Genomic DNA, 72,089 nt, shown 5'->3' with positions numbered 1-72,089 from the left:
TATTGATAGAGAAGTAAACACCATACTTGTAAAAAAAAAAAAAAAAAAAAGGAATAGGGGGAGGGAGAGAGAACCAGATGGGATAGTGGTAGATCCACTTAGGAATTCCTGAATACCCAGCTGGGTATTCCAACCTCTGGTTAGTGAGAGTGAAACAGAATCACTTTCTCTCACTGGGCCAGTTGTGCAAATGCCTTGGAGACAATTGATATTAAAAAAAATAGTATCTCTTTTATTTTAAGAGGGGATACAAATTGAGGATCAGAACAAAGGGTCCCATTACACTTGGAATCAAGAAGTCTCAGGTTTGTCTCCTACCTCAAATTCTTACTAATTGTGTGACCTGGAACTAATTCCTTCATCTTTCCCAACCTTGATTTCCCTACCTGTAGAAAGAAGCTAAAAATAGCGGCATGAATTAAATTTGATTCAATTTAATAAGCCTCAAATGATTTCCTGCCAAGCTCATGAGTGTTTTTTGTTCTGCAAATTTGGAGGGAACAGGGGTGTCTGCAGGTTATTTATTTTAATTATAATTTCAACAAAATTATGACTATAATTATAAACCATATTGTAATATTATAATTATACATAATTATATAATGATTTAACTACTATAGTACTATATTATAGTTATATAATATTATAATAAATAATAATGATAATTTTGTTAAAATATCATAGTTAGGATTTTTTTTTTTAAGGAAAAAGGCTTGTTATTTGTTAGGCATTGTGCTAGATCCTGAGTAGCAGGAATAAAAAACAAAAAACAAAAAAAACAACACCCAACCCCAGCTTCTGATCTCGAGAGATTTACAACATGCCTATACTGTTTCACAACAATAATGAGATAATATATAATAAATCAGATGAGATAATATGTGTAAAGCACTTTTTGCAAATCATTATAGTTTTTATTTTAGTCTTATTTTCCCATATCCTCAGTCTTGACTTTTCTTTCCTAGTGAACCGTTTTTCACCATGAGTAGGATGATATGAATTCTCCTTTTATGCCAAACCCAGAAACATTTCTGCCTGAATTACCAAGACCTGGTCAACAAGTGTTTATTAAGCAATTTCTCTCTGCCAGGCAATTAGCTGACTGCTCGCCATTCAAAGAAAGGCAAAAGCAATCCTGGGCTTCAGGGAGCTTACTTTCTAAAAAGGGGAGACATGTGAAAATACCTAGGTACGTACATACCAGTCAGATAATCATTAATAGCTTACTATGTGCCAGCTACAAATTCAAGGAAAAAGGAAAGACCATCCCTGCCCTTGAGGAGTTTAGCAATCTTCATTGGGGAAGATGACACATACAGGAAAGCTGAAAAACCAGGAAGGGGTGAAGAATTGAAAGATGGGCATGAAAAAAGAAGGTACCCAGAGCAGGGGCATAATGGAGAAGCCCAGATTTAGGGAGCCTGGTGAGAAATGCAAGATATAGAGTAGATAACCTCAGAGGGATAGGTTTCCTGCAAAAGGTGAGAAATGAGCTGAGTCTGAAAGGAAGCCAGGAAAACTGAGAGATGGAGGTGAGGGAAAGGGCATTCCAAGCATGGCAGTCAGGCAGGGCAAAAGCACAATAAGGTCAGGGATAGGTGGATGGAATGGGATGTAATTAAGAACAGCAAATTGACAAATTTTCCTGAAATGGATAGAGAAAAATAAAGGGTAGGAAGACTGGAAAGGTAGAGGGAGAGAGATTATGGGTAGGAGTTAAATGACAAATATTGGACCATATCATTAATCTGGAAGGTAAGAGAGAGCTACCAGACCTCACAGAGCAAGAGTGGTGAAATGATTAAGATCCATGATTTCAGGAAATTATTTGGCAACTAAGTGGAGGATGGAATGCGATGGGAAGAGATGTAAGACAGGGAGATAATAAGAAGCAATTATTGTAATAGTCTAGCTGAGGGGTGATGAGGTTCTGAACTATATGGTGGCTATATGAATAGAAAGAAGAGAGAACATATAGTTCACATGTTGTGAAGATAGAAAAAAAATAGCAACAGGTTGGATCCGTGGAGTGATAGTGGGGAGACTAATTTTCCTGAGTTCAAATTTGGCCTCAGACACAAATGGTGTGAACTTAGCCCTGTTTGCCTCAGTTTCTTCATCTGTAAAATGAGCTGGAGAAAGAAATGGCAAACCCCTCCAGGATCTCTGCTGAGAAAACCCCCAAATGGGGTCATGAAAATTGGACACAAATGAAAAATAAATTAAAAACAAATACTCTAGGCATTTTACTAGGAGCTGAGGTTACAAAAAAAAAAAAGAAAAGAAAAGAAAAGAAAAGAAAAGAAAAGAAAAGAAAAGAAGAGAAAATGTCCTAACCTTTGAGAAGAATTTCCAACTCATTTCCTGTGGGTAAATGCCAATACTGAAAATTTAGCAATTTAGTTAGTCAATTTGAGATGGCATATCCCTACATGCAAAGTCATCCACACTCTGATTCCAATCCATTCTCTGGGTCTATTTCACCTTCCTGCTATATTAGACAAATTGGAGCTTCTGTTATTCCCTAATCTTTTTTCTGCCCTCTCCTACCTCAGGGCATTTTCTCATTCTCTTCCTTGAAGAGATTCTTTACTCTTATGCTTTCTTTTAAAGATGATATTTTATTTTTCTCTCAATTATATGTAATAACAATCTTTAACATGTTTTCCAAAAATTTGAGATCCAAATTCTCTCCCCCGCCTGTCCCTGAGATGGTAAGCAATTTGATCTAGGTTTACATGTGTAAAACATTTATGAAACAATTCCATTTTGCTCATGTGAAAGAAGACTCATATAAAACAAAACTCCAAACATACACACCAATAAAATGAAAAATAGCATGCTTCAATCTGCATTCAGACTCCATCAGTTCTTTCTCTGGAGGATCTGCCCTTATCTTTTATGGAAGTTCATAAAAAATCTTCTCTAATCTCTTCATTTAGGGATTCCTTAACCTCCTGCATCAGTCTGTTATATCCTAATTTGTGTTCCAGTTATTTGCATGCATCATGATTTTCTGTATTAGACTGTAATTAAGCCCTAAAGGACTAGGGGGAGGTAGGTGGTTCAGTGGATTGAGTCAGATTTAGAGATAGGTAGTCCTGGGTTTAAATCTAGCTTGAGACATTTCCTTAGTTGTGTGACCCTGGGAAAGTCACTTAACTCCCATTGCTAGTCCTTACCACTCTTCTGCCTTGGAACTAATACACAGTAGTGATTCTAAGAGAAGGTAAAGTTTTTTTTGTTTTGTTTTTTATTTTATTGGTTTTTCTTAACCCTTAGCTTCTGTGTATTGTTTTATAAGTGGCAGAGTGGTAAGAGTGGGCAATGGGGGTCAAGTGACTTGCCCAGGGTCACACAGCTGGGAAGTGTCTGAGGCCAGATTTGAACCTAGGACTTCCTATCTCTAGGCCTGACTCTCAATCCACTGAGCCACCCAGCTGCCCTCGAGAAGGTAAAGTTTAAAAAAAAAGATTAAAGGACTAAGATTGGGTGTTTATCATTCTGCAGCATTCCACTGAGATTTTAAGGTCATAACCATCAATTAATCAATCAACAAATCTTTATTGTTAAGTACCAGCCACTAGTATACAAAGAGAAAAATGAAACAGCCCCTATGCTCAAGGAGTTTAAATTCTTTCAGGGGAGATAAGTATACATGTAAATAACATACCAATAAAGTGAAAAATAGCATGCTATGATCTTCATTCAGACTCCATCAGTTCTTTCTCTGAAGGGTCTACCCTTTATCCTTTATGGAAGTTCCCATAAAAATCTCTAATCTCTTCAATTAGAGGTTTCTCAAACATCTTGTGCCAGTCTGTTATCTTCTATATATCCATATAAGTGGAGAAAAAAATAAAGTCAAGGTTTTATTTGAGTGGGGTGGAATGGAGGAGAGAAGGCAATGGGGAATCAGAAGAGGCTTAATTAGAAGGTGAATTTGCACTGAATTGAGCTGAGTTTTGAAGAAAATAAGGATTGTATAAAGCAGAAATGAGGAGAGAGGGCATTCCAGGCTTGGGTGATAACTAATGCAAATGGATGGAGGTGGGAAATGGACAATCCAGGATGTAAGTAATAGGAAGACTGGGGAGTTTGGGGAAAACTAGCACCTCTGGGGTGAGGGTTTGCTGAGCCCTTTTCAGGGTTATTTTCCTCCTTCAGTGTCCACCTAGCTCTAACCTCTGGCTCCAAGAAGCTGTAGCAGGCACAGTGGCCATACTTGGGGGGAAACCATCTTGGTGGTTGGACTAACTCAGGGTAATCTATAGACCTCAAACCCAACAATTAGTTAGGAGGGATTATCTGCCCCAGACATTTGAAGACTCCCCCCTGAGGAAGGAATGGATGAGAAGAATCTGTTCCATAGCCATGAAGGCAGCAGAACCCCAGGGATGCTGTAGAACACTTAGAGCTTGGTCAGACATGGAAGAAGCTAGTAAGTGTCTGAGGCCAGATTTGAATATTAAAATTCCCAGCTACCTCCCTCCTTCCCCCACACTAGAGAAGGCATAATTTGACAGAAAAAGAAAAAAAAATATATATATATAAACAACGACTTTCATGTTTCTATTTATTAGCTTGACAGTGTAGAAATTCCCCCGGCCATTTAGTGGCCTAATAAGAGAAAGTCCTCAACCCTTATTCAAGGGCATGTAAAGTAGATGGTCTCTTTCCATTGCTGGGTTTTTACCCCAAAGAGATCATAGATAAAAAGACTTGTACAAAAATATTTATAGCCATGCTTTTTGTGGTAGCAAAAAACTGGAAAATGAGGGGATGCCCTTCAATTGGAGAATGGCTGAACAAATTGTGGTATATGCTGGTGAAGGAATACTATTGTGCCCAAAGGAATAATAAACTGGAGGAATTCCATGTGAACTGGAAAGACCTCCAGAAATTGTTGCAGAGTGAAAGGAGCAGAGCCAGAAGAACATTGTACACAGAGACTGAAACACTGTAGTAAAATTGAATGTAATGGACGTCTGTACTAGCAGCAATGCAATGACCCCGGACAATTCTGAGGGATTTATAGAAAAGAACACTATCCACATTCAGAGGAAGAATTACAGGAGTGGAAACACAGAAGAAAAACAACTGCTTGAACACATGGGTTGATGTGGACATGATTGGGGATGTAGACCCGAAAGGACCATCCCAATGCAACTATCAATAATATGGAAATAGGTCTTGATAGATGGCACATGTTAAAACCAGGGGAAATGCGCGTTGGCTATGGGGGGGGGTCGTGGTGAAGGGGGGGTGAAGGGGAAAGTAAGAACATGAATCATGTAACCATGGAAAATTTTTCTAAAATATAAAAAAATAAAATAAAAAAGGAAGGAGTTGAAAAAAGTAGATGGTCTCATTTACTGTTGTAACAACTATTTTACTGTCCTTAGATAAGAAACTCTTGTGGTTATTCAGTTGGTTTCAGTCTTGTCTGATTTGGTGACCCCATCTAGGATTTTCTTGGCAGAGATACTGGATTGGTTCACCATTTCTTTTTCTCCAGTTCATTTTGCAGATGAGGAAACTGAGGCACAAAGGGTTATGTGACTTTTCCAGGGTCACGCAGCTAGTAAGTGTCTGAGGCTGGATTTGAACTCAGGAATAGGGGTCTTCCTGATTTCAGGCCTGTGTTCTATTCACTGCACCACCTAGCTACCCAAGAGATTCTGTCTAAAAGGATCAGTTCTACAACTGTAAAAGGGTTTGTTCTCTTCCTTGTCTCCTGCCCTCCTCAGAGGAAATATTTTCTTTATTCTTATAATAAAAGGTCATTTGCACTCCAAGTACTCCTCTTTTCTCCCTTGACTTCTCTCTTTCTCTCTCTCTGTTTCTCTGTCTCTTTCTTTCCCTCCTTTTCCCCACTCTCTCTCCTTCCTCCCCGCCTCTCTCCCCCTTTCTCCAGTCCCTATCTCCCCTTCCTCCTCACCCTTCTCTCTCCCCCTTTCTCTCCCCTCTTCCTACTCTCTCTCCCCCTGCCCTTTCCTTCTCTCCCTTTCTCCTCCCCTTCTCTCTTCCTCTCTCTCCCCTTCTTCCCCCTCCCTCTCTCTGTCTCTCTATTTCTCTCTCTGTCTTTCTCTCCCTCCCCACCCCACCTCTCTCTGCCTCTGTCTCTCCTATAGAATGCTTTCCTTATCTATCCTCAGTTGCTGTAGAAAGCTTTTAATTGACTGTGAACTCTAAGCAGGCCTGAAAGGTTATAAAAACACCTCAGGAATATGAATTTGCTCTTAGCATGTGAATTAATCTCTTTCCTTTCATTCTGGTCTTCTATCTTTGACTCACAGTCATGAGTGAGGACTCACAGGAATGCCTAAGAGGGCTACATCATTCCCCATCAATGCCAAAGTACAATTATCCCCATTCTATAGACGAGATAACTGAGCTTCACAGAGGTTAAGTGGTTTCTTAACATGGTCAATATCAGAGCTGGGACTTGAACCTTAAGCTCCTAGTTCTGAATTTAGTCTTCCTTTATAAGCCAACCATACCTTCTCTCCTATATAACAAAGCGTGTATCAAATGAGATTGAACTAAAGAATTTCAGTGGATAGAGCCCTGGACCTGGAGTCAGGAAGATTCATCTTCCTGAGTTTAAATCTGGCCTCAGACACTTATTAGCTGTGTGACCCTGGACAAATCTCTTTATCCTGTTGGTCTCAGTTTTCTCATCTGTACAATGAGCTAGAGAAGGAAATGGCAAACCACTCCAGTATCTTTGCCAAGAAAACCCCAAATGGGGTCACCAAGAGTCGGACATGACGGAAACGACCAAACAACAGCTACAAAGAACTCTTAGACCATAGATTTTAGAGGCAAAAAGTACATCAGAAGAATTCTAATCCAATTCTTTGATTTTACAGATAAGGGAACTGAGGCTAAGGGAATTGTAACTTGCCCAAGGTCCCAGTGTGAGGGTAGAAAAAGGACCTGAACCCATGTCCCCTGATACTCGTTGCCACACATCCTCTCCTAACACACTGTCTAAACCTGGCTGAAGAAGCAGGTTTGTATCATAAAAGGTCAAAAGGGTGCCTGTAAATGATAGTTTCCTTCCAAATTCTTAGCATTTCTCAAAAACCAGTTACCCTGACATCAAAGCCCGGCATTGTTTGCATCACTGGGTAATTAAATCATAAGCAAAACAACCCTTTGAACCTACTTCTCCTCCTGGACTTGGGTTTCCCTGGTCTGTCTGATTATCCTGGCAAAGATGAGATCTATAACTAGAAGTTTGAGCTTTGTTTTTTGTTTTTGTTTTTGTTTTTGTTTTCTGGAGAGAGAAAAAAAAACCCTGAGCAAATGGGTACATAACTTCCCCAATGGCTATTCACGAAGATCCAGATCTCTGGCCCCAATCTCACGAATAAGTGATATCTTGAGAGGCAAGATCAGGCTTTGCTGGAAATGCAGATGAGGGTTGAGCAAGGATGGAGGATTGAGCAATTGGTATTGGTGGTCAGCAGCCTGGTGGAGGACTAACAGGTGGGCATGGGCATGGTGTGGAAGGAGCCACAGGGCAGAGGGTGGAGGGACACCCATGCCTGGAGGGAGCTCACCCACTCAGAGGATCCCACGACCCCTCGGAACCTCAGTGCCTCCACCTGTACTGTGCAGCTGATCTCTAAGGGACCTTCCAGCTCTGACAGTCTGTGAATATATGATCCTCATCGCTCCCTCAGGGGGCGATTATAAAGGTCAAATGCGAGAATACCTTTAAACCCTTCATGGCCCACAAATTTGGGGTACAGATGAGATAAAGGAGCTTTATTGCTGTTACGAGCCACGGCCAGGAGAGAGCCATTACTTGATAGCTTTCCTCTGCCCACAAAGTAAACCCTGAATGCAAACAATCTCTTGTCGACATGGAAAATATATGAAGCAAAGAACAGAGGTCGGGCAGGGGGCTTAAAGTCAGGAAGTCCTGAGTTCAAATCCAGCCTCAGACAAGCTATGTGAACCTGGGGGCAAGTCACCTCACCTCTATTTGCCTCCATTTCCTCATGCATAAAATGGGGATAATAATAGCACCTACCTCCCACGGTTGTTGTGAGGACCAAATGAGATAATAATCATAAGAGCTTAGTGCAGTGCCCGGCTCCTAATACTATATAAATGTTAGCATTTATTATTATTATTATTATTATTATTCAGGGAAAGGAAAGCAAGACCACTTTGTATTATTCTATGAAGAGCAGAGCAGGGGAATGGGAAGAGCAGGACACATAAACATGGGAAGGCGAATGGGACTGCTCATGTGACAATGAAATGGAGTCTAGTCTTAAGATGGAATCTCTCATGCCAAGAGAGGGAGGATGCAGACCCATAAGCCTATACACTATTGACATAGTTAATAAATACTAAAATGGTTACTTATTAAAATAGTATGGTACTTTTCACACTTGTCTTACTTCAATGTCAAGCTCCTCTCTATGGTGGTGAAGCACAAAGAATGCTAGTTGGAGTTGGAAGACATGGGTTTGAAACCTACCTCTTCCACTTCCCATCTGGGTGACCCTGGACAAGTCATTTCATCTGCCCAGGACTCAGTTTCCCCATCTATAAAATGAGGCTTGGTTTGGATATCATTTTAAAGTGATTAAACTACTTGCCCCTCTTGATCCATAGATCCCACCATTAGTCATAGATCCCAAATCAAAGCAGAAACAAGGATCTGATATGTGGCAAAATACATCCTCCTTTGGGGAGCAAAAGCTAGAAACAAAATGGGTGGCCATCAGTTAGGGGATAACTAAAAAGAAACTATGGGATATGAACGTAATGGAATATTATTGTTGAAGTAGATTTCACGTTCTTCCTTTTATTGAACCTTGGAATCTCAGACTTCAAACTACATTAAGACAAAACATTTTGTTTATAGATCAGAAACGGGATTTGAATACAAGTCTTTCTTCCTGCCTCAGAGGCTGGCTTTTTATCAACTATACTGCCTCTCTCTCATTTAATAGCTTTTAGGTCAAAACAAGTATATCAATAAACAACAACACACAGGGTTGTATATATGTGCATGTATAACTAGTTTTCATTCTCCAAACTAGAAGGTTTTTCAGTGGGAAACAACTCCATCAGCAACTATTTCATGATAAAATTGCATCAACAAACAGGAATAAGTCCCATTTTATCTTAATAACAAAATGGAGCTTTTGAAAAATGGAGCTTCATTTTCTATTATAATATTTCTTTTTAAAAATCATTTATTTATTTAAGAATATTTTTCCATGGTTACAAGATTCATGTTCTTCCCCTCCATTCCCCCAATCCCCTCCTATAGCCAATGCACAATTCCACTGGGTTTTACATGTGTCACTGATCAGGACCTATTTCCATATTATTGATATTTGCACCAGGGTGATGGTTTAGAGTCTACATCCCCAATCATATCCCCATCGACCCATGTGATCAAGCAGTTGTTTTTCTTCTGTGTTTCTGCTCCCACAGTTCTTCCTCTGAATGTGGCTAGTTTTCTTTCTCATAAGTCCCTCAGAATTTTCCTGGATTCTTGCATCGCTGCTAGTAGAGAAGTCTGTTAAATTCTATTGTAACACAGTGTATCAGTCTCTGTGTACAATGTTCTCCTAGATCTGCTCCTTTCACTCTGCATCAATCCCTGGAGGTCATTCCAGTTCACATGGAATTCCTCCAGTTCATTATTCCTTTGAGCACAATAGTATTCCATCACCAGCATATACCACAGTTTGTTCAGCTATTTCCCAATTGAAGGGCATCCCCTCATTTTCCAATTTTTTGCCACCACAAAGAACGCAACTCTATTACAATATTTCAAATGATAATGGCCATCTTGTGGCATAATAGAAAGATCAAAGAATTGTGATTCAGAAGACCTCAGAAGACCAAAGATTTGACTTTGGGCAAATCGGGAACCTCAGCTTCCTTACCTGCAAAATTAGGAGTTTGGGCTAAATGACCTATAATGTGACTGGAAGAAAGAATGAGGCTCATGACTTTGTGCAACACTTGTCTCACTTAAATCCGGTTCACACACAAGTCAAGACATCACCTGGTGATGTCATTAGTCCTCTTTGAAAATAAAGGATGAACAACAATACAGTAACCACAAGCAAGTCAAGTACCCCTTCTATGCCTCAGTTTCTTCACTTCTTTTTTTAAAACCCTTACCTTTCGTCTTAGAGTCAATACTGTATATTGGCTCCAAATCAGAAGAGTGGTAAGGGTAGGCAATGGGGGTCAAGTGACTTGCCCAGGGTCACATAGCTGGGAAGTGTCTGAGGTCAGATTTGAACCTAGGACCTCCTGTCTCTAGGTCTGGCTCTCAATCCACTGAGCTACCCAGCTGCCCCCTTCTTCACTTCTAAAATGCAGATAATACCCATAGTGCTTACCTCACCGGGTCATTCTTTGGAGCAAATGAGTTAATAATGTCTGAAAATCACAAAAGTTAAAGTGCTACATGAAAGTCAGTTACTAATTATATGTATTAATTAAATATATAATACTAATGAGATGTAATTAATAAAACAAACCTGGAAAAATATTTAACAATAGCATGAAATTGCTTTCTACAACTGTGTTTACTACTAAAGAAATACAATGCTTTTAGATTTAGGGGGGAAAAATTGAAAAATAAGGGGCATTGAGAGCCAGGCCTAAAGAAAGGAGGTCCTAGGTTCAAATCTTACCTGTGTGACCCTGGGAGAGTCACTTAACCCCCATTGCCTAGCCATGACCGCTCTTCTGCCTTGGAATCAATATAGTATTGATTCTAAGGTGGAAGGCAAGATTTAAAAAAAATTGAAAAATAAGTAGCCAAAAGTAAATAACCTCTTCCAAATTCTAGGAAAAAAGTGGCTTCTCTCACTAACAGGTATAGAGAGCTGAATATGTTATCAGAGATGGCTGGTGTTTTGATTAAGGGATGTGAAGGACAGAGATATTGGGAAATGAGAGCAATGTTTTTAAAAAGCAAAAACAGGCAAAAAATTCAACCAAAAAGTATAACTATACATGATATAATATGATGTATAATAGAACATGATGTAACAGTAAAAATAAGAAATAAAATAAAGATATTGTTCAGGACTCTTAGTATTTAATTAGGCCTAGATCCTTGTCCATACACTTGATTACTCCCAGATAATCAGGACAGCTTTGAAAGTTACATGTTAAATTTATTATTTAAAAAAAGGAAAAGCAAGCTGTACGTAACAAGAGAGTTAAAGTTTCATATACAATTTTTAAAAATTCGAATTTGTAGATAAAACATTCATTTCCTTTGGTGTTTAGATCAAAATCAAAAACTATAAAACTGAATACGAAAGACTACTTACTTAATTTCTTTTATTTTCCATTCCTAGAAGGTGAAATTGCTAGTAGACCTCATACAAACTCCTATAGACAAGCCACTGGAGCTGACAGAAGATTAGATTTCAGTTAATCACCCACACATAGGATGTTTCACGCCTGCCTTGACTAGCTTTCTACAAGAACGTGCTCAAGTGAAAAGTATTTCTTCCCCAAATACCTTCAAGAACCATAATTAACAACAAACTGAATCCTAATTTTTCAATTAGCACAAAACCCTCGAGCCATTCGGGGCCTCTGTGTGGTACAGGCACATTCCTTCACTCACAGAGATCACTTCACATAATTCAATTAAGTGTATACCTCGGCGGAAATAATGATCATGTTTGTAGAGCACATTAAGGTTTACAAAGTGTTTTACATACATCATCTCATTTGGTCCTCATAAGAACCCTGTAAGACAGGTGCCATCAGTAACCTCATTTTACCTAAGAGGAAAATGAGATTAAGTGGCTTGTCCACAGCTACTCAGCTAGCAAACCTTTGGAGGCAGGATTTAAACTCAGGTCCAGTGCTCCATTTCTCTATGCCAACAAGACAAACAACAAGCAAGCAAACGAATGAATGAATGAATGAATGAATGAATGAATGAATGAATGAATGAATGAGTGAGTGAATGAATGAGTGAATGAATGAATAAGGGTTTGTCCTTCCAATGCATGAAGATAAAAAAAAAAACAGGTCATGAAACTAGAATAGTGGGGTTTCTTTGATCCAATCAGAGCCTCAGTCCCAGGTCACCAAAAGGCAGAATCAAAGAATCTCAGTGTCAAAAGGGACATTAGCCACTATCTAGCCCAACCCACACCTGAACAAGAATTCCTGCCTTTCCCACCCCCATCCATCCTATCCTGGCTTAGCTTGAAGACCTCAAGTGAGAGAAGACTCATTACCTCTCCACAAGGCACATTCCGCTTTTTCCTCAAGCAATGGGAGTGGACTGGCCAATGAGAACCAACTCTTGAAACATGCACAAATTTTCTCTGCTATTTCCAGTCCAAGTGACAATATGGAAACTCAAAGGTCCCTGTCTGTCCATACATCTTTGTCTCTGTGTCTCTGACTCAGTCTGTCTGCCTCTGTGTTTGTCTGTCTCTGGGTCTGTATCTGTGTGTCCCTCTCTGCCTTTGTGTCTCTCTGTCTCTGTGTGTCTATATCTGTGTCTTTGTCTTTCTGTGTGTTTCCCTTTCTGTCTTCCTGTCTCTGGGTCTTTCTCTGTGTCTGTGTCTGTGTGTCCCTCTTTGCCTTTGGTCTGTCTGTCTCTGTGTCTCTATATCTCTGTGTCTTTGTCTTTCTGTGTGTTTCTCTTTGTGTCTTCCTGTCTCGCGTCTCCAACTCTGTCTGTCTGCCTCTGGGTCTCTCTGTCTCTGGATCTGTGTCTGTGTGTCCCTCTTTGCCTTTGTGTCTGTCTGTCTCTGTGTCTCTATATCTCTCTGTCTTTGTCTTTCTGTGTGTTTCTCTTTATGTCTTCCTGTCTCTGTGTCTCTCTTTCTCTGTGTCTGTGTCTGTGTGTCGCTCTCTGCCTTTGTGTCTCTCTGTCTGTCTCTGTGTTTCAATATCTCTCTCTTTGTCTCTGTGTATTTCTCTTTCTATTTCTCTGTCTCTTTCTGTCTGACTCTCTCTTCAATCCCCATTTTTGTTCCTTCTACTTTCTTGAGTTTGAAGTCTGTTTTGAGTTGCCTCCCAGAGAGCCAGATTGAAGAAAAGACTCCCACTGACCTCAATCATGGCCATAAGTACATGGCCATCTCTGTCTCCTTTGTGTTTGACCCCCCACACCCCCCCAGTAGGTAACTAAGCAACAACCTTAAAGTAGATATTTCTAGGCAGGATCTTGTGAGTTAGAGATCCAGGGATCCTTTGGAGGGTCCCATTGACAATCCAAGCTGAATAGGGGTAGTAGTCATGGCTACTGAATTGTAGTGGTCCAAAGTGGAAGATATATATACCTAGAGTTGTTTTTTGGTTTATTTTTTAATCATATCTGACTTCATTGTTGGCAAAGATATTAACTAGAGCAGATTGTCATTTCCTTCTCCAGCTCGTGTGACTGACGAAGAAACTAAAGCAATCAAGGTTGAGTGACTTACCCAAGGTCCCAAGGCTAGCAAGTATCCGAGACCAGATTTGAACTTAGGAAGATGACACTCTGCATCCTCATCAAAATTCAACAGAAGGGAATGAGAAAAACTAGGACCCTGAGATATGTGCAGGGCATCTTCGTAGGAAACAGAGGCCTTGGATACATAAAAGAGAACAGAAAGAGTCAGCAGTGAGATATGGTATAAAGTGTGTGTCCCTCTCTGCCTTTGTCTCTCTGTCTGTCTCTGTGTCTGTGTGTCCCTCTTTGCCTTTGAATCAGAAAACCTAGGTTTGAACTTGAGCTTTGTCGTTTACTAGCTGTATGACCTTGGATGAATAATTTCATTTAATCTCCCCAGGTTTGTCTCCTCATCTGTAAAATGAGAGTGCTGGGTTAGAGGACCTCTATGGTCTCTCCTTTCTCTAGGTTAACTATCCTATTGTCTAGGCTTTCTAGACATAAGTTCATTTTATTATAGATGTGTTAGGATAAGTCAAGGTAATTGAAGAAAGAAAAGCAGTCCATAATCTAGGCTCAGAAAAGGAGTCCCAGGTAAAGAGAGGATGGCTGGGCCAGAGAGAAGGATTAAGAAAATTATTTTTCAGTTGTTTTTCAGTCATGTCTGACACTTCATGACCCTTTGGAGGTTTCTTTGGCAAAAGATATTGGAGTGGTTTGCCATTTCTTTTTCTAGCTCATTTTACAGATGAGGAAACTGAGACAAACAGGATTAATGGACTTACTCAGGGTCACACAGCTAATAAGTGTCTGAGGCCAGATTTGAAGTCAGCAAGATAAATCTTCCTGACATTTACTACTTGTACAATCTTGGGCAAGTACCTTAAACTCCCTATTCCTCAGTTTCCTCATCTATAAAATGAGGAATGACTTCACTGTGCCACTTAGCTGTATATTAAAGAATTATACTCCAGCAAATGAAGATCAGATTAAAATAATAACAACAAAACCTATTTTGGAGAGGGCTTTGAGGTTCACAAAGAGGGCAACCCTGTAAACTAGGCAAGCATAAGTATTCCCATCTGACAAAGAGGACTATTTTCCCTCACCCCAAAGTTTAAGTAAAACACACTCTAGGGCAGGGGTTGGCAAACTTTTTGGCCGTGAGAGCCATAAACGCCACATTTTTTAAAATGTAATTTCGTGAGAACCGTACAGTGCTCACAGTGCACCCTCCTGTAACAATGTGCGCTCCTGTAACAGCGCCTGAAAAAAAATTGACTTTATGGTTCCTGCAGAAAGAGTCATATCTGGCCCTCAAAAGAGCCAGATATGGCTCGAGAACCATACGTTGCCGACCCCTGCTCTAGTGGCTAACCCAGCTGCCTTCTAAAAGGCTATCTTAATGACAGTTCTAAGAAAAGGAAGAAGAAAAACCTGTTTCTAAGTATGTCTCTTCCCAACACAAACTCTTCTGCCCTTCACATTTTCACCTGTTCTTCAGGTTCTCTGAGATTTTTTTCCCTAACAGGAGGGAGAAAAGGCCCATCTTACAGCTGATTCTTGTACAGCTAATGCTGGGGAAGAGGAATGGGAGTATGACAACTGGGGAAAGAGGCAGGAGGTAAGCAGAGAAGTAAATGGCAAGAAATAGACTATAGCTTCCATGGGCCTTGTAGAAAGGTTACCTTCAGTTCCCTATCATTAAAGAAGAATGAAGATATTCTTCCTACAATTTGCCTCTAGACCAAATTCCCCAGAACCTGAATTCTTTTCTGGCATCAGTCAAGGCCAAAACCATTTGAGATTCACGAAGGGAATAGAAATGGGGGCCACTAAACTGTACCTAAGGATCCCTATGGACAGCAAGTTGACTTAACTAAATTAAAAATACTATGGAACATAGATAATGTTAATATGTGATTTTCTAAGTCAATTTGTATTTCCCAATTATATTTTAATCTGGTTCAAGCTGCATTCAGGTGTGTTCTCTTCCCTTTCCCTTTCCCTTTCTCTTTCACTTCTCTTCTCCTTCCCTTCCCTTCTTCTTCCCTTCTCTTCTTTCCCTTCCCTTTCCTTCCCTCTTTGGGGAAAGGCAATATGGTTTAGTGGAAATTACACTGGACTGGAAATTATTACACAGGGCTTCCATTTCTTTATCTATAAAATGACTCTGTAGTAGAAAGGAAACTGAACTTGGGGTCCTGAGACCTGAGTTCAAATCCTAGCTCTATATTTGCCTTTTTGACCCTGGGCAAGTCACTTAGCAATTCTAAACCTCATTTTCCTCATTTTTAAAGTGAGAGGGTTGGGCTAGATTAAAGATGTCAAATATTCAAAGCACAAAACTCTTGAGGGCAGCCCAGATCACATTAAAATGTTGATTTGTGGTTTTTTTTAAAGTCAACAAGTGACCCACAGGGATTCCTTTCTATCCTAGTTTGATATCACTGGGCTAGATGACTACTAAACAGTCCCTTCCAGCTTAAGATCAAAAATCTGATGAAAAATAAAGTATTATTGACTGGCATAAATTTTTTTTGGATTCAAATCTATTTTTTTAGAAAAATTTTTTCCATAATTACATGATTCATGTTCTTACTCTCCCCATTTCCTTCCTCCACCCCCCCCCCCAGCCAACACACATTTCCACTGGTTTCTTCATGTGTCATTGATCAAGACCTATTTCCATATTATTGAAAATTATACTAGGGTGGTCGTTTCGAGTCTACATCCCAAATCATGTCTGCATCAAACAAGCAGTTGTTTTTCTTCTGTGTTTCCACTCCTGTAGTTCTTCTTCTGAATGTGGGTAGCATCTTTACCATAAATCCCTCAGAATTGTCCTTGGTCATTGCACTGCTGCTAGTATAGAAGTCCATTACATTCAATTTTACCACAGTGTATCAGTCTCTGTGTACAATGTTCTCCTGATTCTGCTCCTTTCACTCTGCATCAATTCCTGGAGGTCTTTCCAGTTCACATGGAATTCCTCCAGTTCATTATTACTTTTAATACAATAGTATTCCATCACCAGCAGATATCACAATTCATTCAGCCATCCCCCAATCAAAGGCATCCTTACGTTTTCCAATTTTTTTGCTATCACAAAGAGCACAGCTATAAATATTTTTATACAAGTCTTTTCCCCTATGATCTCTTTGGGGTACAAACCCAGCAATGGTATGGTTGGATCAAAGGGCAGGCATTCTTTTAGAGCCCTTTGAGCATAGTTCCAAATTGCCATCCAGAATGGTTGGATCAGTTCACAACTCCACCAGCAATGCATTAATATCCCAATTTTGCCACATCCCCTCCAACATTCACCACTTTCCTTTGCTGTCACTTTAGCCAATCTGCTAGGTGTGAGGTGATACCTCATAGTTGTTTTGATTTGCATTTCTCTAATTATTAGAGATTTAAAACACTTTCTCATGTGCTTATTGATAATTTTTATTTCTTTATCTGAAAATTGCCTATTCATGTCCCTTGCCCATTTATTACTTGGGGAATGGCTTGATTTTTTGTACAATTGATTTAGCTCCTTGTATATTTGAGTAATTAGACCTTTGTCAGAGTTTCTCATTATAAAGATTTTTCTCCGGTTTGTTGTTTCTCTTCTGATTTTGGTTGCATTGTTTTTGTCTGTACAAAAACTTTTTAATTTAATGTAATCAAAATTATTTATTGTACATTTTGTAATTTTTTTCTAACTCTTGCATGGTTTTAAAATCTTTCCTTTCCTAGAGATCTGACAAGTATACTATTCTGTGCTCATCTAATTTACTTATAGTTTCCTTCTTTATATTCAAGTTATTCACCCATTCTGAATTTATCTTGGTGTAGGGTGTGAGATGTTGATCTAAGCCTAACCTCTCCCATATTGTTTTTCAATTTTCCCAGCAGTTTTTGTTGAATAGTGGATTTTTGTCCCCAAAGTTGGGCTCTTTGGGTTTATCATAGACTGTCTTGCTGATGTCACTTACCCCAAGTCTATTCCACTGATCATCCCTTCTGTCTCTTAGCCAGTACCAAAAAGATCAAGAATGACAAGGGAAATAATTTAAAAAAAAAACACCACGTGAAGGAAGGTGGCTTAGCAGTACCAGATATTAAACTATACTATAAAGCAGAGGTCACCATGGCATAATTTTTTAAAAACCTTTACCTTCTACCTGAGAATTAATACCAGGTATTGGTTCCAAGGCAAAAGAGTGGTAAGGGCTAAGCCATGGAGGTTGCTTGTGACTTGCCCAGATTTACACAGTTAGGAAATGTCTGAATCTACATTTGAACCCAGGATTTCCCATCTTTAAGCCTAGCTCTCTAACCATGGAGTCACCTAGCTGCTACGAAGGGGTATAAAATCAAATTCTAGACTTTTGGATCATCTCTTTGTAAGAAAGTTCTCCATCAGAATGTTAAAATTAGAGTCTTGCTGTGGTCTTTGGGTCCCAGGGAGGTGTTCCTCCTCAAGTGCTCCCCTCAGATCTGAAGGAGCTAATCCAATATGGAATCACAAACTACAAATAGTCATCCCTTTGGAAGAAGAAACTCTTAAAAAATAACAATTGACATTTATAGAGTGCTTTCTTTACACGCATTACCTGAGGTAGGTCCTACAGGTGTTATTCTTCCCACTTTATAGATTTGGAACCTGAGACTCAGAAAGGTTAAGTGTTTTATCCATGGTCACACAACTAGTGTAATAAGTGAATAAAGTAGCTAATAATATGGAGCTGGTGGTAAAAGTGAGTCACCAGGGGCCTGAGAGCCTGTAACTACAGTAGCAGGTGATTTGGAGCTGTCAGTGATGAGCAGTCTCAGCTGTGGTGCCCAGTCAATCTCCACTGCTAGCTGTAGGCTCCTTTAGGGTGATGAGTGAGGGGCCCCTCCCTGCTGGAATAACTGCCTTCCTATGGGTGAAAGCAGAACTCAACAGGAAGTGAAGCTCAACTTCCTGGATACAATGGAAGCTTAGTTCACTACTTCCTTTAAACTCAACTAATTGATATTCTCTCCTCTCCTCAGCCCCTTTAGCCTAGGTGATGATATAATAATTACAGGAACTCTCAGATTCGGGCTAAGGAAGAGGAAACTGAGGTAAGAGGGTTTAGGGCCTTGAGAAGCTGTTGCTAAGGGTGACTGGCAAGTGTTGGCAATGGACCTAGAAGGTAAGGTCAGGCTGAGGGAACCAGCCCTCAGCCAGAGATAATCTGACACTGCCCTGATATTATTTGATCCACCAGCTAAACAGATATAGTTGTTAAGTTAATTTAGGGGTGTCTAATCTAGGCTACTGTAAGCTAAAATCCTGCCCAAGTTCCACACCCAAACCTCCCTTCAACCTCCCTTCAATCTCTCCCCAGTCCCCATGGGGAAATCAGGGGTAGCTGGGTGTCTGAATGATGTCAAGGAAATCAGAACCCCAAGGTTGGGTTTGCAGGAGTTTATATAGTCCAAGCTCAACTGTCAACTCCTGGGACTGGCACCTGCCGGGCCAGAGTTCCATTCTGCTAACTGACAGGATTGCCTAGGGTAATATTGCAAATGCAAGAAATCTTGCATTACACTAGTTGTCCAGGTTGGAATTTGAACCCAGGTCTTTCTGTTTCATCTGGCCACTCTGCAAATTGTCATCAGAAGGACAATTGTTTCCTGGCACTTTGAGAACAAGGTTGGCAAAAGGTGATAGGGAGGAAAAAGAGAAGGAGGGCAAGGGACTTAGTAGCTGTTCAAAATAGCCAAGGGTTACACACACACACACACACACCCCCCCCCAGCCAGGTGACACTAGTCAATCTGAAGAGAAATGGGTCCACAGCACCATCACCAAGATTCTTTGGGCTATTGGTATTTACTGGCTCTCATCAGAGTTGCTCTGACACAGATAAATGTACATGAAGTAGTGAGAATCTGATTGGACTGGCAAAAAATGAAAAAAAATTGGATTGGTGGGATTTTCTGCCATCATTCATAAGCTCTTCTCTTTTTAATTTCTACTTTTTTGTTGGGGAGGGGGAGTAGATTGGAGAGGAAATAAATGCCTGTTTGTGTGTGTGTGTGTGTGTGTGTGTGTGTGTGTGTGTGTGTGAGAGAGAGAGAGAGAGAGAGAGAGAGAGAGAGAGAGAGAGAGAGGGAGGGAGGGAGAGGGAGAGGAGGGAGTACATTTATAAGATTTTAGGATTTTGAACTAGAAGAGACCTTGGTGGTTTTGTGACTATCCAATCCATCCCCTTCATTTTTAGAAATGAGGTAACTGAGGCTATAGGAGATTAACTAAGTTATCCAGGGTAGCCATCAGCAGAGAAAGATTTGAACTAGCATCCTCTGACCCTAGTGGTTGGACACACTGCCTTTCTTTTCCTTCCATGCCTGTATGGTAAAAAAAAACCCTCTAATTCTCTTAGAAATCATCCACTGTTCAACAGGCAAACATTCCAAGCTTCATTCCACCTGTTTCTGTACTCCTTAACCATTTCCTTCCCTATGATTAGGACCAGGGGAAAAGCTAGAGAAAAATGGCACTTAACCTTTCCTCTAGGTTAATCTGTATAAAATTTGCTTCTAGGGCATTGGGAAGTGCCTAATGTGGCAGCTTTCAACTTCCTGTTCCCTTGAGCCTGAACAAACTATGGCTGGCTAAAGTTTCCATCGTTAAGGAGAAGTTCATCTGTGCAGAAATGCCAGTGCATCAGGGGGAAAGCCCATACTTTTATCTAGTGTTTCAACTGCAATGTCAAAGCATCAGCAGATCGACAGTAGTACTGCCTTTTGGTTTCTTGAGCAATTCTGGATCGACCTTCTTTATTGATTCAAGGGCTTCCAAGGAGAAGCTGCATTCTGGTTTGCCCCAAAGCATTAGGGGAAAAATCACAGAGATACAAATTATAAACAAGAGGTAAAGAGAAACTCCCTAAGATTTAGTCCAAGATTTCAATGATATACAGAACTCCCAGGGAGGAAACTCCCTCTATCAATTCAAATCTGCACTTTCTCTATGATTTATAATCTTGGAGAGTTATCTAGGCCACTAAAAGGTTAAGTGACTTGCCTAGGATCTCCCATAACAGTCGCTAGTATTTACAGAGTGCCTTAAAGCTGGTAAAGGGCTTTACAAATATTATCTCATTCAATCCTTAAGACAACCCTGGTGGCAGATGCTATTATTTTTCCAATGTTACAGATGAGGAAACTGAGGGAAACAGAGTTAAGTGCCTTGTCTGAGGTCACACACCTGGTAAAGTGTCTGAGGCCAGATTTGAACCCAGGAAGATGAGTCTTTGTAACTCCAGGCCTGGCTCCCATTGGTCACATCAATCAATTAGTAATTATTTATCAAGCACAGCAAGGCAGAGAGATAGAAGTACAAAGATGAAACTGTCCCTACACTTAAGGAGAACAAGCAAGGTCAAGCCCTCATTATTTCTAGCCTAAATTAATATGACAAGAAGAAATGCATTCAAGCTTTGTAAAACTTAAAGCTTATGTAGGTGCTAGCTACCATTATCAATCCTATTCTGCTTAGAACACTTTATTTGCCACAGCTGAGTAAAGTAGGAAGTGTACATACTATCATCAGCAATGTAGAGATGAGAAAGTTGAGGTTCAGAAGTTAGGAGAGTTGCCCAAGGTTACATAGCCTTTAAGCATCAGTCTCTGGACTTAAAGTCAGGTTTTCTGGCTCATTCCAGTGTTCACTCCACTATAATATGCTTTAATAGCCTTCTTGTAGGTCTCTAGGAGTCTTAGAGAGCCTGAGATCCCCACCCATTCCTTAACCATCCTTACCCATTATACTACCATCAATCAATTGGTCCATAAGCATTTATCAAGCTCTAACTGCTTCCAGTTTCTCACTTCTCAGATTCATCTTCCATACTATCAGAGAAAGTTTCCTAGTGCACAGCTCTGATCCTATCACTCCCTTCAAGAAATAAAAAACCGACACATGCAAAACCTTCAGTGGCTCCCCTTGCCTACTAAATAATGTCTAAAATCAACTCTGAAAGACTTAGAAACTCTGATCAACACAATGACCAACCACAATTCCAAAGATCTCACAATGACACATTCTGCCCCTCTAGGTAGAGAACTAATGGGCTTCTCAGAATACAGATTAAAATATATTTTCTTTATTGCCATATAATTGGGCAAAATAGTTTTTAATAATTGCCTTAATTCCCTCTTCATTAGAGGTGAGGTCTCCCTTTTCATCTTTGATACTGTAAATTTGGTTTTCTTTTTTCCTTTTTTTTAAATTAGATTTACCAGTACTTTGTCTATTTTATCTGTTTTTTCAAAATACCAGCTTCTATTCTTATGACTGAACAAATTGTGGTATATGCTGGTGATGGAATACTACTGTGCTCAAAGGAATAATAAACTGGAGGAATTCCATGTGAACTGGAAAGACCTCCAGGAATTGATGCAGAGTGAAAGGAGCAGAACCAGAAGAACATTGTACACAGAGACTGATACACTGCGCTAAAATTGAATGCAATGGACTTCTGTACTAGCAGCAACGCAATAACCCAGGACAATTCTGAGGGATTTATGGAAAAGAATGCTACCCACATTCAAAGGAAGAACTAGAGGAAAGGAAACACAGAAGAAAAACAACGGCTTGAACACATGGGTTGATGTGGACATGATTTGGGACGTAGACTCAAAACAACCACACCAATGAAACTATCAATAATATGGAAACAGGTTTTGATAGATGACATATGTTAAAACCAGTGGAAATGCTCATCGGCTATGGGGGAAGGGGGGAAGGGGGGATGAAGGGGAAAGTAAGAATATGAATCATGTAACCATGGAAAATTTTCCAAAAAAATAAAAAAAATTTTTAAAAGCAAAAAATAATAAGATAAAATAAAAAAGATATTTTCTTTTTTCCTCTCTCCTCTTCCTTCCTTCCTTCCTTCCTTCCTTCCTTCCTTCCTTCCTTCCTTCCTTCCTTCCTTTCCTCTTCCTCCACCTCCTCCTCCTTCTTCTTCTTCTTTCTCCCTTCTTTTTTCTCTTTCTACTTGACTAAAGCAGGGATTTGTTTTGTATGACTACATATTTGTAATGGTCTTTGTTTTTCTTACATTCTCAATGGATGAAGGATGAAGAAACAAAAGGGAGAGATTTTGGAAGTGAAAATAAAGTAAAATTGAATTTTTAAAAACCCTGAAATCCAGCCTGACATTAAAAGTCCTCTACGAATTGGTTCCAATTTTACTTTCCAGGCTTTTGTCACAGTTAGTCTCCCCAACCCAATCCTCATCCTCCAGGTAGTCTAACCTCTGGCTTTCTTGCCTGGGTGATTTTACTCGTATCATTCATTCATTCATTCCTGTGTCCAGAATGTCTATATTCCCATTTCCATCTCTTGACTCTGATATTTTCACTGTGTGATCACAAGCAAGTCTCTTAATCTCTCTGAGCCTCAGTTTCCTTATCTGTAAAGTGAGGATAATAAAGTATTTAGTAAATACCTTGCAGAGTTCTAGGGAGTTTGTGGGAATCAAATTGCCTCAGTTCTCTAATCCATAATATGTTCGGTTGGATTAGATAACCTTTAAGGTCTCTTCCAACTCCAAATTTATGAAAAGAGAATATATAAAGCATGTGGCAGAGCTTAAATCGCTTTATAAAATGAATCTTTAAAATGTCAGTTATTCTTGTCATTATTACCCATTCATTCTTCAAGGGCCTGCTCCCAATCCACCTTCTTCATGAGGCTTTCCCTAAGTTCCCCACTAGGAATGGTTTCTCCCTCCTCTGACCTGTCATAGCATTTTGTTTGTACCTTTCTTGTGTATTTAGCATGCATTTTATGTCACACAATTATTCATTTTATTTAGTGTTTATTAATAATGAGAGGCCTCAAGGTAGAATGGGTGGAGAGGTGGCTCCACCATGAGGAAGATACTGGGTTCAGGTCCCACCTCTGAACTAAACTGGCCATAGAACCCTGGGCATGCCCCTTGAACACTCAAAGCCCTCTTCCATGCTCTAAAACAGTGAGTTATAGAGAAGATGCTTAGCTGTATCAGTATTGCTTTAGAGATTTTTCCAATTGCAATGAAATCACAGATTCAATCCCTTTCTTTAATAATAATGGTGGGGCAGCTAGTGGATTGAGAGCCAGGCCCAGAGATGGGAGGTCCTGGGTTCAAATCTGGCCTCTGACACTTCCTAGTGGCGTGACATTGGGCAAGTCACTTGACCCCCAATGCCTAGTCCTTACTGCCTTTTTTTTTTTTTTTTTTTTTTTTTTTTTTACCTTGGAAGCCATACTGATTTGAAGATGGAAGATTAAGGGTTATTTTTTTAAATGGTAATTTTATATTAGTTATTTGTGCACATCCCACCTTTCCTTCAAGATTATAATTTCCTTAAGGTCAAGGATTATGTATTTATCTGAGGTCCTAAGGGAGTTATGGTGGCAGAATAGAATGAGCGCTGTCTCTAGAGTTCAATTCAGTCATTTTTCAGTTGTGTTTGATTCTTTATGGCTGGATTTGAAGATTTCCTGGAAAAGACACTTCAGTAGCTTCCCATTTCCTTCTCCAGATTTCTTTACAAATGAGGAAACTGAGGCAAATGGGATTAAATGACTTGGCCCAGGATCACACAGCTAGGAAGTGTCTGAGGCCAGATTTGAACTCAGGAAAATGAGTCTGACTCCAAAACCAGGATTCTCTCCATTGTGCAACATATCTGCCTGGCTCTAGAGTTAGAGAACCTAAATTCGAATCTCACTTCCGCAGCTTATTTCATGGATGATTTTAAGAAAAATCACTTAGCCTATAATAGCCCCAATTTCCTCATCTGTAAAATAAAGAGGTTAGACTAGGTCACTTTTGAGGTCCTTCCCTGTGCTATACCTTTGATACTATGTTGGTTACAAATTGTAGATTCTTAATACTTGAAGAATGAATGAATAAATGTGGAGCAAGTATAAAGAAGGGGGAGGAGGGTTAGATAAGTTTTCTATCATATCTCAGAACTTACAGAACCAAAGATGTGTATTTCTTAATTTTTTTTGCCTGACTCAGTTTCTTATTCAAGAAAAAAATGAACATACAATTCCTTTTCTTCCTGTTTTTCCTTATGTATAGAAATATTGAAGCTTGCTGATCTTCGTCATGTTTAAAAACAGAAAGAAGGGAAAATAATTTTAATGATCTACCCATTATCATCTTTCATCACCTAGAGATGAAGAACACACCATTCCTGTATTTATCGTGCCATCTACTGGCAACCAGCTAGTACAGCCCAAGCTCTGATGGTCTTATTAAATAGCCTCTTGTCAAGGTCTCTTACCCACCTACACACAGGGATGCGATGCACAGAACTAAGGCTCTTCAGAAAGAGCTCCAGCTCTCGCATCATTTCTTGGGATGTGAACCACAATCCCCAGACACTGACGTGTGACCACTAAAAATGGAGTACTTCAATCTCATAAAACTGGGGATCAGAAGTCCCGGGTTCTTGTCTTACCTCTGCCACTGATGTTAAGCTGTATAATCTTGAACAACTCGTCATGCCTTTTCTACATCTGTTTCCCCACTTTCAATAAGAAAAGGTTATAATTTTGTGCTAAGATCCCTTCCAATACACATATTCTATAATTCTATGTCACTTGTAAATGATGGCTAAGTTAATTTTATTAGCAACCAGTAATTGCCCAAGTGGAATGGCTTGGTTGTGACTTAGATAAAGCATGGAGCCTGGAGTCAGGAAGACTCATCTTCATGAGTTCAAATCCAGCCTCAGAAACTTACTAGCTGTGTGATCTTGAGCAAGTCACTTCAGCATATTTGCCTCAATTTCTTCATCTGTAAAGTGAGCTGAAGAAGAAATGGCAGCCCACTCTAATATCTTTGCCAAGGAAACCCTGAATAAGGTAACAGAGCTGGCTCCCCTGTTATATTATTCTATTATTCTATTTAAAGGTGGGAAGGAACTTGGAGATCGGCTAGTCTAATTATCTAATTTTACAGATGAGAAAACTCAAGTTAAGTCACTTGAACAAGGTCACATAGGTCATAAGAAGAAAGGTCACAATTTGTACCCAAATCTAGCATTTCCTAGAATATTTTGCTGTAAAAATGATTGACTGAAATTGACTGAAAATGATACAAGACATATCCCAACTTGTCTTGATTCTGGTTCTTCATTGACCACAACTATTCCCCTAAAGCTGGAAAAAAACTTGGGGAACTGGAGGTCTATGTATAATAACAATAGTCAAATTATCCCCAACAGTTGTAGCTCCTCATAAATTTGTTGCTTAAAAGGACAATTCCTAGCAAATGTCTTTAAAATCAAAAGCATGGAAGTATAAGCCAGGAACCAAATAACCCTAAATTTCAACTTACAAGTAATACAACTCATCAAGACCTACCCTATGCTAAATATTGTTCTTAGGTTACCTCCTCTATTATCTAAGTGCATTTACTCTGCTTGCTTCCCTCAAATGGACTGTGACTTGTTTTCTCCTTGATGTTTTCTTTTCCATAATCCACTACATATATATATTTTTATATAAATTAAGCTATATTCCATTATAATTTGAGCTTATGACTTCACTATGACTATAGGGACACTTTGTTCTTCAAGTCCTTTCAGAAATAGGCAAGGCCTTGGTTCACGTGTGCTGCATAATTAATTCTCCACTTGGAGCACTCTAGTCATATCTGGCAACCTTGTCCATGAGATGTTTAGGATGTATCAGCTTCTGGGACCACTTGCCACATTCCAAATACTGAACCCTGTTGGATGGCAGGCTTTGGACCGTTAGGCAACAGCATCAAAGAAAGGTGTTTTGCCCTTCTAAAAATAGGATGTCCAGCCCCATTGAAGGGCTTTTGGGACCTCCACAGATTTTCCAGTGAACAAGAGTGGCGCACCTACTGTAGGGCTGGCTCTGCAGACAGTGAAGTTTCAGGAACAAAGACTTGGCTTCAGGTATTTTCTCTGGCTGTCCTCCATACGTAAAACACTCCCCCTCCTTGTCTTATACTTATTACTGGCTTCCCTTGCTTCCTTTAAGACCCAATTAAAATTCCATCTTTTACAGGGAGCCTTTCCCATCTCCTCTCAATTCTATTGCCTTCGCTCTTTAATTTTCTTCCTATTCAATCATTATATAGCTTGTTTGTACATATTTGTTTGTTGTCTCCCCCATTGTGAACTCCTTAAGGGAAGGCATTGTTCTTTTGCCTCTTTCTGTCTCCCTAGCAGAATGACTGAAATGAGAGCAGAGAGCCCATTTTTTTGTGGGGGGACTGGGGATCAAGAAAAGGTAGAGGTGGGATTTTCAGCTGGGTCTTGCCTTGAAAGATTGGTAGGTGTGGAATGACCTCCAGGAATTGATGCAGAGTGAAAGGAACAGATTCAGAACATTGTACACAGAGACTGATACACTGTGGTATAATCAAACATAAGGGACTTCTCTACTAGCAGCAATGCAAAAACCCAGAGCAATGCTGAGGGACTTATGAGAAAGAAAACTAGCCACATTCAGAGGAAGAACTGTGGGAGGAGAAACACAGAAGAAAAACAACTGCTTGAACACATGGGCTGATGGGGATATTATTGGGGATGTAGACACTAAACGATAATTCTAGACCAACTATCAATAATATGGAATTAGGTCTTGATCAATGATACATGTAAAACCCAGTAGAACTGTGCGTCAGCTAAGGGGTTTGGGGGAGAGGGAAAGAACATGAAATGTAACTAGGGAAAAATATTCAAAATTTAAATTAAATTAAATTAAAAAAAGAAAGATTGGTAGGTGAATAGGAAGAATTTGGGAGAAAAAGGATTGATTTCAGGCATAAGGATGTTAGCTTTAAAAAACTTTTAGCTATGTGCTTTCCCAATTTCTCATTACCATTTGGAAATGAACTTCAAATAACAGAAGATATCTGTGAGACATTGTGAAAATATCAAATCCATCTTGGCTAGAAAGCATTTAAAAACTGTTTTTAAAAAATTATGAAGGGGATTGTTTCAGAGCTCAAGGAAGATATTTGCATGAACTGATGCAAATGAATTGAGAACCAGAATGGTTTATAAATAACAACACAATTGTAAAGATAAACAACTCAAAAGACTTAGGAACTTCAATGAACCCAATGAGCAACCAATGACAATTCCGGAGAATTCATGATGAAACATGTTAGCTACTTCCAGAGAATGAAGTGATGGACTCAGAGGGCAGATTGAGGCATTTCTTTTACTATGGTTTATGTGGAAATTTGCTTTGCTTGACTATACATATTTGTAATGAGTTTTGTTTTTCTTGCTTTCACAATGATAGACATGGGGGGGACATAGGAGGAAGTGAATTCAGGACTGAAAATAAAATTGAATTAAAACAAAACTTTACCTTTTTTAACCTCAAGGCAACTGAAAATGAGCAAAAAAAAAAATATTACTTCGTTGTTTCAAAGGCCAACTTTTTATTTATGAACTTTGTATCCACTGGCAAAGTCTATTAACAGTTTACTTATTGTCAATTCTCAATTTTCCAAGCTGGTGGAGGGAGGAATAGCAGGTTAGATAATATATTTGACTTGGTATAGTGGGTTTACATTTGAGTATATCAGATGCTTACATAGCAGACCTTTCAGGTTAAACTAATATACTCATGAATATCTGGCCCATTTAATCCATCCTACCATCCTCCAGAACCCATTCTAGTTATTTATCCTCTATGCATGAAGATGGCATCACTTTAAAAAAAATATATTTTTTTAAACCCATACTTTCCATCTTAGCATCAATACTAAGTATCAGTTCCAAGGCAGAAGAGTGGTAAGGGCTAAGCAGTGGGGATTAAGTGACTTGCCCAGGGTCACACAGCTGGGAAGGGTCTGAGGCCAGCTTTGAACCCTGGACGTCCTGTCTCTAGGCTTAGCTCTCCATCCACTGAGACATCCAGCTGTCCCCAGCATCACTTCTTAAGTCTGATAAAAAGTATCCAGGGCAGCTAGGTGGCATAGAGGATCGAGTGCTAGCCCTGGAGTCAGAAAGATTCATCTTCCTGAGTTCAAATCTGGTCTCAAACACTTCCCAGTTGGGTGGCTCCAGGCCAGTCACTTAACCTTGTTTGCCTCAGTTCCTTATCTGTAAAATGAGCTGGAGAAGAAAATGGCCAATCACTCAACTTTGCTAAGGAAACCCCGAATGGGATCACAAAGAGTTAGAAATAACGGAATGATAAAAATCCCATTTTGGGGCAGCTAGGTGACACAGAGGTAGGCTTAGAGTCCAGAGGACCTGGGTTCAAATCTGGCCTCAGACACTTCCTAGTTATGTGGCCCTCATGCAAGTCACAATCCTATTTGCCTAGCCCTTGCCCTTCTATCTTAAAAGTTACTAAGACAGAAAGTAAGGGTTAAAAAAAGCAAACTGATACCAAGCACCCAAACCAGTCTTAATTGTATTCTCTCTCCAAGCCTGCGACATTTGAGATGCTTCTGTTCCTATGAGGAGAGAGCTGTACCTGAAGCCCAAGCATGGGTTCAAGTCCTTGCTCTGATAGTAATGTATCCCAGTCTAAGACCAAATTTCAGAGAATGAGCTGATCTTTACTGATGGAGGGAATTTCTCCTTACCTGGGAGTTCTCTAAACCAATGAAGTCACAGTTCCAGGTCTTACCTCTACGATCCTGACAATGAAATGGGTTCATGTGAAAGGTTTCTCATGTAGGCATACAAACAAAAGCTGTTCATCTCATTCACAAAAAAAGTTGTCATAGATCTCATTTTTCCCTTCCAGCTCTAAATGATTTATAACTAGAAGGGGCTTCATGTCTTGTTTAGGCTGATGGGAACTTGACTTGGGCTGCATTGTTAATGAAGATTTTTTTTTTAAAGAGATGAGCACACTGGCATTACCTGTTTCCTCCCAAAAAGATTTGAGCAAGGCAACAATGTGTTAAATATAATCATATATTTAGAGCTAGGATCTTAAAGACCATTTAGATGAATATCATTTTGTTGTTGTTTTTCAGTCACATTCAACGTTTTTTACTTTGGGGTTTCTTGGCAGATACTAGAATGGTTTGCCATTTCCTTCTCCAGCTCATTTTACAGATAAGGAAACAGAGATAAACAGGATAAGTGACTTGCCCAGGGTCACATAACTAATGGCTGAGGCCAAATTTGAATTTAGGAAGACAAATCTGCCTAACACCAGGTTCAGCATTCTAACTACTGTACCACCTAGCTATCCCCAACACCCTTTTACAGATGAGGAAACTGAGGCAGAGGTTAAGTGCCTTGCCCCAGGTAATCCAGGTAAGGAACAGAATTGGGCATGAAATATGGCTCCTCTGACTTCTAATCCAGGGCCCTTCCCACCACACTATTCTAACACTGGAACCAAAATATGGGGACAAGAAAGTCCCTAAACTTCAGGAAAATGCAGAAGTGTTCATGTACATGTGAAGCAGCACAAACTAATGGAAAGAAGGTAGGCCCTAGAACAGGGGTCGGCAACGTATGGCTCTTGAGCCATATCTGGCTCTTTTGAGGGCCAAATATGGCTCTTTCTGCAGGAGCCATTAAGTCCAATTTTTTTCAGGTGTTGTTACAGGAGTGCGCACTGTGAGCACTGTATGGCTCTCACGAAATTATATTTTAAAAAATGTGGCGTTTATGGCTCTCACAGCCAAAAAGGTTGCTGACCCCTGCTCTAGAAGGGTTTACTAGATCAAATGAACATTTATCAGGTGCTTAGCACAGTGCCTGGCACACAGGAGGTGCTTCATAAGTGCTCATTTCCTTTCTACGTCACCTCCCCCTGCTGCCCCCCAACAAGCCTTACTCCAGTTTTAGTTTGGTCACTCACTGGGAACATGTTACTTCACCTCTCTGGCCCCAGATCCTCATCTCTAAAGATCAAGGGACTGGGATGACATAATCTCCATTCTATGATTCTAATTCTAGCCTGCTCTGTGCTTTCTCTTCTGGAGGATGAGCTCTCTAGTCTCACAGCTGCCTTCATAGCAAGGATGAGGCTACCAGGAGGTTTTGCTCTTTTGAGTTATTCTTCCAGGAGAAATAATGGGACCTCCCTGAGCCATCCACACTCTCTCACCAAGTCCCTGGAATCATCATGTTTCTATGAGATGAGGTGCCAAGGGCAGGGCATAGTGTGTTTATACTTCTATGAAAGAAATAAGTCTAAGGCTCCTTTGGTTATTCCGTACTTTGGAGTATTTATACTTTAAATATAATGATATTTTAAAAAGGCAAACCAGGCACATTTTCTTGAAAGAAACATTTATTTAGTCTCTTCCGTTTCAAACAAATGTAGAACAAGGTTTTGTTTTTTGCATTTTAAGCCTTCAGAAAACATATAACTATACGTTGCACATACAGCAAAATTCTTTTTCAGTAGAGTCCATTCCTGACTCATGTAAATATTATAGTCATCAGGCAGATGAAGATTTGATTTCAAGATAATTGCTTAGAGACCTGCTTGAAAAATGACATGATTAAAACAGATCATATTGTTTCTGACAACATAAATGCTTAAGACAACTCATAATCTTAATTTTAAAACAAAACACTTTCCCAAATAAACTATCCCAAAATAAAAATATCAGTTTATACTTTTCTCAAAAAACCCCAACAATTTAAAATAAGTTCCAAATATATACATATTCATAACTTAAGTGCTCTTTTGCTCTACACTTTAGACCCATGCAAGAGTTATAAGAGGAAAGATGTAAAATTCTTAAAGAGGTTTTTCTGAGAAAGCAGTAAAACTCTTCACTCTGGCAAAGAACAAGGGGGTATACATCTTGTCGATTTCAAAAGCTGTAACTGCAGTCTCACCAGTTGATCTAGAAAGAGAATGTCAAAATATTAATTTCTAATTTATTTAAATTTTCTTAAAATGCTTTTAAATTTCTTAGGGCACAAAGGAATTAGTCATCCAGAATTTGTATGATCAACAGCGTACCATAAGAGCAAGGTAAGAGCAAGGAAAGTTCGAGGCCCAGTCTCTTTTCTTTTAGAGACAGATGAGGAAAGAAGAACAAAAGTTAAGTGATTGACCAGCATTACAACAGAAGCAGCCAAGATAACACAAAAGTCTTATTTCTGGGACACGGCTCTTTTCTCCCTGTAGGACTGATTGCTTTTTACATTAGTGGAAACCAAATAAGAGCTACTTGCCACCTGCTTTGTACAATTGCTGAGTGTGGTTCTTCTCCACTGCTTGAGTCCCTGTAGCAGGATATAGTATGAAATAGTAGAACTGCCTTTTGGATTATCTACTGCTTTGAACTATGTATGTCCCCATTTGAGGCCAGGGTTGCAGAGGAATAAAAATGGTCTCTCATGTCTGTAGGAACTTCCCAATGGGTAAAGAAAATGTTGTTTATATATATCTGAAAATGACATGAATTTTAAATAATCCTCTTAAGCCCCCCTAAACTATGCTTGTAGAACTGTGAATAAAGAATAGCTCAAGACCTTCTATCTCTCAAAATGTAGAATTTAGCAAGAAAGGTTATATCTTTTTGGAATTTGAAAGCCTGCATTCTCTCAAACCTAACTACAAAGAATTTGATTTTCTTTACAAACATTTTCTCTTCTCTAACTTAAAAAGAAAAATTGACTTTTCTGTCACACAATAACAGCACTTAACATGTTAAGACTATTTTTTCACTAAATGTTTCATACAAGTAGATCCTATCTTCCCCCAATAAGCCCCTTGAGGAGGCAGAGACTATTTTATGTCTCGTATCTCTTATTAGCTAGTATGTAGCACAGTAATGGGTACATACTTCAAAAGATCCGTAGTTTCACTGGTGTGGGGTACTCCTTCCCTGGTTGAAGATCACCACCCCTCGCATGCCTTAGTAGATGGTCTTCATGAAATGCTGTGGCCAAAAAAAATAATAAATTATCACCTGGTGGCCAACCTTCTGGTGATGAGTTTCTCTGAACTTAGCTTGGCTGATTCTCAGATGGCAGACATAGTCTGTCAATAGTCTGGTACTCAAAGCCCTTCCATTTTAGGAGGGAGTAACAGAGCTTAGGCTTCGTTAGCATAACATTTGAGAACCCAGGATCAGTTCCAGACTATGAGGACAAAATGGTGCAGGATTTGAGAGGTGGGATAAGGACAATGTAGGTACTTAAAAAATATTTGCCAGATGACTTACTAATGAAAGGAAACTGGGGCATGCATAGTTCAGAAAAGTGGATAACCCAAAAATCATTTATATCTGGTTTGAGAATGCCCTATTTGATGTTCTGAGAAGAACAATGTTCCTAATTAAGTTTTGCTTCATATAACAGTAAATTCATTTCTATTCCCTAAACAATAAACTAAATAGCAGTGGGAGAAAAGGAACCAAAATTTAAAAGATTCAGGGGAGAAAAGGAGAAATAGCCTAGTATTAAAATTTTTTTTCTTGTATAATTTAAATAAATACTCAACACACAGAAAATCAGTGTTATCATTCTATCCTGCAAGGAATCTCTGTTATTATGTACCATGAAGAATCCAAAACCTAATAGCCTGGGGAAGAGATAAAACCCTTATTAATTACTTTTCTTTACTACCCCCTCAAGATATTTGCTTACTTGTAAGTTATGTGGCAGGAATGATGTATCCAAACAAGCTTGTTGAATCTCTGATGGCCACTGGAACAAAGCTGGAGACCAACATGAAAACTTTGATCTGTTTCTTGCACAGGGACTCGACGAAAATACCTATATTTGTAGTCAATTGGTTTCTATAAAGAAAAATTAAACAAGAACTAAGAACCTCTTCTACTCCAATGATTATTTCTATAAATGTTTTAAGTCAAAATGACAAAAATAACATTGCTACTATCCTATATTTCTATGGTTTTACCTTCCAAAGCACTTTCTTAATTAACATTTCATTTAATCGTCACAAAATTTTTATGAAATACACAGGTTATGTAGAAGTTGCTGTTTTTAGTTGAAAAAAACTGAGGCTCAGGAAAGGAAAATTGGAGCTAGCTGAATGACAATAAGAACCTAGGCCCCAGGCCCCTGATATGAAGTGGTCTTCTACCATACTCTGCAGCCTCTATTACCCAGGTTTTCTGAATTCAGTCCAGTGCTGGATTTAGAAATACTTGGATCACTATTTGACAAAAACTGTTGGGAAAATTGGAAAATAGTATGGGAGAGATTAGGTTTAGATCAAAATCTCGCACCCTATACCAAGATAAATTCAGAATGGGTGAATGACCAGAATATAGAAAGGAAACTATAAGCAAATTAGGTGAACATAGAAGAGTATACATGTCAAATCTATGGGAAAGGAAAGATTTTAAGACCAAGCAAGAGCTAGGAAATATTACAAAATGGAAAATAAATAATTTTGACTACATTAAATTAAAAAGGTTTTGTACAAACAAAACCAATGCATCAAAATTAGAAGGGAAGTAAATTAGGAAAAAATTTTTATAACAAAAAACTCTGAAAAAGGTCTAATAAGGAACTAAATCAATTGTACAAAAAAGGAAGCCATTCCTCATTTGATAAGTAGGCAAGGGACACGAATAGGCAATTTTCAGATAAAGAAATCAAAACTATCAATAAGCACATGAAAAAGTGTTCTAAATCTCTTATAATTAGAGAAATGCAAATCAAAACAACTATGAGGTACCACCTCACACCTAGCAGATTGGCTAAAATGACAGCAAAGAAAAGTAACAAACATTGGAGGGGATGTGGTAAAATTGGGACATTAATGCATTGCTGGTAGAGTTGTGAATTGATCCAATCATTCTGGATGGCAATTTGGAACTATGCCCAAAGGGCTATAAAAGAATGCCTGCCCTTTGATCCAGCCATACCACTGCTGGGTTTATACCCCAAAGAGGTAATAAGGGAAAAAACTTGTACAAAAATATTCATAGGGCAGCTGGGTAGCTCAGTGGAGTGAGAGTCAGGCCTAGAGACAGGAGGTCCTAGGTTCAAACCCGGCCTCAGCCACTTCCCAGCAGTGTGACCCTGGGCAAGTCACTTGACTCCCATTGCCCACCCTTACCACTCTTCCACCTATGGGACAATACACCGAAGTACAAGGGTTACAAATATATATATATTTTCATAGCAACCCTCTTTGTGGTGGCAAAAAAATTGGAAAATTAGGGGATGCCCTTCGATTGGGGAATGGCTGAACAAATTGTGGTATCTGCTGGTGTTGGAATACTATTCTGCTCAAAGGAATAATAAACTGGAGGAATTCCATGTGAACTGAAAAGACCTCCAGGAATTGATGCAGAGTGAAAGGAGCAGAGCTAGAACAACATTGTACACAGAGACTGATACACTGTGGCACAATCGAATGTAATGGACTTCTGTACTAGCAGCAAAGCAATGATCCAAGACATTTCTGAGGGAACTATGAGAAAGAAGGCTATCCATACATGGGAGTAGAAACACAGAAGAAAAACAACTGCTTGATCACATGGGTTGATGGGGATGTGATTGGGGATGTAGACTCTAAACGATCACCCTAGTGCAAATATTAATAATATGGAAATAGTTCTTGATCAATGACACATGTAAAACCCAGTGGAATTGCTTGTTGGCTACGGGAGGGAGGGAGGCAGGAGGGGAGGGAAAGAATATGAATCATGTAACCATGAAAAAATACTCTTAATTAATTGGAATTTTTTGAATAAAAAAAGAAAGAAATACTTGGATCTCCCTTCAAGGTGAAAATGTGTAAAGCAAAGGAATAAGAGCAATTTATCTTTTGCAATAATGAGGTACAGGAAAGATTAATGGTGTGGATGTGTAGATGTATGTGTGTATACACACACATATCTAGACATATATACCTTTTTTCCCCATAGTATAACCAACTAAAAAAAATAATACTGCATCAAATGGGTCTTTAAAGCATTAAGATGCGAACACTAACATTTCTATTACTTCTTAGGGATAAAAAGATGGTTTTAGGGCAGCTGGGTAGCTCAGTGGAGTGAGAGTCAGGCCTAGAGACAGGAGGTCCTAGGTTCAAACCCGGCCTCAGCCACTTCCCAGCTGTGTGACCCTGGGCAAGTCACTTGACCCCCATTGCCCACCCTTGCCAATCTTTCACCTATGAGACAATACACCGAAGTACAAGGGTTTAAAAAAAAAAATCCTAAAAAAAAAAAAAAGATGGTTTTATATCCCCTTACATAAGAATTCGCACTATTACTAAAAGAACAGACCTCCCCAACAACACTAAGAGTAATACTAAGAGTAAGACCACAGAGAGCCCTGATTTCCGCCATATTTGTAGCAACCTCCCCAAATGTCAGCTGCTCCCTGGAGGTACAGGGAGGTACAGGTACAGCAGCAGCAGCAGATGGTCACAAAATGACAAGTTTCCACAGATCAAATTCTGTCCTATGCATTATGCTGCCTGATACAGGGCTAAATCACACATGCTCAATTGTACTTAGGTACCATAATCATTTAAAGATTGTAAGCAGCTCATTATTTCTATCAGCTCACAAATGACTCCTAGGATAGAGAAGGGGACAGTGCTCAGAAAGTGAGTACTCAGAGAGTTAGTATCAAGATCATTAAAAACACAAGAATGTCGTGATCTGTTTGAATTGTTTTCTTCCTTTCTAAGAGAGGAAAAATAAAAAGATCTTTTTTTTAGCTCATTTTCAGTGAGAAATTATTTTATAGCGGTATCCCTGATGAATCAACCAAGCAATTAGTCAAAAAACATAATATCTACTACGTGCTTGGCATTGTAGGTGCTGGGAATAATAATGAAAAAAATCCAACAGTTTCTGCCTGGAATGAAGATACAATTTAAAAGGGGAAGAGACAGATAGACAGACAAGTAGATAAACAGATTACACACAAAGTAATTAGCAGAGGAAGTACAAGCAGGTGGAGAGGCATCAGGAAAGGCCTATGGATTCCTTCATCCATAGTTCCACTGAGTTTACTCTGTGGTTTTATATTTGTGAATTCATAGATACAGACAGCAGGTGAGTTGAACTTTGAAGGATCCCTGAGATCCTAAGAGCCAGAGCTGAGGAGGGAATGCATTTCAGATATTGCGGGCCAACTTGTATAAAGGTAGGGAGAAAAAAAAGGGAACTTCAGGTATGAGGAACAATAAAGTCAGTTCGACTGCACTGAAGTATCAGGAGAGGGGAGTAATGGACCAATCATAAGGCTGGAAATGTAGGCTGGAGCTAGGGTGTGAAAGGCTTTGTGTAAATAGAATTAGCTCCAGCCCATTAATAGTCAAAATTCTACTCCACCCAGGCCTGCTAATGATGTCACTCTCACTTCCCTTAGTGGGGAGGGGAGACGAGTTACCCACACGTGACAATAAGTAACAAATCAAGAATAAGGGACTGCCCTTTGGGCAGTCCAAATCAATGTAGAAACTGCCATTTGTCCATTTGAATTAGAGGTGGCCCACAGGAAGTGATGAAAGACACTATCTCTTTAAGTAAGTTAGTGAACTTCCTGTGGGGGCAGTTGCATCTCCTGAGACCACAGACAGCTTACACTCTATATTGTCACGTGGGTAAGTTAGGCTGACTTCCTTGGCCTAGCTGGGCCAATTCTAAACTCTGCCTATCTGGCTGTTGGGCCTTGTGGCTTACAGCTTCATTTATTAAGCTTTATAACCTTCTTCTCTCTGTCCAGGCCTTTGGCCTGGACTAGCCTCTCTCCTTTTCTCTTTATTCCTACTTTTACCTACCGATTGTAAATAAACTCTTCAACCCGATGCTGACTTGGGTCTGATTTAATTAAGGAATCAACCTAAATTGTTGGTTCCTGGCGGCCACATATTTTTAATATATATTTATAAATACCTAAATTTTCCATCTTACAGCTTTAAGTGACAAGAGTCTGTACTTGACCCTAGGAGCCTTAGGAGAGCCACAGGAGCTTACTGAGAAAGGGATTAAAGGTTATACTTTGACAAGTGTGTGTGGGAGGGATTGGAGGGTAGGGAGAGCAATTATGTCTAAGATTGATGACTGTGTGAATTGAGAGAAAGAGACAGATGCAAGTGATGTGGAAGTAGAATTACTAAAAAATCTGGCAAATGATTACAAAAGTAGGATGAACAACAGTGAGAGGTCAAAGAAATCTAAGATTGTGGAACTGGAAGGCTGACATTACCCTCAACAGAAAAAGGGAAGATGAAAAAGGAGTGGGCTTGGGGTTAATATGAGTTATGTTTTTGATATGTTGAATTTGAGCCTACAGAACATCCTTTTTGAAATGTCCAAAAGGCAATCAGTCATTCAGAAATGGAGCTCAAAAGAGAGACAAGGGCTGGATATATAGGCCTAAAAGTCATCTGCATGGAGATAAGTGAATCCATGGGACCTGATGAAGGTCATCAAGCGGAAGAGGAAATGGCAAGGAAGAGAGCTTTGACACACTCCTAATTAGGAGGTATAATATGAAAGGTGATACATCAAAGAAGATTGAGGAATGGTCAGACAGGTAGGAGGAGAACCAAGAGTAATTTCATGAAAGCACAGATAAGAATATCTAGGAAGAGGATAATTGACAAGTATCTACAGGGAAGACAAGAAGGATTCTGAATCTGAGGATTCTGAAAAGATTATCAGATTTATCGATTAAAAAATGTTTGGTACCTTTAGAAAGGGCCATTTCAAATGAGTGATGAGAGTAGGAATAAAGAGGCTGATAACTAGGTGAGAGATGAAGAAGTAAGACAACAAATAAGGACAGTCTTTGCACCATCCCCACCCCCCAACTGTGACTGAAAGGGAGAAGAAATTTAGGAGAGGATAATAAGGTCAAATTTTTTTTTAAATGTTTTTTGAGACTGACTCTCTCTCTTTCCCCTAAGCCAGAAGTGTATTGACCACTCATAGGCACAGTTCCAGTGCTGACAGATATGGAATCTTTAATCTGCTGTTTTTATCATCTGGGACAGTTTCTCCATCAGTAGGCAGTCTGGTAGTCCTCTGCTTCCAAGGGCCCAGCACATTAACACTGGACTAAGTGTAGACATCCAAATGGCTTTTGCTCTAAAACTACCAAACTCATAGTAAACCTTGAAAATTACTAGAATTTGGAAAATATTCCAATTGTCTTCAAACATAAGTTATGAGGAATTCATATTTTTAAAATTGCATGGTTCCTGACATTAATAAAACAGTAATTTCTTGTGGCTTTTAAAAGGACAGAACTAATGAATACTGAATTAAAGAAAGGAAAAAATGATCAATTCTTCAAGTGACTGACAAAACAGCAAGTATTTGTTATGCACTGACTCTGTGCCAGGTACTAGACTGATAAGAAATAGCCCTTGCTCTCAAGAAGTTGTTCCATTAGGGGGAAGCATGCATACATTTAACACAGCATAGTCAGCACAAGCATATAGTCAGTACAAGGTAACTGGCATGGGGAGGAGTGGGGGGAGACTTTAGGTCCAAGGCAATACTAGCAGTGGAGCTCTGCAGGGAGCTCAGAGCATCACTTTGGTGGCTGTGAATGAAGAATGGACTGGGAAAGGACAACACCTGCACACTTACTTCTTCTTTTTTCTTAGTTATCACAGCAAATACTTTGGTTTGATTGTCAGTGTCCTGGGACAAGCGATAATGACCAAGTAGGATTGCATCAGTTCTAAAATAAGAGAAAAGCCCATTTGTTAGTTTTTAGATGTACGTAACCCATAAGAGAAGGGAGACCAATGAATGATGGACTCTAACAAATAACACTAACACATAGATTGGATGAAAAGGACTCAACAAATAAAAACCTGCTATTCTTAGTTCGTAAACGAGGAACAATGGACTGTGGCTCCTCAGGGGTCGTCAGCACCATGACTTGGCCATCAGGGAAGAATCTCATATATCTGTTTGAGAAAAAAAAGAAAAGAGAACCTCAAATTACCAGTGACACAAATTTACAAAGTACAAATTCTGGAAAAGCTAAACAAACTAATTCTCTATGTTAAGATTTTGGGTTGTTAAGGAGAGGGTAAAGTGTCATGGTTGAGGTAGCAATGGTGTCTTTCATAAAAATATGCATTATTCTATCTGAAGAACTCAAACATTTTAAAACATACTAATCTGTAGGTTACTTAGGCTGTGTCTATAAAACTTTTATCTCACAGTCTAAATACAACTGGTTGAATAGGACAAAATAAGGATGGCTGACAGCCCTAGGATCTGACTGTAAAAAATTGAAGTTCTTTTTAAGAAGAAACTTAAATTGTGAGCTTTACTCATTGAAAAAACATTAATTGTAAAAAAGATATATTATTTTTGAAAGGTAAATCACTAATCCATGTTAAGCAGCCCTACTAATCAACCTAAGAATAGGTATTTCCATACTAAAAAAGGTTCCCTGCTGACTCACATTTCAAGGATAAGACAATGATGAAGAACGACAAGATATTTGAACAGGTAAACAAGTGCAATAGAGAGAAAAGAGATTCTGGTATGTTTGTATCATGTAATGAAACAGGTGAACAAGGAGAACTGTAAATGTTCAAAATATCTCTTCTGACATAACTAGAGAAACTGAAACACTACTTCTACCGTGTTTAGAGTGGAATCTACGTGAATACTAATAATAAAGGCATCAGGGACATTTTGAGTATGAATGCCACTGTGTCTGAACAAATAATTAAAGAGAAAGAAAGATCCACACCAATTTACATTGGACAAGTACAATTTTCCTATTTGAATCGTACTTGGATAAATATAATTTTTCACTCACTCAGTTTACTACAGTTGTACCTGTAATATTCCACTTGGTGCCAAGCCCGATAGAAACCATCAAGTGACTGTTCACCTTGACGTATATATGTTGTTTTGCTGATATAAACGCCTATGGAAAGGGAATAGATTCTTAAAAGCAAGGTCACAAAAATTAAAAATACTTTAAAAACCACAATTGTGTGTAAGATGAGAAATCTGCATGTCCCTCTAGCCCCATTTTTGTCCTCTAAACATTTTCTACTAAATATGCTCTGATTGTTACAATTCCATTTCAGCAAATAAAAATACATGGTATTTAATAAAGTTCATGCTATTTTTCCATACTTCCTGACTTCTAAAAACTTAACTTACCATCAAACCGAACACGGGGCCGTTCTAAAAACATCTCTCTCCAGGAGGTGTAAGGAACAAGTTTAATACAACTTCTGCCCCAAACTTTCAAGCAGGCTAAACGCCAGATTTCAGGGTCCCTAGGTAATTAGAGCACATGTCCAACTTCATTATACTGAATGGAATAAGTCCCACTACTTGGAGACATAGAGAAATATATCAGTTATAGTAGTGCAAAGGGATTAAATAAGTCTTTACCTAACTTTAAATTTATTGCCTTTTGACTGAAATGACAAATCACAGCCACAGGGATCAATAACTAGCAGTATTAATTTTTGAAACTCTTTTTAGAGTTTTACTTTGCTATTATTTTTCTCTTAAGAACTATGCTTTAACTGTTTTTACATGGGATGCTTTACATAATACATAAAAATCTATGTTTTTATGCTTTTAACTGAGATAATACATAAAAACCTCTGTTTTAATAAAAATTTCTACTTTCCAATTCCATCCCTACAATACTGTTCTCTCATTATGAGAAAAAAATTAAAAGGAATATAAAAGGGCTAAGGTCTTTAAAGATGAAGAGGTCACATAGTAAGTGCTTAATATTGGTCAAGTCATGCCAAAGAAATCCACTGAAATAGAATTATTTAAAATCCAATGGTAAAGTAAAGAAACTGATACAAATTTTAAAACAGATTAAAAAAAACTCAAGATTTTAGAGCTCAAAACAAACAATTTATATATAGGTAGTACAGATTAACTTTAACATTTACTCCTGAAATTTTTCTTCCAATCTCTGGTGACAAAACATCCAAATGTTTGCTTGACACAAGTAGATAGCAAAATTTTTAAACCACACAAGTTAAATAAATCCCACCCCTCCACACACATTTAGGGGTTTGCTCTGATCTAAATGTAAATCATTACTTCTTAGAGGTTTATTAAGTTAATAGAAAGGTGGAGATAGAGAAAGAAATGAAGTTTCTTTGCAAAGTGCGCAATGTGATGAAAAATAATGACAAGAAGTAAGATTTCTCAAAAACATTTCTTTCCCAAATTATATTCTGGTTGGCAAGCAAACTACCCACTGAAAGTAGTACATTATTCTACATGAAAAAAAAAGAAATTACCTTTATCTTAGTGAATAATTAGGTTATAAATATACCACAAAAAAGTGTACGATAGCTTTACTCAGAACACTGTTACATGGAGTTCATAGGATTTAGAAGTAGAAAAGGCTTCTGACATCTTTTAGTCCAATTCCATTTTATAGATGAGGAAAATGAAGCCTAGACTTGCTCAAAATCATAGATTCAGTAGTCAAATCCAGGTTTTCCCATGCCAAATCCAGTGTTCTTTCAATTCAACTATACTGTGGATTTTGAGTATTCTACTTTTTCAAACTGCATAATTAATGATGGCTGTAGCCTTCCCTCAACTATATGTCATCTGACTCCTTTGTTTCAAAAAGGTAATACCTGGCACAAATATAGAATCCTCTGCACACCAGAGACAACTGTTCTAAGGACCGGAGATCCAAATCACTAGAAACCACCCATCGGAAAATATACATTAGGACTTCCATTGGCAAAACTAGAAAAAGAAAAATAATCATTAGAATTATCATCATGTTAAAAAAAAGTTTTTTTTCCTACATACCATTATGACTACCTAAAACCAATGATATCAGTGGTTTCTATTTAACTAAAAATAAATTATATTCTCTTTATAAAGCAAATTGGTTATATTTGACTTCACTTAATTAACATTTATGAGGAAGCTGCTTCTAGCTACCCCCATCTACTTTAAGGAAGAAATAACTTTTTCCTTAAAGTTTAGAACTAAAATAAGGTCACAATAAAGAAACAGATATCTCCATATTTTACCAAAAAGCCTTTCCTTTCCTATACATCTTATAATCCTTGATAGCATGGCAGATACAGGGAGTTTCCTAAATAGAAGAATAAGTACTACAGACCCTCTCTCATGTCTAACCTATATTGCTTTTGTTAGCAACAAAAACAATAGTCCCATTAAATCTTTTGTACTTGACTGAAATTTTCCAATTGTCTTCTGGGCTAGTAAACTACCAAGGCAAATACTTAACATACTTGCTTCAAAGAAAATCTTTTTAATCATTTAAAAAAGTAAAGTATTTTTCATCATTCACACTATTCCCAAATTCCTATACATTCCTGCTAGTTTGATAGGTCCTTGAATTTTTCCTAAGTCTCTTAGCTCCATTACAATATATGGTCCTGACTCAAATACTTAATTTTACCTTCTCCCTAAAAAAGCAAAAAAAAAAAAAACCAATACATTCTGTCAGAATTTAAAAATTTTAAATTTCAAAAAATATATTAAGCAATTAAATTTCTTCTTATGTTATGGGTCAAAACCACTTCTATATAGCTAACAAAATATTTGAAGATCTGATAAGCTTAATGCACTTATAATGTATGTTAAGTAAAAAATATTTCTTATCAAGTTATAGCAACCCAAGATTCCATACCTGAAATGTGAGTCTGAGTGGTGTCAAGCTCAGGCTGACAAAGTTTGAGCAAGGATTCCTGAAAAGTGAGTTGCTGCTGGAAGTAGGACAATAAATCAGCCATTTTGCTATCATCATCATTATCCTCAATGCTGGAGATAGGAGGGGAAGGAAAGGAGAGAAACAAACAAATGGGAGTACATACTTTGAATTTCAATTGAAATTGAAAATTGCCCTTTCTGAGCTCTCCCAAGATAAAAAAGGTAACAAAGGGATAGTTTTCTCCTTTATAAAAGTCCTCAAAAGGAAATATAAAATCTAATAGAACAAATGGAATACACAGATAGCAGCTCACCTTCTAAGAGTTTCCTAACAAATATGCCCTAATATATAGTCCACCTTCATTATATGAAGAGAGTCAATTGGAAAATTTAAGCAGGGCCTCTAAGTCACCTACTAGTACAAATAATCTTGTGGGTCAGAGTTCTGGGAAAGAGAGATTAATTTTCAACATTCTGTCCTTCTTTCCCTAATGTAGTAATGTTATTAAAAAAAAAAAAAAAAGACAACCAAAGGTTCAGGAGAAATTAAGAATCAGAGAACCAAGAAGGGTTTTTAATACTAGAGGGTAAGTTAAGTTTAGGAATTCATTTCCTTAACTACAAAATTAAGATAACAAAAATTGCACTACCAGTCTTAAAGGATTGTTGTAATGAAAACACCTTATGAACTTTAAGTGCTATATAAATATGAAATATAATTATTAAGCAAATGTGTGCTATTTTCTGAAAAATTTTATAAGAAAAAGCAAAAACCTTACTTAACTCATTAAGAAGAGAGAAATTCTCAAATACTTTTAATAGTTTTTTTAACTATAGTTTTTATAGTTTTATAGTTTATTTTAAAGAGAAAATGGAGGAAAAGACAATTTCTCTATTATACTTAACATATTACTTTTCAACAAGTAATTTGATACAAATATCCCTAGATAAGATTAAAAAATAAAAAGCTACTGTAGGAGAGCTAACCCTATTCACATTTGAGATAGGTTGTGAGTGTATTTGACATCAGAGATGTCAAATTCACTGGGGTACCAGACTAAAATATAATTAGAAAATGTTTAACAAAATAAATAAAAATATAATGTAAATTGTGGTCTTCTAAATCACCATGTGGCCCCCAGAGTTTCTATTTGAGCTTGACAACACTGCTGTTCACAATACTGTTAAAAGGTATAAGGATGATATTAGAAAATAAGTATTGTTGGGAGCAGCTGGGTAGCTCAGTGGATTGAGAGCCAGGCCTAGAGACAGGAGGTCCTAGGTTCAAATCCAGCCTCAGATACTTCCCATCTGTGTGACCCTGGGCAAGTCACTGGACCCCTATTGCCCACCCTTACCACTCTTCCACCAAGGAGCCAATACACAGAAATTAAGGGTTTAAAAAAAAAGTATTATTTTATTAGTTTAGAGATAAGAAGTAGAGAAGTTGGCTTGAGAATGGAGTTTCAAACAGAGCTGATACAGTGTCAGTTTCCAGTCTAATGGTTTTTCTCTGACAGTTGGCAGTCACACACAGGGACTCTCTCTCAGCACTGGAGGAGGTAACATCTTTGTGTCTGTCTGTCTCTCTCTCTAACACCTGAAGGAGCTTAATGTTTTCTTTTTCCAACTTTGGAAACACTATTAACACTCTGTTGTGTTTTTATAGATTGATTTAACTCTGAGAAGACCAAAGAAAATCCTAGTCTTTGGTTTGAACTCTGAGTCTGCTAAGGCTCAGTGTCCTAACTTGATTCTTGTTGAGACTCAACCAGCTAGCCTTTGTTATTTTTATAACTTAGAGGGCAAGTTAAAAATTATAAGGATAGGGGGCAGCTGGGTAGCTCAGTGGATTGAGAGCCAGGCCTAGAGACAGGAGGTCCTAGGTTCAAATCCGACCTCAGACACTTCCCAGCTGTGTGACCCTGGGCAAGTCACTTGATCCCCATTGCCTATCCTTGCCAATCTTCCACCTACAAGTCAATACACAGAAGTTAAGGGTTTAAAATTAAAAAAAAAATTATAAGGATAATAGTGATAGTCTTATTTAGAATAGTATACATTTGGGTTAGTCAGATCAGGAAGGATTAGTGTAGCCTATGAAAACACAGGAGAAGTGGTTCCTTGCAGAACCAGGGAGTTTTATTTGGGTGGAGTTAGAATCCCTTAGAATTAGAAATCTTTTTTTTATCTTTATATATTTCAATAAATATTTTATTTTTATAACAAGAGTCTCTTTACCGACCTTTTGCCTGGCCCTGAAGGGAAGTTCATCTATGAGCTTCACTTCACTTTATCACTGAAGATACTTTTGACTACATCTATCAAAAGTATCTGGACAGTTTTGAACCTGTATTGGCATAGTTTTTGTCACTTATTTTTACAGTCTCGCCTTATTATTTTTATAGAGGGCAAGTTTGATTTGCTGATAAAACATTCTAAGCAAAATAAAACACACCAAATGATGTGAATTCCTTTTCATACAGTTCTTCTAAAACTTGTTATTTAAGATAAGTTCTGGAAACTGGAATATTGGAAAGGGTTACTGAAGAGTATAAAGAGCTTGTGACATCTCAAAAGATCAGACTTGAGCGGTAGGATCTTTCCTTTTCTTCAATTACAAACTGGGGGGAAGGGAAGTTGAGGATCACAGAATCATTCCTTTAGAACTGAAAGGGACCTTGAAGTACATCTAATCTGATCTCTTCATTTTACAGGTTTGCTTTTAGCTTGCTTTACAGATTTGCCAACACATCAAATGAAGGGACTTTTCAATTAAGTTCACTATTTCATGCTTGACTCAGTATTAGTAATATAATGGCCAAATAGAAAAATGTCTCATTGATAGATCTAGAGTTTGATATTTATTTCTCATTTTAAATCTGGTAGGTTTTTTTCCCCACATGCAAATTTCTTTCCTCTTATTCTAATTCCAATAAAAAGGGCCTTTTAAAATTTAAGTTTCAATTACAAACTCCATCCTCACAACATTTCAATCTTATAAATAATTTACAAACTTTTTCAATGTGAAGGAAAATGTCCTTCAGCACATACAATCAATATAGTAATGCTTTGAGATTTGATGACATCCTAAAGCAAGATTTTATTTAACTTTGAATCAGTTTCTTTCAGAAACTAGATCTAAGACTCTTTGGATTACAGTGGAATTCTCATTAAGAATGAAAACAATTTTTGTTTGAAGATCTACTATGTATGAAAGGCATTGTGTTAAATTCTGCAGAATTTTTATTTCAATGTTGTGCTCCCAAATTTCCATTCTTCAAATATTTCTAAAATGTTATTGCTCTAAGCATAATTTGGTTGAAACTACAAAATTAGTATCATTCTGTTACTATTTAAAAGGTTAATTGGACAAAAAAATGCTTAACTTTATCAGCTTTTATGCCATACAATAGATCTAATTATATACTTACTAGCTGCTTCCAACACCATCACCATCTGGAGATCGGTTGTAAGTAATCTTGAACTCTATATCAGGTACAAGCTGCATAGCCCTACGATAAAACTTGATGGCTTAAAGAAGAAATAAAATCAAACTAATTAAACACATCTTGTCATTTGTTCCAACAAATAGGTGGTTTAATTTGATAAATTTTCTTTAAGTACACAAAAAGTCCCTTTTTTCTGAATATAGCAATCCTGAATAATTTACTTTGTTTACTGATAGCTCATAGTAATCAAGATTATGTAATATTAACTGTTAATAAATATGTTCTCTTCCTACTAAAACTAGTAAATTATGTGAGCCTATATTAAATGTATAGTATTTACTTACAGCAATATTTATTAAAATACTTATGGTATTTTGTTCCTGCTTACTAGACTACAAATTCTTTGGGAGCAAGTGCCAAGTGTATTTTGTGTCCAGGCCCTTATATGCATCCAGCACAATGAATATGTGCAGAGGAGATACCCCCCCAAAATTTGGTCAATTGAAATCTATCTTTTCACTAACTTCCCTTGTGTATTTCCCCCCTCAACCTTTTTGGGAACTTTGAAACAGTCATTGTTTCTATTTAGTCAATAAACGTTTATTAAGTGCCTATTATGCTAGGCACTGGGCCAAGTCTGTGGATAAAAAGAAAAACAAAAGACAGTTTCTGGCCTTGAGTTCAAAATCTAACGGGTGAGAAAACATGTAGACAACTATGTACAAACAAGCTACATAAAGAGGAAATAATCATTAAAGACAGCACTTAATGCCAGATCAGAATTGTCTAAGGAGAATGTGCTTTTTCTTACTATCACAAGCAAGGAGTTAAACTAATGGACCCACCAGCTGACCACTGCTGGTAATACTAGAAGCATGAAGGGCTTTTAAAAATTATTATTACTTATTTCTATTCCCAATTATTCCATGCCTTTTAAAAATTTGTGAGGATAAATCATACCCTGAATTCCTTCCTACTTCTCACCCCTATATCCAAAATTGTTGCCAAGGCTTGTTGATTTCCCTTCTGCTCCATCTCTTGAATAAGCCTCCTTCTTTCCTTTTTTCTTCTTCTCTAATATATGCTACCACCCTGGTCAGGTCTTCCTCACCTCACCCCTGGACTACTGAGTCAGGATGCTGGTGGGTCTGTCAGCTTCTAGGCTCTCTCCAATCCATCTTTCATTCAGTTGATAAAGTGATTTCCCTAAAGTACAAGTCTGACCCTCTCATCCCTACTCAATAAATTCCAATGGCTCCCTATCACGATTCTCCAGGATCAAAAATAAAATCTTTATCTGGCTATCAAAGTCCTTCACAACTTATTCCCTTTGCCCCTTTCCCAATCTTCTTACACTCTAACCCAACCATATATTCTTGGGACCTAGTGATATTGGCCTTCTTGCTGTTCCTCAAATGAGCCACTCCATCTCCAACTCTAAACATTTTCACCAATTGTCCCCTATGCCGGGAATGTTCTTGCTCCTCATCTAAACCTTTTCCAATGTCAACACCCACCAGTGAGTGTGCTAGAGGCTCATTAAATTTTTGGCATCAACATTTATTTATACTTCAGGAATTGCAATGTTACAAATCAGGGTTTTGATTTGCTGTATTGATTGTCTAGATCAGTGGTTCCCAAATTTTTTTGGCCTACTGCCCCCTTTCCAGAAAAGATATTACTTAGAGCTCCCTGGAAATTATGAAACTATTTATTGAACTCAGAATAGAATGTAATACAAAAAAAAGTGTGGCTATCACTGCTCCCCTGGATCACTGTAGCACCTACCAGGGGGCAGTGGTGCCTACTTTGGGAATCACTGGTCTAGATTTAAGAAAATGCTAATAAAAAATACAGATTAAATTGAAAAGTGGGGAGGGGCTAGCTAGGTCACTCCCCATATTGAGAGCCAGGTCAAGTGACCAGGGTAGGTGTGGTTTCTGGGTTCAAATCTGGCCTTGGACACTTCCTAGCTCTGTGATCCTGGGCAAGTCATTGCCTAGTCCTTACTATTCCTTCTGCCTTGGAACCAATAGATAGTATAATTCCTTTTTTTTTTTTTTTTTTTTTTTTTTTTAACCCTTAATTTCTGTGTATTGGCTCATAGGTGGAAGAGTGGTAAAGGCGATCAAGTGACTTGCCCAGGGTCACACAGCTGGAAAGTGTCTGAGACCAAATTTGAACCTAGGACCTCCCGTTTCTAGGCCTGACTCTCAATCCACTGAGCTACCCAGCTGCCCCTACATAGTATAATTCTAAGATGGAAGGTAAAGGTTTAAAGAAAAAGCATATGTGCATTATATCCTGCCTTTTCCCACAGGCAGGTTGTTAAACATTAGAACCTAACACTCCTTTTTAATGAAGAAAACTATCCAGCAAAAAATCACTGTGAAATCTCTACATTGCACTATATAAAAATTGCTTGAGCTTCATAGAAGTGTAGTAGAATGCTCAAGGAATGAAGTCATCAGTAGATTGGAGGCTTGATGACTTAATTAATAACAACAATAGCAATGATAACTGGCATCTTTATAGCATTGAGATTTATAAAGTGTTCAACATAAACTATCTCATTTGATCCTCACAACATCCCTGCTCCCAGGCCATGCCTTTTCAGAAATACATGAGTTTGGTTAGACGTATATATTTTTGGACTTTTTCAAAGTAGAGATTACTTTTACTGACTTTTTCCCTCTTTTTCCCTTTTTTCCACTTTAAAAAATATTATTTGTAATATGGAATGACTCTTTTGGAGGGAGAGAAGGAACATTAGGAAAAATTCTGGTGATATAAAAACAAGAGATTATTAAAATTTATTTTTAAAAAACAAAACGTATTGATTTGTTTTTCTTCCACAACTAAGACAATGAAAAAAAATCTACCAATAAATGCAACATTCTGCCTCTTTAATCTCCCACCTCTCTGTCATAAGGAGAAAAACCAAAGAATTGCTGGAAGGCACCCTAGAGAGGTCATCGAATCCAATCCTTTATTTTATATATGAGGAAACTGAGACTGAGAGAGGTTACAATGACATTTACCTAGGGTCACACAACTACTAACGATCACAGATTTAGAACTGGAAGAAAATTTAGATGCCATCAAGTCCAACTCAATCATTTTAAGCTGAGGAAACTAAGGTTCAAATATGTTAAGTGAATTGCACAGGACCCCTTTGGATACTAAGTTTCTGAAGCAGGGTTCAAACCCAAGTCTAATGAAGTTCATCTATTACCAACGATCCATTTCTCATTGTCCCTTCTCTAGGTCCAAGATTGGTTATCATAATTACTCAGAATGTCTTCCTTTTAGTGTTCTTTTGATTTCAATTATTATAGCCATTTTATATATTGTTCTTTATGATTCCATTCATTTCTTTCTACATTAATTTAGGCATATCCTTCCATATTTCTCTGAATTCCTGAAATTCATCAATTCTTACAGCCTAACAATATTCCAATACATTTATGAACTAGTGTATTCTGCTACTCTGTAAGCACAGCCTCTTTGTTCACAGTTCTCTGAAAGTGTATGACCAGTTTTCAAAAGAATTGAAAATTATTAATGGTTATATATATATAAAATCTAGGTTACCAGAAGTGAGAGGAATATAAATTAAAATAACTCTCAGGTTGCATATTTCATATCAGCATTTTTGATAGCAAAGAATTAGAATAATATGGGTATTCAACAAGATGAAAAAAAACTATAGCATGAGAAAGTAATGGAGAAACACAGAAAGAAATCTTCCTATGCAGAGTGAAAATAAAGAAAACTAAAAGAACACAATATTAATGATTACAACAGAGTAAAATGTAAAAATTACTAAAAGAAAGATGTCCTAGAGAACAGATTCTGACACATAGGAGGTTTTTACTACTACCACTAGGGCAGATTATTATCTCTTGCCAGATGAGGTCACTATATGTCATCCTTTACTCCTCACTTGTACATCCCATCCATCCAATCTATGGCCAAGTCTTTATCACTTCTATGTTCACAATATCATTCTCATGTTTCCTTTCCACTCATACCACTACCACCCTGGGGCAAGTTCTATTTACTACATGCTAGTCTACTGCAAGGGCCTCTTGGTCGCTCTTCCTGCCTCAAATCTCTCCCCACTCCAGTTCCTCCTCTCAGCTACCCATGTAATATTCCTAAAGCTTAGTCCTGACCATGTCAATCCCTTTCTACCTCACTCCATAAACTCCAGTGGCTCCCTTAAATTACCCCCAGGAGCAAACAGAAAAGCCTAAATTTGGCTTTGAAAGCTTTTCATAAACTGATCCCTTCCTACCTTTCCAGACTTCTTACACTTTACTCCCCTCTACGAACACAATAATCTAGTGACTCTGGCCTTCTTGCTATTCCTCCCCAACAACACTCCTACCTCTCTGACTTTTTACCAAAAGATTCCAATGGAATGTTAGTTAACTCCTCAACTTTGCCTCCTGGTTTTCCTGGCTTCCTTTTAGACTGCCAAATCCCATCTTAACTAAGAAGCCCTTCAGGTCTCCACCATTATTAGTGCCTTTGCTCTGACCTCTTAATTTTACTGTATGTCTTGTAGATATATAGTTTTTGCCTGTTATCTCTTCCATTAGAGTTTGAATTCCTTGAGGGCATGGACTGTGTTGTGTCTTTTTTTTTTTTTAATCTTTAAATCTTAGCACAATACCTGGCACCAAGGTCTTAATATAAATGTCTACTAGTAAGAGCACTAGGCTCAAAGGTACAAATAGTTTAGACATATTTTCATATAATTCCAACTTGTTTTCCAAAACAGACAAATGAATCCACAATTTCACCAACAATATATTGGTGTCTTTATATAGAACCTCTAACCCTGACTGCTTAATTTTTTTTTTAATTAAAAAAAACTTTGCTATATTATAGATGTGAGTGAAACCCCAGTTTTTAAAACTTGTCTACCGTGCTCAGGGATTTAGAGATAGCTTTTTATCTGGCCATTCATAGCTTTCACTTCTTTAAAAAATTTATCTTTTGGGGGGCAGCTGGGTAGCTCAGTGGATTTGAGAGTCAGGCCTAGAGATGGGAGATCCTAGGTTCAAATCCTGCCTCAGACACTTCCCAGCTGTGTGACCCTGGGCAAGTCACTTGACCCCCACTGCCCACCCTTACCACTCTTCCACCTAGGAGCCAATACACAGAAGTTAAGGGTTTAAAAAAAATTTTTTTTTATCTTTTGGATACTTATTTATTAAGGAATGACCCTGGGTCTTATATAACCATTAGAATTCCTTAGATATTGTGGTCATTACCTTGGAATTCTTAATCAATATTTTATTGCGAAAATGAACTATGGGTTTGAGCCTTCAAAAATATGGACTGCACACTGAATCACTATCATGCACAAAGAGCATTACTCTTTTTCTCATTCAGTAAATATATCTATGGCATATCATCACTCCACTATCATTTAGGATCTAAATTCAATCAATATTTATTGACCAATTTCTTTTTTAAATGAGTCCCATGATTAGTGTGGAGAGTTCCCAGTTCTAAACTTCCTTTACTGAAGCAGACACCTTTTCTGTAACTTGCAGTCTCAGAGATGCCTGGGGTCCTACAAAGATAAAGGACTTGCCCAGGGTCACATGGTTAGTAAATGTTAGAGAATAAACTTGAACCTTGGGTCATCTTGACTTAGAAGTCAAAACTGTCAAATCTCAAACACTCTGATGCCTCTTGCACTATCAATGAGGATTATATTAAAATCCAACAAATATTTATGAAGCACCTACTAGGTGCAAGGCATAGTATACTAAAAATACAAAACTAAAACAAACAAACAAAAAAAGGCTTTGTGAGGGAGGTATTAGCACCTGAAGTGATCTCTGAATGAAAATAAGGATGCTGAGAAACAGAGATGAGGAAAGGTACACCTTCCAGGCATGGTAAAGAGCCCACAGAAAGGCATATAATAATGAAATGAAAGTTTCTGATGCTTTATATTTTACAAAGCACTTTCCTCACAACCTGAGATAAATAGTAGTGATGATTTGGCACTCATTAGATATGGAATTAAAGGATTTGAGTTTAAATTCCACTTTACCTACTTAATATTTGTGTCACAACCTCTCAAGATATCCTAAAGTTGGGTCAATGAACTTATTTTCTTAGTGATTTTAATGACCATATTCTTTTGTAATCCTAGGAGTTATATTTTATGCATTTAAAGAGATTATTCTGGGAAGAAATCCATAGGCTTTACCAGACTGCTTCAAAGGGATCTATGACACAAAAAAGGTTCAGAACTCCAGGACTAGATGCTCCCTAAATCCTATACTTAAATCCTATAAAAAGTGTTTAAGCCAAAATTCAAACATAGTTCTCTACTCTTTTACACTATAACACCTCTCACAAAAATATACTATTCCAGTCCCAAAGAAGCTTATTCATTTCAAAATTTGCTGCCTGGTTTTTAAATCTTTAAAATAAATGTAGCCTTAAATAGTCATATTAAGAAGTGGAATTTTCTGTTCCCCAATAGATAAATGCTCAAAGGATATGAACAAAAATTATTTCCAAAAGAAATGCAACTATATAAATAAATGGGTGCTCTGAGTCTGAGAGAAATACAAATCAAAACAATCCTTAAATTTCTCCAGTCCAACAATTGGAAAAGGTGTCAAAAGATAAGAATAGTCAAGTTGGAAGAGGTATGGAAAGATCAGCCCAGTAACACACTACTGCTAGAGCTATGAATTGGTCCAACCACTTGGAATGGATTTGGAATTATGTGAAGAAGTCTAAAATCAGTATACCTTTTGACTCAAATTCTACTGCCAGGTATATGCCCAAAGGAGGTCAGAGACAGAACAACAACAAAAAAAAAACATACATACACCAAAATACTTAAAAATATTTGTAGCAGTACTTTTTATGGTAGCAAAGAATTGGAAACAAAGTACACGCCTATTGTGCACAATGAATATGTAGAATACAGAGAATCAATTCAAAGCAAAGCTAGAAAAACATACACAATGACTACAACAATGTAAATGGAAAGTACAAAACCAAACTAATTACTGTATAATTATAATGATCAAATGTGTGGAACAATGGTGTTGAACACTACATTTACTATTAGACTGGGTTGTACTTTGGTTGTAGTTTTGATGAATTCTTTTCCTTCTATTCTTTGTTATAATAGTTCCCTGAGTAGCAGAGAAAGCAAAGATGAAGAATTTGGAAAATTAAGGTGATGTTAAAACAAAATGTATTGTAGGAAGACTAAAGCAACTCCATTTTGTGTATCCCTGGCTGTCTGTAACCCTCTCTGATGAGACAGGAAGTAAAATGAGAACTATCCCACCTTTTAGGCAAGATTATTAAAAAATAGCTAACCCAAAGAAAAGACATTCCTATGACATGTCCCCAGTCCCATCCCTAAGACCCCAGCAATAAGTCAGATCCAATCAGGAGGTACCCCATTCTCAATCTACCTTCTGCCCAATTGAAATCTTTATAAGCCTTGTCCTTTTGTTCCTTTGGGGAACCCACTTGGGTGGGTCTCCCTTGCTGGCTCATTGAATCCTCATTGGTTCCAAAACTTTCTGGTTCTGATATTAATTTGTTCTGAAAACTAATACTTTTATTCACAATATCAGTAAAAATACAGACAAAAGATGACTTTTTAGTAAGGAATAAAAGGGAGGGAAGGTCTAGACCTGAAATTTCACTAATATAGCAGACTTCCAGTGTGGAAACTCCTTCCTTCAATGTAGCTTAGCAATTTATCTGTAGCTTGTAGAGTCCTAGAGAGCTTCATAAGGTTCTGAGAGGTAAACTGCTTTACCCATAGTCACAAGATTTGAATCCTGACTCCAAATCTTGCTCCCTTTGTCTCTCATCCAATTTATTATGACAAAAGTCATCCAACAACAAAAAGTTGTTAATGAGAAATTTTGTATTTATGTATTTAGACAGCATTAGTCTGGTCAGGAATTTTACCTTCATAAAGAGCTCCATTTTGTTCTTCTTCTACTGCTTTCAGGAAGAGTTCTCTAGCCTGTAAAAACATTTAAAGACAATGCCTAAAAAATACTTGCAAAGCCAGGGATGTAAGTTTTATCAGAGTGGCACTGACAAATAATTAAGATAAATTTATGCAGATATAAAAGTCTTTACAAGAATGGGAAAAAAACCCCCTAAGATAATGACATGTTTGCTTTCTTTATAATAATAATAACTGCTAATATTTTTAGGTACTAATGTTTTAAGACAATTTACATTATTTGATTTGATCCATACAAAACTGTGAACAGGAACTACTATTATTATTGTCTCCATGTAAGAGGTGAGGAAAGAGGCAGAGAGTGATTAAATGCCATGTCTGGGGTTAGTAAATGTCTGAAGCTGATTTAAATTCAGGTCTTCCTGACTCCAAGCCTTGTGCTCTATCCACTGTACCATACCTAGCTGCTTCATTTGAAAGAACTTGAACCAATTTCTGGCTGAAGGTTTTCAAAACTGTCTCTTATAGGGATATAACAACAGAACAAAAGAGGAAGAGAAATAACTCTAAACTTATTCTACTTTATCTTTTGACTTCCTCAGAAGAAAGAAAATGTAATAGATAATTGTAGAAAACAAGGTAACATTTGGAAAATGAATTCTTTCCTTTCAAATAGATATTTTAATATGCCTGAGTTCACTAGCTCATTGGATCTTTATACAAAGTATCCCAAAAGTCTTCATGAATTCCTTAAACTTTAAGAATGCACAAAGACTTCTGGAATACTCCATACTGTGTCAAGAACAAGAAATAGTCTGGAGTCTTTTTCATACCAAAAATAAGACTCAAAAATGAAGAGCAAATAAAAAGCAGCACCATCCACAGCCATGGGAAGGCAAAGGAGCTCAACAAAGGATATAATGTTGGTATCATCGAATTCAGGCTGGGAAGGTCTGCTAATCTATAGATTTAGCTATAAAGTTAATCTGACATGGAAGAAATTACAAACTGAGAGTAGTAATAAACCAACTTCACTTTGGTCAACAAGATCTTTCCTGTTCACTTTTAGTGAAGAAACAGATTTACTCCAAGAGAGTCCAGGTTTGTCTGGAGACAGAATGTTGGGCCCCACCCCCCCAGACCAAGCGCTATGCCTGCCCCTCCTCCCCAATCCCATCTCTTACCTTAGACAGGAGAAGGAAGAATCGCTCTCATTGGCTGCTAGGAAGATTGGGGGAGTGAGGAATGTTTTTAGATACATGGAAAGGGGAAGGGGAACAGCTCCACCAAGTCCCTCTGGCTTTCTAGGTTGGGGGACTGCAGGCACGCCCACCGAGAGGGCTCTGTGTGCCCTTTTGGTACATCACAGGTATAAATGAACATCTCCCAATTTCAGAAAAACCATAAACATATTGATTCCCCATCATCAGTGTGAACTGTCAGGATCTTGAAGCAAAGAAGACCTATAGCCCCTACCTTTTCTTCTTTTGCCTGCTCTTGCTTTCCTTTGGTATCTGTGGCCTTCACTAAAGGCCCTCTTGTTCCCTTGGATGATCGAGTTTCTAAACCACTGGAACTTACACCAGGAGCAAGTTCAAACATCCATTGAGCTCGGAACATCTGAAGTTGTGCCTAAGAAAAATTGTTTAAATTCATCATTAATATAATTTTAGGTTTTTTAAAAAGTGAAAACTTTGAAACTGTATAATTTTAACTATATCTAACATCTATCTATTTTTAACCCTAATACTACAAGACTTGAAAGTAATACTTAAGTCTGCCAATTTATTAAATGCATTTCACCAATAAAATATAACAAATCCACTTTAGAATTTTTAGTTTCAAGCAACTTGAAAGAAAAAAAGTAAATTAGTACACAGGTCAGGACCCAAAAGAAAAAGAGTTTAATTCTCTGAAGAAACTGTGCTACAGGCAAGCCAAAGTTATAATTAGATTTATAAAAATAATTTATACAAGATAGATTATTCAATGGAAACCTTCTGATACTCATATATATCAGAGTAAACATGTCTCTGGCAGAGAAGCACTGGTAAAAAATTCCTGATGATAGTTTTTCTAATTTGAAGGTTTTTTTTAGCATACATAAAGCTACACCACAGTGACCTTTACTTCCATCGGGAGGAGAAAACCTAAAATACAAACTATAGGTCAATTTTTAAAATTTGCCATTAAAAAAATTAGGGAAACCTCATTGCAAATGTGAGTACCAGGTTTTTGAAATCATAACCAGCCATTTTAGAATATTTATGGATGCCTCAAACAAGTCACCTGTAAAATCAAGTAACTGGAGGTGATCATCTCAAAGTCCCTTCCAACTGGAAGATTCTATAATTCTTTACTTCCAAAGACAACAATTAAATGTGCTATATAAAAAGGCATAGTAATAGAATTACAAAGTCCTTGATAATCACAGTGTTATAATCATTTTTGTAACTGCTGAGTGCTTTTATGTGATAGTTGATACTCAAATTAATTTTGCTGAAGAGTCAATGAATAAATAAAGTACCTGCAGGTTTGCATCTGTAGGACTTGCATTTTCATCATCTTCAGCTCTTTTGGTATCAGAGCGACAATCATCTTCTTCAGCTTCTGCCTGAGACAAAAACAGGCAATTCAAATGACAATCTGACCTTAACACGTGTGTAAATTTGTAAAACTATAACAACCTATTTATTTATGTATAGTCAACACATGATGATCTGTCCACTTCCTATAGCCTTTAAAGGTCTTCAGAAACAGTTCCAATCTACTTTCACATTGGGTAATAAAGTTGGTAAAACCACTTTGCAAACCTTAAATTTCTATACAAATGTTAACTATTATTATTACTGTCTTTCCAGAATTGCTATACATTTCTCCTTTTCACATTCTCTGACCAGCCAAGTGGCCTTCCTGCTATTCCACATATGCAATATTCTGAAACTAAAGTTGAGCTCAATCACTACTTTCTCCTGATCTTTCAGCTGCTGCTGTGTCTTCCCACTTGCCCCTAATTACCTTACTATTTAGTCTGCAAATACATACTAATATATGTACCTAGCTAGCATGGCCTCCAAGGTAAGAACTGAGCTTCAGTCCCACCTCTACTAGGTAACCTTGCTACAATCCTAAATGAAATCACAGAACCATACTCTGTCCCTGGTCCCTATAAATGTATATAGGCTATTTAACCTAACAGAATGTAAAGTACTTGAGGACTGTTAGTTACTAAGAGACTCTTTGTGTCTTTGTATCCCCAGGACCAGCCACAGTGCCTGACAGAGAAAGGGCTTAATAAATACTTGTTAATTGGGGGCAGCTGAGTGGCTCAGTGGACGGCTCAGTGGATGGAGAGCCAGGCCCAGAGACGGAAGATCCTGGGATGAAGTCTGGCCTCAGACAGTTCCCAGATGTGTGTCCCTGGCAAGTTACTTAACCTCCTCCCCCGACCCCCCACTGCCTAGCTCTTACTGCTTTTCTGCCTTGGAACCAATACACAGTATTGATTTTAAGATGGAAGGTGAGGGTTTTATTTTTTTTTTTAACATTCTATAAGGGCTAGGCAATGGGGGTTAAGTGACTTGCCCAAGGTCACACAGCTGGGAAGTGTCTGAGGCCATACTTGAACCCAGGACCTCCCATCTCTGGGCCTGGCTCTCCATCCACTGAGCCACCCAGCTGTCCCAAGGTTTTTTTTTTTTAAATTAAATAAATACTTGTTAATTATTAGATTGTGCTCAAAAGGAATAAGGATCTTGAGTATTAATGCATGACCATTAATTCTGAGACCTCATTTTCTGCCATAGTTTCTACCATTTCCATCACCATATTTTTCACCAAGATGCTAACAAATACTATTCTTTTACCTTTCTCCTATGACTTCCCATCTGAATTGATAGATAGGGATCACAAGTGGTCAAGGTATTTCCTATATGGAAACTGTTATTCTATGGCCCTTTGAAAGATGAATGTTATATTGTATTTGTTATAATCTGAATTTGTAACTCGCTTTTCAGTTAAAGTTTTGCATAAAAAAGGAAATGTATCTTCACCCAAAGAATGCCAACAGACAAGAAATGGGAAACCTACTCCTTCCTTTCATACTGCTGTGAACTACCAACTTTTCTGATTTTGAGATAGCTTGTTTTTACATAATTTTAATTTCAAAATACATTCCTTTTCTTTTCCTTCCCCTAAACAGAAAAGTCATTCCATGTAACAAGTTTTTAAAAAAGGAAGAAAAAAAATAAGCAAAGCATTGTCTTTTGGTCCCTGGATCAAATGGAAACAATGAAATAAAATCTTTACTTGGTTTGTTTTATTTGGCTCATTAATGCAGTAATCCCAGAGCAGGGAGTACTTTAAAGTGTATTCTACAATACAATAGCAGGTAACCAGAAAACAAGGTTTTGAGTCCAGCTGAAGTAGAAACAAGACTCAAAAAAAGAGTGTCTAGAATACCATAAGTGTCTAGAATGCCTAAAATTTTTAAAAATTTACTAGTGGTGTTTTATGAAAATGAAATAGTTCCTGACCTCTGAACAAACTCTCCATGAGTTAAATCTAAGGAATTTGTCGGGTTTATTCTCAGTAGATTAAAGAAAAGGATGTTTCTGTCAGTATGTCAGTTGTATTCTCAGTAGATTTTTAAAAAGACTTGTTTCTGATTAAGTAAGATATTGTTGTTTGATTAACTTTGGTTGGAGGGATAAGAAGTTAGAATATTTTGTTCAAATATATAGTAATGTGACATAATTGAAAAACTGAGGAACTGGGGAATAAAACTGAGAATTTATGAGATATCCTCACAAATTAAGTTGTTTCTAAATTAGTGGAAAAGGAATTTGCTCAACACTGAATGTGGTCAGTCACATAAGAACTGTGGCAACCAAGGAAATTGCCTTGTATCTTTCTTTTATGACTACCAGGAACAAATACAGAACTGAAGTTTATTTAGTGTAATGTTTTGAAGACTTTTCTGATGATACATTTTAAGTTTCTGATGATACATTTTAGCTGTATTTGAATTTCTTTATAATAACTTATAAAATGCAAAGAAAATAATTTTACATGAGATTTTTTTGCCATTTTTTGTAAAATGCAGTATTCTCCCCCAACTGCAAGACTTTACAAATAAATATTTATACAGCACTTCTCAATTTCTCTCTTATCTTCAGTGGCCAGACTTCTCCTAGTCTTTCACTAATAGTAAATATTTAAGACTTGGGCTAAAACTTGAAGTTTTCAGAAAAATAATCATGAGGAAGGGAATGGAGCTAATTCAATAATAAATTGTTATGGAGTTAAAAAAATTAGGGCTCAACAAATATGTCTTGGTCCTAGGAATAAAGTTCCAAACTTAGAAGCAAGTTTAATTTTTCAGTTTTCAAAGAAAAAGAGATTAAGTGTGAGGTAGGGAGAAAAAGAAAAACTAGCAAGTTTTCATTAAGCACTAGAACCCAACTTCATTTAAACATTCAAATTAAGGCTAAGAAGGGTCTACAAACAGGATTCTCTGAGAAAAGAAAACACTTTTATATCTTCAACACCTTAATCAAATCAGTAGAAGTTCTAATAGCCATCTATTCTCCCCAATTCAAATTCTTCCATTCTTTTTCATATTCTCTCACCCAACCCCCAAATGAAGTATAAATGGTAGCTGCAACATGGGGCTGGTAAACTCAAGGAGCCCAAAAGCTTGTTATGATATCTTGTGACAGGGCTGACAACTTTCATATTGTCTTTCCTTTGAATACGTCTATTCTCTCAACAACATTCCCTAAAAGATAGACTTGGGGAAGGTATTCAATTCTGCTTTGAAAACATGGTAATTTAATATTTTCCTCACTATACCCAAACTAACTTTAATAATTGTAAATAATATGGGGAAAAACACACAGGAATCATTTACATTTATGGAATGGTAATGGAGCTCTTTAATCATTTATAGCAAGTCAGAATTTTTCCTTGCACTATTAGGAGAAATAGAAATGAGAGTCAAAGTTGGCAAGAGCAACTAACCAGCAATCAAATCACTCAGTTTGGAACCATTCCTTAGTTACTAAAACTCTAAATTTAAAACAAATTTAGCTACTTACATTACCAAAGAGATACACTTCACTATGTCTGGCCCTCAGTTTCCTCATCTATAAAATGAAGGGATTAGTCTAGATCAGGAGTTCTTAACTAACTACAGAGAACTTATTTTTAAAAAAAAAATATTTCAGTAATTACTTCAATATAATTGGTTTTCTTTGTAATCCTACCTATTTTGTTTTATGCATTTGAAAACATTATTCTGAGAAGAGGATCCATAATTTTCACCAGACTGCCAAAGGGGCACATGACTCATAACAGGATAAGAACACCTGATCCGGATGATCTCCAGCCTCCCTTTCAGCTCTTTCATCCTAAGGTTCTATGAAAGCTGACTGCATAGATGGGAAACTCCATGTTCCAGCATGCAACTGCTATTGCAACATGCACCATCCCAGTTGTCAAACTCTTTAAGTCTAGCTACAAAGTGGTCCACTTGGAAGGCCTCAGCCTGAACTCTTTTGCCCATAAGAAACCTTCCCACAAAACTCAACAAGATCAGGTTATCTACCAGAAGAGTCTTCCAGATAACAGGCTGCGGTTCTTCCTAGGCTTCCTGCCCGGCCCGCAGGGAGCTGCTGACTCCCTGAAATTCCCATCTCCAAAAAAGGTTAACAGATTATGCTCTTGAGTTAGAAGGCAACTAAAGATTCAATTCAGTTTCCAAGAGAAGATCAATGTAACAAATACTAGATAATCTCTAAAGTTTCTTTCGAAGATTTTCTCACGGGCTTACTTTCATTAGGTCATTCCTAACCTGTCATTTTGGAGGTAGGCTGAATGCTCCTCCAAATTCCTCTGAATTTCAGGACAGATATAACTAGGTACACCCCAGAGAAGGTGTGGTGGGAGGGGTCAACGGGAAGCCACAGGTCTAGGAAGGTGAGACGGGAGGGCTAGGGCAACAATTCAAGTCCTGATGCAAATCTAGCTTAAGGCCCTTACTACCTAAACTGTGTGACCCTGGTCAAATTCATTTAACCTACCTGCCTTAATTTCTCTATCTGTAAAATAGGGATAATAGCAACACCTACCTCGCATGGATGATTCTGAGGAACGAATGAGTTATTATTTGTAGATCTAAGCTTAGAGCTCGGCACATAGTAGGCGTTTACTAGATGTTTGTTTCCTACCTTCCTAGAATGCTCTAGGATTACTAGACTAGGAGTGGGTGGGAAGGAGCCAGCCCAACCCATTTTCCCCATTCCCATCAAGTCTACATGCATAGAGTAAGCTTCTACAACCCGCCAGACACTGAGCGGGGAGCTGGATCCCCCTTACCCACCTGTCCCCTCCCGCCAGCCCCAAGGTGGGGGAAAGGAGGGAGGTCCCTCTGCCCCCCCTCCCTCGCAGCGGTTCTCCCCGCCCCCTCGCTCCCCGCCGCGCTCGGGCCCCATTACCATGCTGGCTGCGGCTGCGGCTGTCGCAGCCGCGAGGTCGACAGCGGGGGGCTGGCTCCCCGCGTTGGGCGGGCCCGGTCCCTCTCCCTTCCAGGGGCGCGGTGTCGCGGCTCGGTCTCTTCTTTTTCCTCTGGCCCGCCTGGCTTAGCAGAGTTCTCGGTCGGAGAAGCGCACCAGGCAGCGGCAGTGACTGCGGGCCCGGCGGACGGCAGCCATCTTTCCGGAGCAGGGCGCCAGAGCGCGGCCGGGTCGGGCAGGGGCGGGCCGGGGGCGGCGCGGGCGGGCGGACGGGCGGCGGGGCCTGGCTGGGGGGACGCCCACGGCCAGCCGAGGTGCTCTGGGGCCTACCGCGGGCGATGCGGCGTCTGTCTGGAGGGCCTGCTCACCGTCACGGCTCAGCTCCCGAGCTTCCTACACAGCCGCCGAAAACTGCGCCGGGCTGTCTGAGCATGCCCAGTGCGGCGGCCCGAGCGCTTCCCCTCCCTCTCGCTCGACCCCCGCGGGGCGGCAGCCGCGGTCGGCTTTTTAGGGGCCGCAGCAGGAACAGGTGCAGGCGGGAGTAGCCAACCAGGACCGACCGACGTCCAGCAGTGCGTCCCTGGCAGCCAGAGCGCGTCCGTGCGCTCAGCACTTAGGCAAGCCGGGAGACAGTATACCTAGCACTTCAGTAGACCGGCCTGGAGGGAGGCGGTGCAGGCAGGCAAGGTGGCAGTACGCCCAGCACTCGGCCAGTTGGGGAGCCAGTGTGTCCAGCACATAGGGAAGCAGTGAGTCCAGCACTCAGGCAGTCGGGAAGCCAGTGTGCCCAGCATACAGGGAGGCAGTGAGTCCAATACTTAGGGAGGCAGGCAGGAAGGAAAGAAAGCAAGAAAGCAATGTTCCCTAAACACACAGGCAGGCTAGGAGTAAATCCCCAGCATACAGGTAGGTACTGAGTCCAGCACGGAGGCACGCAGGAATTTGGTGCGTCCAACATACGGGGAGACAGTGCATCCTGCACACTGGAAGGCAGAAAGTAGGTGTGTTCAGCCTTCAGGATCTGAGTTCAGCAAAGACATACAGACAGGCAGTATGGCAGTCGGTCTTTGCTTCAGGCAGAAAGTTTGTAGAGCTGGCATCAGTTAGGCAAGCAGGCAGTTCATGGAAATCAGCACCTAGACAGGTAAACACTTAACCAACATTTATTCATTTCCTGCTAGGTTCCAGGCACTGTGCTATATGCTGGAAATACAAAGACAAAACAATTCCTATTTTCAAGGAGCTATAAAGGAGACAACATATACACATATAGGTATATATGAATCAGATATAAGGTGATTTTGTTTGGTGAGGTAAGGACTAGCACTCAGGCAGATAGACAAAGAAGGCTGTTTACAGAGTGCTCACTCTGTGATGACCCTCAAGGTGAGGCAGAGACTTGAACCAAATCTTCAACTAAAAACAAAATAGCCCCTTAGAGGCAGCCTGGCATAGTGGATAAACTACTGGGCCTGGAGTGAAAAAGACCTGGATTCAAATTCCATCTCATTTTCTTGCCATGGAGACACTGGATCCTTCTTTTCATTGGGTCTTAGTTTCTTCATCTGTAAAATAAGGATAATAATAGGACCCACCCCATATGCTTGGTGTGAGGATCAAATGATATAATACATGGAAAGACATTTACAAGCCATACAGATTATATGAATGTATGCAATTCTGATCCAGCCTGATATTTAGTAGCTTTGTGATCTTGAGCAAATCCATTGTCATCTTGTGTATTTTATATTTAATCATTACTTATTTTGATGGATGGAGTCTTGAGTTTTGCAGTGCTTTAAAGTGTGCAAAACATTGCATCTGGGCTTTGAAACCACTGAAAAGTGGATATTGCAGATATTATTCCAATTTTTCAGATGATAAAATTAAGACCCAAAAAGGTCAAGTCACTTGCCTGAAGGCACACAGCTAGTAAGCAGCAGAAGTGAAATTTTAACCTAGTTCTTCCTGAGTCTTAAGTATTTGAACACGAAAATAAAAATAATATTTTACAGTACTATGTAAACTTTTAAGGTTTTCAACACAATCACCATATGAGAAACCAATTAATTTGTCAAACTCTGATGTTAATAACCTAACCCCTAAAGCCTATATGATTCATGGTTCATACATGAATCTCAGCCTCAGTTTCCTCTGTAAAATTGTGTGACTAGATTTGATTTTTAAATTCAAATCTATAATTTTATGAATCTATTTTAGAATAACTTTTCAACAGAAACATCAAACTATTCCTCAAACTAGACCTGAAATATTTCATTCTCTTTAAGATATTATTGATCCCTATCACATTCCCTTGCTTTTCCTTTTATAGCCAAACTCCTTTAAAAAAAAAAAAAGCTACACTTGGTAACTTTTACTTCTCCTCTTCCTTTTCCCAAGGAACTACAATCTGACTTCCCAATCAATCATTTAACTGAAATTATTGTCTCCAAAATAACCAGTGTTTTCTTAATTACCAAGTCTAATCACTTTCAGTCTTCACTCTTAACCTCTCTGCCACATCTGACACTGCAAACCAATTTCTCCATGATACTTGATCCTCTCTGAGCTCCCTCTTAAAGTTATCTTCCTTCCTATCTAATTTTTTCCTTCTAATGCTCTCTTACAGTGGATGTTGTTCCAATTCTCTAACCTTAGTTCCCGTTTATTCTTTTTCTCTACTCTCTTGATGACCTCATTAGCTCTTATGGGTCTAACCATCTTTATGCAGATGACTACTAATATATCTAAATAGTTAACTATAATGTCTCCTGCCCTCAGTTCACATTACAAACAACCTTTGGAACATTTCAAAATGGATATCCTACAAGCATCTCAAACTCAACACATAAAACAGTATTATCTTTTACTCAAAACCTACCCCTTCCGAACTTCTTTATTTCTGTCAAGAATAGTATATCTGTTCTTATCACAATATCCATATCATCCTCAGGTTTTCTCATTTAACCCTCATATCCAACAAGTTGCTAGAGCTTGTCATTTCTACTTTCTACTTGTCATTTCTAATCTCTTGCATCTGTCCTTTTCTTTATACTAGTGGTATCAAAGACAAATAGAACTGGCTACCTGTGGACTTCTGAATGTTGACTTAGAAAAACAAAATTAACAATTTTATGTTGTATTTTTTTATTTATTTTGTCAAATATTTCCCAATTAAATTTTAATCTGGTTCTGTCAGATTCAGCCTGTACACCACAAGTTTGACACCTCTACTCTACTCTCTTGGCCACCACCCCCAGTGCAGGCTTTCATTATCTCTTTTCTGTGCTATTGCAGTAGTTTTTTTGGTTGCTATTTTATTTTATTTTGAATTAATTTTTACCACTTCCTCTCCAGCTCAGAAAAGAAGAAAACAAAACTCTTGCAATAAATGTGCATAGTCAAACAAAACAAATTCCCATATAAGTCCTGACAAAAAAATCTTTCAGAGTTATTTTTATAATGTTGTTATAGTATACAGTTTTCTTGGTTCTGCTCACTTTCATATGCATCAGTTTATACAAATTTTTCCAGGTTTTCCTGAAAATATCCTACTTGTTTCATTCACTATAACAGTATTCCCTTATATTCATATTCCACAACTTATTGATGGATCCCCCTTTTAGTTTCCAGTTCTTTTCCATTATTAAAAAAAAAAAGCTGCTATAAATATTTTTTGTCTTTGATCTCTCTGGGGTATAGACCTAGTAGCACTATCTCTGAGTTGAAGGACATACATAGCTTAGTAGCTTTTGGGACATAGTTCTAAAATACTGTCCAGAATGACAATAAATCCACAACTTCACCAACAGCATTAATGTTTGTTTTTCCTATATCCCTTCTAACATTTGTCTTTTTTCTTTTTCATCAGCTTTGCCAACCTGATCGTTGTGAGTTCAAATATCAGAGCTACTTTGATTTGCATTTCTCTTTTAGCAATTGGGAGCATTTTTTCATATGGCTAGAGCTATTTTGGATTTTTCCCTTTAGAAGTGTCTGTTAATATCCTTTGACCATTTAGCAGTAGAGGAGTGGCTCTTATTCTTGTAAATTTAATCAGTTCTTTACATATTTTGGAAGTGAGACTTTTATCAGAGATACTTAACTCTAAGACACCTCCCATTTAACTGTTTTCCTTATAATTTTAACTGCATTGTATTTGTGCCTTTTAAATTTCATTTGACCAAAATTATCTATTTTGTCTTCTCTGATCCTCTCTATTTCATGTATGGTGATGAACTCTTCCCATATCCATATGTAATTTCTTCCTTGCTCTCCCAATTTGCTTATAATGTAACTTTTTATATACCCTGTCTGGCATATAGTAAGCACTACAAAATATTCGTTAATATAAGTATTATTACATATCTAGATCATGAATCCATTTAGTGGCCTCCTAATAGATCTCACTGACTCAAGTACCACTCCTACTCTGATCCATCCTTCACACTGCTACCAAAGTGATTTTACAAAACATAAGTTTGATCATGTTATTCCTCTACTTAATAAGCTCCATTGGCTCCCTATTAACCACCCCCTACCAACATCACCACAAATTCAAATCTAGCTTCAGACACTTACTAGCTAAATGACCCTGGGCAAGTCACATAATCCCTATTTACTTCAGTTCTTCATCTGTAAAATTGGGGCACACCAGAGAAAGAAATGGGAAATCACTCCAGAATCTTTGCCAAGAAAACTCCATAAACAAAATGGGACCATGTTGAATGGCACAACTGAACAACTAAACCACCTCTACCACTATTTAAACACACAGAAATAAATCTAAACTGTAAAGCTCTTCACATTCTACCTTTCTAGCCTTATTACATATTACTTTATTCATTTTACTCAATGTTCTAATCAAATAGACAATATATTCAGTGCTGCCTCTCTTCTCTCTGTATGTTTGCATAGGCTGCTCCCCTCTCCATACGCTTCCTTAGTACCTCCCTCCACCTCTTAGATTCTTTACTTTTCTTCAAAACTCATTTCAAGTGCCACTTTTTACATGAAGCCACTCTTAATTCTCCCTCAGCTATTCATACTCTTGCAACCAAAATCACCTTGTAAACTTACTTTATATCTACCAATATCATATCTTTATGATTTGTCTTGTCTTCCACATAGAACTTAAATCTTTGAGCTTGACAAAATTGTTTCTATTTTGTCCCTGAATCCCCACCTAGCACAGTCCTTGGCACATAATAAATACTTAATAAATGCTCATTGATTGATTCTCCTTAAGTTTCCTGTGCTAATATGATGTATCTGTTTTTTGATTGTATGATGATAAGGATTGAACCCCCTCTATGTTCTGTTGCTCTATGAAATTCTTGTCCATGTGCTCTCAAACATCCATAGAAGATATAGCAGAGAAGCTATTCAATATTTCAAGGGTACCCATGTGTCCTAAAAAGCACTACATGCTTCTCAGCCCTTAGGGCTCTAGGCTATCATTGCTTGATATGTGACTGGCCTCACTTTCTGCTAACACCTTCCTTCCTTTCCATCTTTCTTTTTTTCTTTCTTTCTGCTTACCTTCTGTCTTAGAATCCATACTAAGCATCAGTTCCAAGGCAGAAGAGTGGTAAGGGATAAACAACTGGTGTTAAGTGACTTGCCTAGGGTCACATACTTTGAGGTCATATTTGAAAGAAGGAGCTTAGCTCTCCAGGCTTATCTCTCTAACCACTGAGCCACCTAGCTGCCCCCACACATTTCTTTAATCATGGCATTTATGTTAATACTGTCATTATGAAAAATCATAGTTTATAACATGCCACTACCCACTTATATCCACTTCTTTCATACCTTGATTTTTTATGCCGAATATTTGCATATTCTTAACACAGATGCCTATTTATGTTTTTAAAAACAGATGGGTTTTTGAAGGAGGAAATAGTTTAAGATTACTGAAAGATCATAGTAATTATTCAAATACAATCCAATTGATTCTCTTCAATTTTGATTACATCTCATTGTCTGACTACAAAGTCTGTCTTCCTCTACAAAGATATATATGCATATATATACATATGGATAGATAGATAGATAGATAGATAGATAGATAGATAGATAGATAGATAGAATATATGTATGTATCTTAAAAGACCAATTTGATAAAACAGCATGGCATGGTCAGGGAAATATGTATTTTTCATCCCCTTTCTTTTTTTAAAATGTGGTTGGTTAGATATACCCCAAATTTACTGCTGAAGGAGGCAAAAAGGCAAAAGAGTTATCAGAAGGAGGGTCCTATTGACTGGTGTTTTCTCTCCTTCTAAAGTACCAATTACCTTTCAGAGATTTTAAGTTTTATTAAATTTTATTTATTAAAAATGATATATTATTAAGTTGATAGACCTTAATGAGAAAGTGGGTGATGGATTAAAGCATAGTATTTTTCACTTTATTTTTATGTATTTTTGTTTTATGTCTTCTTTCATAGAATGACCAATGTGGAGATATGTTTTACATGATCACACATGTATAATCTAGATCAAGTTGCTTGCCATCTCAGGGAAAGAGGAAGTGAGGGAGAGAAAGAATTTAGAACTCAAAATTTGGAAAACAACTTTTTTAAGATTATCACATGTAATTGAGGAAAAACAAATTATATATTTTTAATTTTTTTAATATTTATTTTTTAGAAAAGTTAACATGGTTACATGATTCATGCTCTTACTTTCCCCTTCCCCCCAGACCTCCATAGCGGCTGCACATTTCCACTGGTTTTAACATGTGTCATTGATCAAGACCCATTTCCAAATTGTTGATAGTTGCATTGGTGTGGTAGTTTCCAGACTACATCTCCAATCATGTCTGCCTCAACCCATGTGTTCAAGCAGTTGCCCCTCTTCTGTGTTTCCACTCCTGAAGTTCTTCCTCTGAATGTGGGTAGTGTTCTTTTCCATAAATCCCTCAGAATTGTCCTGGGTCACTGCATTACTGCCAGTACAGAAGTCTACCACATTCTATTTTACCACAGTGTATTGGTCTCTGTGTACAATATTCTTGTGGCTCTGCTCCTTTCACTCTGCATCAATTCCTGGAGATTTTTCCAGTCAAAATATATTTTTTAAAAGAAAGTGGATGCTGAGTACTATAAAAATTATATTAAAAATGAATTGGGATCAAGAGAAATTGGGGAAAGCCATCTCTCTTTCATAGTAAAGTAGCCTTCCTCCTTGTTTGCCATCGTCCCCTCCCCCCATCAAATGCTCTTGTTTGTTTTTATTTTTTAACAGGTTGCAATTTAATAACTCAGAAAAGAAAATCATGGTTAACTGGGAACTCTCTAAAGACAAATGATCTTTCTCCTTATTCATTCTCCACTTTGTCTCTTTTCTACTTGACCTTCCTACAACCCTGTGGTTCTTAATATGGAGCCCACAAAAAACCCCTCCTCTTAGAGATTTCAAAGGTTTCATGAACTTGGATGGAAAAAATACATATTTTCACTAATCCCTAACAGAAATTTAGCATTTCCTTCAATTGGGGTTTAAAAACAAACAAACAAACAAACAAACAAACAAAAACGTTTTTCTGAGAAGGGGTCCATAGGCTTTACCAGACTGCAAAAGTGATTCATGACACAAAAAAGGTTAAGAAGTCCTGCCCTCTAGACCTACTTATTCCTTTTCAACTCTAATACCTGTTTCGAGGTTAGACTTCTAATGGAATTGGCAGGTTTGCCATTTCATGTTTTCATAATATCCAAATCACTTAATCATAAATGTTTTTCCCCATAAAATTTGTAATATAAAATTCAAGGCTGACATATTATTATTTTGTTGTGTTCTGGGGGAGATGATTGTCACAATATATTTTCTCACTCTGCCCTCAGCTGCTTTTTCTAAAACCGAAATTGTGGAGTATCAATACTGAAACTCTAAGGAGACTTTTAGTTCTTTTTTTTTCCTCTGGGTTATACATGTATTAACATAACAAAACACATTTCCATTTTATTCATTTTTGTAAGCAAATAATCTTATAGAATCAAAACCACCCAAAATACACCCATATAATCAAGTGATAAATCATTTTTTTATCTGCATTTCTACTCCAACAGTTCTTTCTCTGGAGGTGGACAACGTTCTTCTTCATATGTCTTTTAGTTCTTGGGTATGCAGGCTCAGTAATAAGAGAAGGTTTGGATTTATAATAATATGTAACGAGCGAAGTACTTTTTTTTAGCAATCTAGAAAGGTATTGGAGTATAAGAGCAAACTGAACTTGTAAGGGATAAATTTATGGGTGAAGAAACACCAAGAGCAAATTTTTATCAAAGATACGGGTTATAATATGACTACAGATCCCATCTTGCAACAGATCCTTACAAGCAATGCTTCCTGGTCATCTAACTAAGGTAACAGGGATGCATGCTGGGATTTGTAGTCTTCCTAATTAGCATTGCATGCCGGATCTGACAGAGGGCACTCATGCTATCTCTTAAAGGTCAAGTGCATTTATTTAATTTCTGCTTAAGTGAGATTTAATTTTGAAGCTCTTCACGACACAAGTATTCTTTAACTTTGGAAAGCTAAATCTTTTGAAAACTACTTCAGAACAGGCAGAAACTCATGCTCCATAGGGAGAAAAAAAAATCAGTCCACTTGTAGCTGGAAGTAGGGTTTAAATGTTAAATCTATTCCTTTATTTTTGTAGAGCCAGTGAATATATCTTTTGGAAAATGGAGCCAAAAGTTTAATTGGAATAATTAACTTTAATTTAGTGACTCACATCTTTTGAGGAAACCAACATTCTTTCTTTTCCCCTACCCCATATTTAAAATTCACAAATTCAGTTTTGAAATTAAAATGATATGGGGGAGGAGCTGGTGGCTTCATAAAGAAACAATGAATTTGGTGTCTTGAATAAAAAAAAGGTTTTGTTTGCAACCGGATATGGGCTATTGAGCAGCCCCCAGAATCATTCCTTTCCATTTAACTTTCTGCTTGACAAAATATTCCGTTGTGGCCAATCCGAACTGAGCATACGGGTTTTATTTAGCCTAGAAAGGAATTTGCTTTTAGCAACATGATAATGAACAAATCATTTTTTAAAATGTGATTTCATTAAAGTTTTTGTAACTCAGTTCCTGATTTTCTCTACAGTGCTAGTGGCCTAAATAATACCTTCAGGCTTAGTTCATGCATTAGGATTCTTCCACAAAGCCACCCAGAATGCTAATTTTATGGTCAGTTTCCATGACTAGTAAATAGTCCACTTGTTGCTGCTCAGGAAAAGAACAAGTTAGTAGCTCACAAGCCATCTGACTATGTTAAGCAGAATGTTTCTCCAGTATAATTTTGGCACTATTGAGTTTAACTAATTGTTAAAGGTAAAGATTGAGTTACTTTAAAAAAAATGTCCCATATTAAGAACTTAAAGGCCATTTGTTAAATTGATTTCCTACCCCTTTACTTCCCTCATTTATTGATAAAGATTTCCTATTGGCAGAGTTGGGGTTGTATGTGTAGACATTATCATTCACTAACTGATCAGGTTGTCATAAGCAGGGAACAGAAATATGAAAAATTTTGACCTTATTCTGAAATGTTTCTTAAATTGGAGCAGAAATGAAAAGGACTTTTTTTTTTAAGTTCACCCTGGAAAATATTCTCTTCTTCCATCCTCAAGAATTACAATCTTTATGTCCTACCTTCTATAAGGTTTTCCCAATCCTTACTTCTGGTGCCTTCCCTCAGTTGATTTTTTCCACTTTATCCTGTATTTAGTACATTTATACATAATTGTTTGCATGCTAGCTCCTCTATTAGGCTTCAGACTCCTGGAAAACAGACTGTCTTTTTTTTTTTTTTTTTAAATACCTAGCAGTTAGCCCAGTGCCTGGCACATATTATTATTATAAATATATATTATATATATCATATCTATTAATGAGTTCTGAAACACCATGAATAAGGATTCTCAACTTCTACTTCATATGAATAAAGTCCCAAATGTAGTTAGTTCTCTGCTTTTACTTTTTTTTTTTTAAACCCTTACCTACTGCCTTAGAATAAATACTGTGTAAGTGGTTCCAAGGCAGAAGAAAAGTAAGGGCTAGGAAGTGTCTGAGGCTAAATT

General features: G+C 37.9%; 1 protein-coding gene across 2 annotated transcripts; it reads right to left on the bottom strand.

Annotated features, from left to right (window-relative positions):
* Nucleotides 1-30,726: 30,726 nt before the first annotated feature.
* On the bottom strand, nt 30,727-62,041 carry FBXO9 (F-box protein 9). Of its 2 annotated transcripts, XR_006506134.1 has the most exons (14): nt 61,977-62,041; nt 57,008-57,094; nt 55,957-56,112; nt 54,477-54,534; nt 46,479-46,578; nt 43,025-43,155; nt 41,991-42,105; nt 40,528-40,646; nt 40,195-40,285; nt 39,210-39,305; nt 38,980-39,073; nt 33,032-33,183; nt 32,227-32,322; nt 31,201-31,278 (listed from the first exon to the last, which is right to left on the bottom strand). XR_006506134.1 is itself a non-coding variant. In XM_044675853.1 (13 exons), exons 1-13 carry the CDS (start codon nt 61,977-61,979, stop codon nt 31,170-31,172), a joined length of 1,311 nt encoding a protein of 436 aa, XP_044531788.1. In that variant the 5' UTR covers nt 61,980-62,041; the 3' UTR covers nt 30,727-31,169. The 2 variants fall into 2 exon arrangements, 1 of the variants encoding a protein (XP_044531788.1); XM_044675853.1 differs by lacking the exon at nt 32,227-32,322 and having other exon boundaries at nt 30,727-31,278.
* Nucleotides 62,042-72,089: the final 10,048 nt, after the last annotated feature.

Source organism: Gracilinanus agilis, chromosome 4, assembly GCF_016433145.1.
Source record: "Gracilinanus agilis isolate LMUSP501 chromosome 4, AgileGrace, whole genome shotgun sequence".
NCBI lineage: Eukaryota > Metazoa > Chordata > Mammalia > Didelphimorphia > Didelphidae > Gracilinanus > Gracilinanus agilis.
The sequence above is the reverse complement of the archived record's forward strand: the minus strand, read 5'-3'. Positions and strand labels throughout refer to the sequence as shown.

Excerpts from the sequence above, each read along its gene's own strand:
- FBXO9 (XM_044675853.1), bottom strand. Across the intron at positions 42,106-43,024 it reads CACTCAGACTCACATTTCAG|TTTTGCCAATGGAAGTCCTA; the intron begins GTATGGAATCTT and ends TTCTTTTTCTAG. Across the intron at positions 40,647-41,990 it reads GGATTCTATATTTGTGCCAG|GGACCCTGAAATCTGGCGTT; the intron begins GTATTACCTTTT and ends CTAATTACCTAG.